General features: G+C 43.2%; 1 protein-coding gene across 3 annotated transcripts; it reads right to left on the bottom strand.

Annotated features, from left to right (window-relative positions):
- Positions 1-18430: 18430 nt before the first annotated feature.
- On the bottom strand, positions 18431-48905 carry Calcoco2 (calcium binding and coiled-coil domain 2). 3 transcript variants are annotated; one of them, XM_020173944.2, is made up of 13 exons: positions 48801-48905; positions 39408-39596; positions 35120-35222; positions 34834-34967; positions 33145-33270; positions 31527-31615; positions 31229-31298; positions 29552-29674; positions 29210-29296; positions 26165-26260; positions 22930-23065; positions 20521-20549; positions 18431-20027 (listed from the first exon to the last, which is right to left on the bottom strand). In XM_020173944.2, the coding sequence occupies exons 2-13, from the start codon at positions 39585-39587 to the stop codon at positions 19851-19853; spliced, it is 1350 nt and encodes a 449-aa protein (XP_020029533.1). In that variant the 5' UTR covers positions 39588-39596; positions 48801-48905; the 3' UTR covers positions 18431-19850. The 3 variants fall into 3 exon arrangements, with proteins under 3 accessions (XP_020029533.1, XP_073902060.1, XP_020029532.1); XM_074045959.1 differs by having other exon boundaries at positions 48788-48895; XM_020173943.2 differs by having other exon boundaries at positions 48674-48810.
- Positions 48906-62998: the final 14093 nt, after the last annotated feature.

Genomic DNA, 62998 nt, shown 5'->3' with positions numbered 1-62998 from the left:
AGCTGGGCATAGTGTTGCATTCTCATTATTCCAGCTGTGTGTGTGAGAGGCTATGGGTAGATGGATCTCAAAGTGAGACCCTATCTGAAAAATAATTTAAAAGTAAAAAGGGTTAGAGTGGTTTGAGTGGTAGAGTGCTTGCATAGCAAGCACAAAGCCCTGAATTCAAACTCCAGTACCACAAAAAGAAAAACAAACTGAAGTAAAAGGACAAGCTGGGGTGTGGTGGCAAACACCTGTAATCCCAGCACTCCAGAGGCTGAGACAAGAAGATCACAAAAAGTGTTTTGTTTTTCAGTACAAGGAATTGAACATGGGGCCTCATACATGCTAGACAAATGCTCTACCATTTGAGCCATGCCTGCAGCAGAGTTGATTTTTTGTTTGTTTATTTACAGTCATGAAGAGTGATTCATTTGTTTTGAGGGATTTATTTGTCTACTTATTTACTGTGGTACTGGGGTTTGAACTCAGGTCCTCATGCTTGCTAGGCAAGTGCTCTACCACTTTAGCCTCTAAAGAGTGATTTATCAGCAAAGCAAAAGCATACCTTCAGGGGTGAGGGGCAGTTCAAGTAAAGATTGTCTGCCTGGAAGCTGTAGGGCTTGGGGTTTATCCAACAGAATGAGGTTGCTACATGTCATGAAACTGAGGGCTCTCCCTTGTTACCCTCCCAAAAGGGTCTGGCCACAGCACTAAGGCCATTTGATCCTCTTTGTCCTTTGTGGTTTAAAATCAATATGGGGAGTGGACCCCATAAGGATATAGGGCCATTATCTTAACCATTGGCTCAGGGCGTGGGCCATCTGAGGTTTTAGAATGCCTGGGCATTTTCCCATTCCTACTCATTTGTCTTGGGTAACATCCCCCTCAAGAACTCAGGAACTGAATTCTGTCAGGGTATGACAGTGAGATTGATCTGGCTGCCTCCTGCTGACAGGTGGTACTGAGATGAGGGTACTGAGGATCCAGACTCTGGCTCTCTGTCAACACACTGGCGAGTTGACTAGGCTTGGATCCAGAGGTCTGTTCACCATGGGCCCAGTCACCACGGGCTGACTATGGACTGAAACCTCTGAAATCATGGCTGAAATAAATCTTTCCTTCCTTAAGTTGTTTCTTTCAAGTATTTATTACAGTGTTGAAAAAGTAACTAGCTGGGTGCTGGTAGCTCCTGCCTGTAATTCTAGCTACTTAGGCGGCTGAGACCTGGAGGATTGCTGTTCAAAGCATAGTTTGTGAGACCCCCACCTACAAAATAACCAGAGCAAAATGGGCTGGAGGTGTGACTCAGGTGGTAGAGCACCTGCTTTGCAAGCACGAAGCCCTCAGTTCAAACTCCAAAACAAGACAAAACAAAACCACATCACCTGAAAAACAAGTACAGTGTGTTTATGAAAGAGGTTGAAGGGCTCTTCCTGAAAGCAGCCTGAGGCGATCTGTGAAAATGACTCGTTACTGTCTTGACCCAGAAAACCCTACAAAGTCATGGTAGAGTGGCTCCTTCTACCATGTTAGGACACAGCAACAAGGGACAAGGGACCATTTTGAAAGTGGAGAGGGAGCCGAGAACCGGTGGCTCATGCCTGTAATCCCAAGAGAGAGGGGAATGAAAATGGGTGCAGCCACTATGGAAGTCAGTATGGAGTCTCCTCAGAAAACTAAAGCTAGAACTTCCACATGACCCCGCAGTACCACTCCTGGCCTTGTATCTGAAAGAATGTAAGTCAGCACACACTAGAGACACCTGCACACCCATGTTTATAGCAGCCCGGTTCACGATAGTCAAACTATGGAACCAGCCTAGGTGCCCATCACCAATGCATGGATAAAGAAAATGGGGTTTAGATACATAATGGAGTTTTATTCAGCCATAATGAAGAAGAAAATTATGTCACTTGCAGGAAAATGAATGGAACTGGCGATCATCATGGTAAGTGAATCAGCCAGAATCAGAAAGACAGATGTCACATGTCATGTTTTCTATCGTATGCAGAATCTAGATTTTAAAAAAAGACATAAAAGTACAAGGGAGATTATTCAGGAAAAGAAAGGAGACCAGTGGGAAGGGAGAAAGGGGGCAAGAGCTGGCAGTGAGGAGGTGAATATGACCAAAGTACATTTTATATGTACATAAATATGTACATGTATGTATGTGTAGGTATATGAATGAAAATGTCATAATAAAGCATTATTGGGTATAACTAATATGTGCTAATAAAAAAAAGGAAAAGCCCAATATCAAGAGGGAGCAGCCAGGGCTGGGATGTGGCTCTAGTGATTGAGTGCCTGCCTAGCAAGTGCCTGAGTTTAAACCCCAGTATGGCTAAAAAACAAGGGAGCAGCCATTCAAATCCAGAAGTTAAAACATCTAATCTGGTCCTTTCAACAAGTTAGTGTCATGAAAAAAAGCGACTCTGCCAGAAGACAGGTTGCAATGTATGTCTTAGGTTGGATACAGTTTGGGATACTGGGATTTGAACTCAGGGCTTCACACTTCCTAGGCAAGCACTCTACCATTTGAGCTACTCCACCAGTGGCTGGGTACTGTTATGGACAACCCATTATGAGGGATATTTTTAGGATAATTGGGAAATTTTTATTTTGGTTTAAGTGTTAGATCACATGAGTATTTGTAATTTGGAAAGGTGAAGATGATTAATTGATTAAAAAAAAAAAGAGGTTACCTTCATCCATAATTGATCTCATATTGACTGAAAAATCCCATACAGCTGAACATTCAAATACATGCTGGTGGAGGGGCTCAAGTGGTAGAGTGCTTGTTTAGCAAGCAGGAGGCCCTGAGTTCAAACCCCAATACTACCAATCCCCACCAAATACATAAAAGATCCAGTTATTACTGGAGTACAAAGTTATTAACATTGGTATTCTCAGCATGGTGAAGATTTTATTTGTTTATTTTCAGTACTGGGGTTTGAACTCAGGGCCTACACCTTGAGTGAGCCTTTGTTTTGTGAAGGGTTTTTTTCGACATAGGGTCTTGAGGAACTATTTGCCTGGGCTGGCTTTGAGCTGTGATCCTCCTGATCTCTCCCTCCTGAGTAGCTAGGATTACAGGCGTGAGCCACCCATGCCTGGCTGATTATATTATTCTTAACTGTTTACGTTTTCTAATTTTTCTACAGTGCTTATGAATTGCTTCTGAAATAACAGGTTATTTTTAAAAATAATATACATAGTGAATACAAGCCGGGCATTGGCAGCTCACACCTGTAATCTTAGCTACTTGGGAGGCTGAGATCAGGAGGATGGAGGTCCCAGGCTGGCCTAAATTTAGCAAGACTCCATCTCAACCAATAGCTAGATGAGGTGGTGCATGCCTGATATCCCAAGCTAGTAGGAGGCTGAGATTAGAAGGATAATGGTTCCAGGCCAGTCCAGGCAAAAAGCAACACCCTGTTTCCAAAGTAACCAGTCAAAAAAGGACTGGAGGTGTGTGGCACAAGTAGTAGCAAGTGTGAAGCCCTGAGTTCAAATCCAAGTACTGTCAAAAGGCTCTGAAAGACTGAATTTAAGAAGATACTGTACCAGGAAAATACTAATGAAAAGAAGTCTGGTATAACTATATTCATATCAAGCACAATATCCTTTAAGGCAAAAAAGTACTACTATAGAAAAAAGGATTTTTTCTCCCAGGCTGGCCTCAACTCATGATCCACCTGCCCCAGCCTTGATAGTTGCTGGGATTACAGGCATACATGACTATGCCTGGCTTTTGAAAAAGGGATATTTTAGCCAGGTGCCGGTGGCTCATGTCTGTAATACTAGAAACTTGAAAAGCTAAGATTGGGAAGATCTCAGCTGGAGGCCAGCCCAGGCAAACAGTTCTCAAAACCCCATCTCCAAAAAATAACCAGAGCAAAATGGACTGGAGGTATGGCTCAAGCAATAGTGCGCGCTTTTGCAAGCATGAAGCTCTGAGTTCAAACCCCAGTTCCACAAAAAAAGAAAGAAAAAGGAATCTTCCGTATGCATTAGTAAAGGCATGCATGTAAAGGCATGAACATAAAGTGAAAATGGATAGAATTGTGAGGAGAAATTCAGGAATTCGCTGTCATGTTGAGATTTAACCTGTCTCTACATTCTGGTTTGGCATGTGTTGAAAGTTGGGTCCTCAGCCAATGGTGATATTTAGAGCTGATGGAAACTTTAAGAGATAGGGCCTCTGGAAGGTTTTAGGTTATTGGGGACTTGCCCTTGAAGGGGATTTTGGGACATGACCCCCTCCTCACTCTTTTTTGCTTGTTAGCCAAGAAGTGAGTGGTTTTGCTCCACTTCATGCTTTCCATCAGGATATGGTTCTACAGGTCTGAAAGCAAAGGGGTCAAGCAGTCATGGACTGAAACTTCTAACACTGTGAGGCCAAATAGAGTTTTTCTATTTTGTTCTCTCTTTTTTAGCAGTACTGGGATTTGAACTCAAGGCCTCATCCTTGCTAGGCAGGTGCTCTACCACTTGAGCCCCTCAGCCACTCCAACCTTTTCTCAGGTATTTGTTATAGTAACAGCAGACTAACACCCTGTCAGTAACTAACAGATCGAATAGGCCAGACCAATAATTGAAAAAAGAAGACTTGGATAACACATTAATTACTTTCATCCATTGAACTTTGTGTGTGCGGTACCGGGGCTTGAACTCAGGGCCCACACCTTGAGCCACTCCATCAGTCTTTTTTTTGTGTTGGGTTTTTTTGAGATAGGGTCTCGAGAACTATTTGCCTGGGGTTGGCTTCAAACCGTAAACCTCCTGATCTCTGCCTCCTGAGTAGCTAGGATTACAGGCGTGAGCCACTGGCGCCTGCTTATCCACTGAACTTTTATAGAACCTTGTACCCAGTAATTGAAAACTTTTCAAACACACATGGCAGTTATAAAATTTGACCATGTACTAAGCCACAAACATGCTTTAATAATGCCAACCAATCAGTATCAAACAGACCACATTCTCTGACTACAATTTAATCAAATAAGAAATCAAGACACTAGAAACCATGCATTTAGACATAAAAATTTAAATATAACTATTGTTATCCATACCAAGAATCAGGGGACAGTATCTAGAGAAAAAGAGATATAGAGCAGGGGACACTCCACAGGTCTCCAGTTTGTTCCGGGCCATGCAGTCCAGTGCACTCACCCACACACGTGCATACCGCTCTCATGTGCCCAACAGTCTAAAACGACCCCAGGGTAGGGTGACCAACAGCCTAAGGACAGACAAGCTCTTATTACTCCCAGTAATCCAAAGTCATGTCCAGCTGGTGTTCAGAGGCCATGCCATGACCTGGCCATTTCCCAAGTACAAAATCTCCCAGTGAGGTTTCATAGCCAGTAGGCCGCGCTGGCTTTGTTTGGATGTCTAGTTCAAGGTCAGTCTTACCTCTGTGTGGCCCATGTCACCCTGTCATTAGTGGACTGAATACTACATGTAACTGTCACCCACTACCATCCTGCACTCCTTGAGCTTTCTTCAAGCAGCAAAGGGCTCAGGTTGAGGAAGCAGTGGGGCAGGTTCATTTACTCAAGCCAGCTCCTCTTCAAGCATCGTGCCTATTGCATTCCATCTTATTTATAAGAAAGAACTTCAGCCTAAGCTGAAATCTTGTGATTTTATTGGTGGTACTGAAATTTGAACTCAGGGCCTCACTCCTGCTAGGCAGGCTCTCTACCTCTTGAACCACTCCACCAGCACTTTTTCATGTTAAGTATTTTCGAGATAGGGTCTTTTGAACTATTTGTCTGGGCTGGCTTTGAACTGTGATCTTCCTGATCTCTGCCTCCCTAGTAACTAGGCAACCTGCCTTTCTTGCGATTAAAAAAAAATAAAAGAGTCAAATGCTACAACCTATACTTTAATCATTTTTGCATTCCCCAGTATTTTGCTGATCAAGACATGTTTATCTAGCTTTATTGATTCTTTGAATTTTTTCCTAACACCAAATATTCCTAAATATTCCAATTTTAAGTCTGATTAGGAATGCCTACCATTAATCATTTCCTCAATCACAATGACTACCTTTAAGAAAAGTGATGCCTCTCCAAAAGCAACATTCCTGGTCATTGGTCCAGGGGCATACTCTATGTTGCTGGATGAGTCTGTGAAGGAAAATGACCAAAGCAGCAACTTCATGGGTATCATCGTGTAACCACCTCACTGCCAAGACAGTGAATTTCTTGATCACCTGTTTGAAGGACTTTTTTTCTTTTTTTTTAATTTTTGAGATAGGATCTTGCTGGGTAGCCTAGACTGGCCTCGAATTGGCAATCCTCTTGCCTCAACCTCTCAAGTGATGGAATTAAACTCACACACCTGTTAGGCAGCAGTTACCATGAGCACTGGGGCTATGTATGCAGAAGAAACAAAAAATGGAGGATTCTTCAAGGTCTCTGAGAGAAAAACACTTGGAAGCCTCTGTGAAGATCAAAATGGCCCACCAAGGTCATGGGGCTGTCACAAGGTGTTTTGAAGTCATCCACCAAAATGTGGATTAACATCAGTTCTTAAAACAGATGATTTTGTTGTTGGCAGTGGTACTGGGGTTTGAACTTAGGTTCTCACACTTACTAGGTAGGCACTACCACTTGGCCAGCCATTGAAGCTGTGATCTTAAAACAAAGGCTCAGACTTAACCATACCCTAGGAGTCAGGTGGACCCAATACTACTTTTTTTTTTTTTGTGGTGCTGAGGATTGAAGCCAGGCCTTAGGCATCCTAGGTGAGCACTCTGCCACTGAGCTATACCCCCAGCCCCCAATAATACTTTGTACTTTGTGAATATGCCCTAGCTTCGTGACCTTTACTGGGATTTCAGTCTTGTGGATCTAACACTCCAAGCCCCTTCCACCTCAATAAAAACTTGTGCATTTTGTGCATTCTTGTTCTCGCTCTCAATGAACCACTTCGTCTACTGAAAGTATTTTCCTTTCCTAGTAAGCTTTGCTATCACTTTCCAAGTCTTGCCTGAATTATTCTCTCACCAGACATAAGGACCTAGGGAAACAGCTGCGCTGACTTTCAGATAACAGCACCGTGCCTCACTTGAAGCACTTCCTCTGTCCCTTCTCCTACAGTGTCTTCTCCCACTGCCCTGGAGCTCCCACAGTGCTGAACTGTAATCATGTGCTTACATGTCCTGGTCAATGTTATGACATAGTTGCCTCCTGGAGGTATTTGTCCTTCAATTCTAGAGATCTTACCTGGTGCCTGGTCTAGACAGGTGCTGTATGATATGAGTGAGCGGTAGAGCTGAATTTAACTCCCCTCCTGCACCTTCGTGGAGCAACCTCTAGAGGGCAGTCTCACACCGCATTTGTTTTATCTAGCCTCTGCCGGTTGCTTTTCTACCATAGCAGTTTGGATGGATGGATGGATGGATGGATGGATGGATGGATGGATGGATGGATGAATGGGGATGAATGGATGGATGGGGATGGATGGGGGAAATGGATGAATAAGTGGGTGAGTGGGTGGGTGGGTGGATGGATAAGTAGTTGAATGGATAGCTAGATGGGGTGGGCATAGTCCAAATGGGCTCTGGAGTTGGCAAGTCCTGGGACAACGTGACCAAGTACCTTAGCATTGGAGGCACTGCAGGTGCATCCCTTCAGCACATAGCCTTCGGGCCTACAGACCACAAGGAAACCTGACAACGGTTACTGTTTTCCAAATGAAGAGACAATTGCAATATGGAATTAAACAAATATTTCAATAAATAACTACAAAATAAAGTGTCAACCAAGAAACTACCATTCACGTGGGACTTGAGAGCATTTGACTTGTTTGACATGAGGCGGGCACTCTCACAGCGTCATGTCGAGGGCCCTTGACGCCCTTGACAAGGCGAGGAGAGGAAGGAAGTAGTGGGGCATTAAGTTGAACCACAGAGTCCCCAGCAGAGGGCTCAGGGCTCATGATGAACCCAGGCTGTGGAGTCTGAGGCTGGGAGCCAAGCCTAGGAAGTTAGCATGGAGTAACACAGGCTGCCCTTGCTGCCACCTTCCTTGGTTTCAGGACATTGGGAGGAGGGGGTAATTCATTTGCTTAGGTTCCACATTGGGGAGACACTGAGTAGGAAGAGGCTCTGTCCTCTAGAACTACTGGCTCAGGTAGGGAGGACTAGAGAGGACAAGAGCAGAACTAATGGGCCCTGAACTCAAGTCTTTAACCAGTCAGGGACTCTGGTGAAGTGGTGGGCACCCAGGGAGACTTCTTGGAAGAGGCAGCATTTTCAGTGGGAGTTTCAAGGTGAGTCAGCACTCACAGGCCATAGAATAGGCACAGCATCCTGAAAGAAGAGAAGGAAAGGGAAACCAGACAGCATGTCCCTCAAACCTTGCAGAATTCTTGGGCTGCTAATGCCTTCAAGTTACACCTGGAGGCACTGAAATTCAGAGGTTGACCACGATGATGATAACGAGGCCCAACATAGTGCCTACTTGCAGCCAGGCCCTGTGCCAAGCCCTTTATAAGTTGTCTCGCTTTGTCCTCTCAGTAGCCCTTACAAGCAGTAGATGTTATTAGACTCATGTTACAGATAGGAGACTGAAGTTCGGAGAGGTTAGATAAGTTGTTGAATGAGTCAGGATTCAAGGGCAAGGCTCACTTCAAAACCAGTGCTCCTAATCACATCATGCCCTCTTTCAAAGTGGCCTGCCCAATTTCACAAGGCTGTAAAATTAAGTGGCGGAGTGGAACATTTATTGAGTGCTTATAAGAAATGTGTCAGGTCGGGTATGGTGGCACACACCTGTTAATTCCAGCACTAGGGAGGTTGAAGCAGAATTGGCTACATAATGAGTTCAAGACCAGCCTGTGCTATATAGTGAGAACTTGGCTCAAAAACCAAAAACAAAACCAGCATAAAAAGAAACATGTCAGGCACCATTGTAAATGCTTTACACCTGTGACTCATCTCTCTGAAGGGGGAACTATAAGGATCGCCTCTACTTTTTTTTTTTCTTTTCAAACTGGGGTTTGAATTCCACCTGTGACTCATCTGTCTGAAGGGGGAACTATAAGGATCACCTCCACTTTTTTTCTTTTCAAACTGGGGTTTGAATTCCACCTCACCCCTGTTAGAATAGCCATCATTAGCAACACCACCAACAACAGGTGTTGGCGAGGATGTGGGGAAAAAGGAACACACTTAGACTGTTGGTGGGAATGTAAACTAGTACAACCACTCTGGAAAAAAATTTGGAGGCTACTTAAAAAGCTAAACATTGATCTACCATATGATCCAGCAATACCACTCTTGGGGATATACCCAAAAGACTGTGACACAGGTTACTCCAGAGGCACCTGCACACCCATGTTTATTGCAGCACTATTCACAATAGCCAAGTTATGGAAACAGACAAGATGCCCCAGCACTGACGAATGGATTAAGAAAATGTGGTATCTATACACAATGGAATTTTATGCAGCCATGAAGAAGAACGAAATGTTATCATTCGCTGGTAAATGGATGGAATTGGAGAACATCATTCTGAGTGAGGTTAGCCTGGCCCAAAAGACCAAAAATCGTATGTTCTCCCTCATATGTGGACATTAGATCAAGGGCAAACACAACAAGGGGATTGGACTATGAGCACATGATAAAAGCGAGAGCACACAAGGAAGGGGTGAGGATAGGTAAGACACCTAAAAAACTAGCTAGCATTTGTTGCCCTTAACGCAGAGAAACTAAAGCAGATACCTTAAAGCAACTGAGGCCAATAGGAAAAGGGGACCAGGAACTACAGAAAAAGTTAGATCAAAAAGAATTAACCTAGAAGGTAACACACACGCACAGGAAATCAATGTGAGTCAATGCCCTGTATAGCTATCCTTATCTCAACCAGCAAAAACCCTTGTTCCTTCCTATTATGGCTTATACTCTGTTCAACAAAATTAGAGATAAGGGCAAGGGAGGGGGTGGGGGAAAGGGGGGATTAATGACCCAAACATTGTATGCACATATGAATTAAAACAAACAAACAAAAAAAGACAAAGTAGGATTTGAACTCAGGGCCTAAACCTTGAGCCACTCTACCAGCCCTTTTTTGTGATGGGTTTTTATTGAGATAGGGGATCAAGAACTATTTGCCTGGGCTGGCTTTGAACCTTGATCCTCCTGATCTCTGCCTCCTGAGTAGCTAGGACTACAGGCTTGAGCCACTGGTGCCTGGCTCCAGGAGAAGTTAAATAGCTTGCTAAGGGAGGTCTGCTGGGCAGCTGGTTCCAGGGTCTGGGCTCTTGGCTATGATGATCTACTGGCCTGCCTGTTCCACGGAGGTGCAAGGAGTGATGCTGTCAAAACTCAGGAACCAGGAGCAGAGAACTGGAGGGAGGGACCCTGGGTGTGAGGTGAAGAAGGTGGAACACAGAGCAGAATCCAACCCCACGTGCTCAGTGTTTTCTCTGCTGTTTCCTCGAGAACTCCAATGTGAGCTCCTGTCAAAATTACTGACAGCATAATATCCCAAATATCATTCTCTTAAAAAGCATTTTATGAACAAACAGCAATAATAACAAAGCATTTGGTGGGGATTTAGGAGTGCCTCGAGTGGTTAAAAAGAAAAACAAAAAAACATGTTGTGGAAGTGTTTGGTTTGGTTTGGTTTGGCAGTCCTGGGGTTTGAACTCAGGGCTTCATGCTTGCTGGGCAGGTGCTCTACCACTTTAGTCACACCTCAAGCACTTTTTGCTTTTAGGTTTTTTTTCAGATGGTGTCTCACTTTTTGCCTAGGTTAGCTTCGGACTGTGATCTTCCTACCTATGGCTTCTCCTTGATGACAGGCACACCTCATTATGACCACCTTATTAAGATGGGGTCTTGTTACCTCCCACCCCCCAGGCTGGACTTGAACTGAAATCCTCCTTATCTAAGTAGCTGGCATTATAGCTATGACCACTGTGCCTGTTTGTTTGGTTTTGTGATAGCAATCCAGGCTGTCCTCAAACTCACAATCCTGCTTCTGCCTCGAGTGGTAGGATTACAGGTGTGTGCCATCATGTCCAGCTTATAGAAGCATTTTTTTTGGTAGTACTGAGGTTTGAACTCAGATCCTAGCACCTGCTAGGCAGGCAGTCTACCACGTGAGCCATTCTCCCAGACTAGAAGTGTTTTTCCAATGAGCAAGCATACTGCTTTATAGATAGGGATTCCTTTGTCCCTTGTGACTAGGGTGACTAGACTGCAGAATGGTGTCCAGTCCTCCAGTGAGGGTCAGGAGCCACTTTGTCAAGGAAGATATGGGTAAGTCAAGGCTGCACAGGGCAGAGCAGCTGGACTTGGTCAGAGATTGGATTCACTAATGAAAAGTTCTTCCATAGCTCTGGCCCCTAATAGAAATCTATTCAGGGTGTTTGGGACCAGTTGTAGGTTTCCTGAGTCACAGGGAAATGATGGAAGTAGAGGAGTCTATGTGGAGACAGGAAACCTGCAAGGAGACACAGAGCATTTGTAATTAGGTGACCCACTCTGACGGTGGACCACCTGAAACCGAATCCCAACTCTCTAACTGTATCTGGGCAGTTCACTCGACCTCTGTGTCTTGGTGTCTCATCTGTAAAATGGGGATATCATTAATGCCTGTAGTGGCTAACTGTTCATATATTAATGATTCGTGTTTGCTATGGGGACTAAAATGATCAAATAAATACAGTGCTTAGCCATACAAGCATTCAATGTCTGTTTTATCCAAATTACAGGAAAATTTTGTGGAGGGGGTCATTGTCATGTTAAGTATTCCTACCATAATAAAAAAAATTAACTGAGAAAAATATTAGAGCCAGGCATGGTGGTACATACCTTTGATCCCTGCACTTGGGAAGTTAAGGCAGGAGGATCTCCAGTTCTAGGCCAGCCTGGGCTACATAGTGAGACCCTGACTCAAGAAAACTAAACCAAACCGAACAAAAAACCTAATCAATTAAACAAACAAAATGTGAACAAATCAAACCCAAACCAAATTAAGGGAGATTTTATGTAGTGGATGGGGAACAACAGAAATAAAAATAGTCCTACTGTTCAAAACATAGTAATCAAAGTTGGCTACAGGAGAGGTTTCCTGGCACCTTGTCAGTGTCTCCTCCCTTTCTTCCCAAGGGACGTTGTCATCTGGGGCTGCAGTTCTGGGAGGAGTGGTATGGATGCAACGCCCTGGTGAAGGCAGGTCTGTTTGACTACTTGCTTTCATGGCATTTGATGAGCAACTGCAGGAGATGGAACAGCCTCCTGCATTTCCAAGGTCCACCCCAATCCCCGGGCAGTTGTTTCCTGGACCTGACCTGTTTGAGAGGTGCCTCCTGGGCTGGGACCCCAGTCTTCCCACTGCTTCCCATGAAGCATTGCTTCTCTGGCTGAGTGGAAGCTGAACTGCAAAAACTCCCAGAAGGGGTTGGGTATGGTGGTATATGCCTGTAATCCCAGCACTTGAGAAGTTAAAACAGGAGAATAGCAAGTTCAAAACCAGCCTAAACTACATAGCCAGCCCAGTTTCAAACAAAACAAAAGCCTCCTGGAAGGAGGGAGGGTCAGAGAGAGAGAGAAGGTGGGAGTGAGGAAAGGGGAGAAGGCTGGGCTAGGGGGCCTCTGTGTGTCCTGGCCTGAAGGTCAATCTGGGAAAGATGGGGTTACTGAGCACCAGCTGAGGGGATGGCAAGAGGTGAGGGCAGCTCTGGCCAAGCAGTTCTTATCTTCAGGGAAGTTTAAGAGTCAGTCACTTGCAGGGAATTTCCTGGACTCTGAACTTTATTGCAGAGAGGAGAGTGACTGAGTGGAAGTCAGCCTCAGGCTCCACGCCCACCCCCCACTCTTCCATAACCAGGTTCACCGTGCCCTACATCCTTCAGCTGTGCGACCCTCAAAGTCCATCCTTCCTCAGCCTTGCCTCCCTCATCCACAACAGCACTTACTCGGGTGGATATTCCTATCTGCTGAGGTGCTTGTTTCTCAGTAGATACTGGGTTTAAATAATCAGTGAGGAGTCAGGTCAAAGGTTTGCACCAAGGGGGAACAAGCACAGCACAGTTTGTCCTTGTTCTTGGGAGATGGTTCTAAGAACAAGACAGGTGTACATCAAAATAAAAACATAGTCAGTTGCCTTATCTAGCCAATGGTGGTGAGCAAACAATGGGTACTCACGCTCCCAGTATACTTTATCACCCATTTAACTGCTTTTCTTCTTCCTGCTCTGGTTTTCTTCTCTTTCTCATTCTCTCCCTCCCTCCTTTCCTTTCTTCCTTCGACAGGGTCTTGCTCTATAGCACAGGCAGACTTTGAACTTGTCATCTTCTTGCCTCAGCATCCCAAGTGCTGGGATTACAAGCATGAACCACCATACCTGGTTCTTCCTATCTGTTTTGAGAAGATATTCAATGAATGTGTGTCCACAGGGCTCTGTAGGTTAACATCAGAAGCAGGAGTCAGGTGGCACAGAGTAGAAGCAGGACCCTGGATGAGAGTATGTTCTAAGCCCACCAGGAGATACCAAGGAATTGACCATCTAATTATGAAGGCAACAGAGGGGAATTGCAGGACCTGGATTGTGGTGAAGACAAGGCAGATGAGGGTCTTTGAATTCAGCCAGAGGCACCTGTTGTTCGCCAAGCCCCAGAAGGAGGCGTCCAGGTAGAGAGTTTTTAGTTGTAGGTTGAGGAAGATCATTACTCAGGTGGAGTTACAGGGTTCAGAGGGGAAAGGACAAGCCCTAAGGCGCACGGGGGACTGGGAGGGGTAGCCAAAGCTCTGGGAGCCTGCTCCTCTTTAGGGCAGAGAACAGATGTGGAGGACGCTAGACGCTGACAACGGATGTGAAATATTGACCCAGGGCAAAGTGCCTGCTGTTTGCACAGGCCAAACCCTAGCAGCTTCCGTGGGAGGAGGTGCCGGGGAAGTGCCCAGGCTAGAGGGCGACCTCCACACTACCTCCTGCTCTCCTGGGGTCCATACTGCAGTCTCCCTTACTGGGGACAGAGCCTCAGGGGGGATTTACAGAGGATGTTTGTGTTGGAAACCAAGGAAACACACACACACACAGTCTTTTCTTTTGGGGAGAGTGCTGGGGAATTTACAGTCTCTCTTTTTTTTTCTTTTAAAGCTCACCTAACTGATATAATTATACTTAATTCTCTACTTTATGCATTTCAAATGTTCTTTATTGATATAAATCAGTTTTTAAAAGTAGAGCAAATAAGTGTATCTACTTATCAACAATAAATTCGTAAGTCAAAGAAATAAAAAGATTTCCAGCTCTATCCTGCTAGTATTTGACACTATTGAACTAATTTTGTTTTTTCAGTGCTGGGGATGGAACCAGAGCCTCATGCATAGCTGGGCAAGTACTGCCACTGAACCCCAGCCCAGCCCAGAACTCAACTTCTGAAGCTATTTTGTGTTTTTTGTCTCAGCCACTTTTCTCCTGTTTCTTCCTTTTATTGGCCTAAGTTAATTGCACCACAGGGATTCATTATGACATTTCCCCACATGCATATATAGCACTTTGATCAAATTCACTCAAATTATGTTTTTGGCAGTACTGGAATTTGAACTCAGGGCTCATGCTTCCTAGGCAAGCGCTCTACACTTGAGCCACTCTGCCAGCCCTTTTTGTGCTTGGTATTTTGGAGATAGGCTCTCAAACTTTTTCTCCGGGCTGGCCTTGAATGTCAGTCCCCCTGACTCTGCTTCCTGAGCAGCTGGATTACAGGAGTGAGTCACTGGTACTTGGCTTTCTTATGTTTTTATACTTTTGCTTAAGTCTTTTGCATTCTGGATCTGCTTCTTCGTCCCTTCTCCCTCCCTCTTTGCAAAAAACCCTCAGAGTATTTTCCCCAGGTCTGCCATCTCTGTCCCTCCACCTCCTACAAAACACAGGAATGTGTGAAGGTGTCAATTTAGGTTTAAAAACACTTGTAGTAATGTGGAGGCCCACGGCCCTTATCGTTCAGTTTGGAGAATGACTTCCCTTATCTTTGTGTCCTGAAACTGCTTTTATAGATACTGATCTCCTCTCATTCTGTTGGGAGACCCCTGAACCTGGAACTCTCCCCCTCAGCTGTTTGAGGGCAGAGGGAATATTCTCCATTAATCTTGTAGATCCCCTCAGGGGATCCTTTGAATCCTGGCCCACACTAGCTCTGCACACTGTGGGCACTCAATAAATGTTGATTGACTGAGTAAACAATACACTGATCCCCTGGGGTGTGATATTCTTTCTTCCCACAGGGACAAAGTAATAACATGAGGCAGAGCAGGCTGGACCTCTTAACATGATTACCTGGGATTTGTGGGAAGGTGACTCTTTTCTCTAACTTTATTGGTATATCCATCTGTGCAGAACAGGTGCTCCCCAACACACACCGCTAATGCTGTGGGCCAAAGAGTGCCCCCACCACCACTGACTGCTCTGTGTTAATCTTGACTCCATGGAAGCTGGAGCTGCCTCCAGCCCAAGGTAGTGGGAAAAACGACATGGTGTGGCAGTGGTTGTACTGAGGTGAGTGTAATACACCCAAGTTCACTAGGGTTTCTTTGTAACATTCTCAAGAGCCAATGTATAACCTTAGTAAGTTACTTTTTAAACTTTTAAAAACTGACGTGTGTGTGTGTGTGTGTGTGTGTGGTGGCACTAGGGTTTGAACTCAAAGCCTTGCACTTGCTAGGCATGTGCTCTACCACTTGAGCCACAAAAAAGTACAACTCGAGGTACAATTTACATAGCATAAAAATACATCATTTAAGCCAGGCGCTGGTGGCTCACAGCTGTAATCCTAGCTACTTGGGAGGCTGAGATGGGGAGGATGGCAGTTTGAGGCCAGCCCAGGCAAATACTTTTAAGAACCAGAGCAAAATGGACTAGGGTGTGACTCAAGCGGTAGAGTGCCATCCTAGCAAGTGCAAAGCTCTGAGTTCAAACCCCAGTACCACAAACAAAAAAACCCCTCCCCATTCAAGTATATAACTCAGTGTTAGTATATTCAGAGTTGTGCAACCACTTCACAATCTTACTCCCTAAGAAACTCCATACTCTGTTAGCATTCACTCCCTAATTCCCCTCAATCCTAGGATACCAATAATCTGTGATATTTGCATAATTTCCCTATTCTGGACATTACATATAAATAGAATTATACAATATGTGGCGTTATGTGACTGGTGGCTTTCACTTTTTCTTGGTGGGAGTGGGGTTTGAACTCAGGGCTTTGAACTCGCAAAGCAGGTGCTCTACTGTTTGAGCTACAACCCCAGTTCATTTTGCTTTGTGTGTGTGTGTGGTACTGAGGCTTGAATTCAGGGCCTACACCTGAGCCACTCCACCAATCATTTTTTGTGATTTTTTTTTTTTTTTGATAGGGTCTCCCAACTATTTGCCTGGGCTTTGAACTGCAATCCTCCTGATCTCTCTGCCTTCTGAGAAGCTAGGATTACAGGTATGAGTCACCACTGCCTGGCTGCTCTGGTTATTTTGGAGTGGGGTCTGTGAACTATTTTCCTGGGCTGGCCTCAAAACTGTAATCCTTTTGATCTCAGCCCCCCTCCCCCCCAAGGAGCTAAGGTGCTTGGTTACTTCAAATGTTGTGACATAAGTCAGTACTTCATTCCTTTTGTTAACAAAGAATATCCTATTGTTTATATATACCATGTTTTATTTATCCATCAGCCAATGGACATTTCAGTTATTTCCACTTTTGGCAAGTATTTCTCATCTTTCAACTTACTCATCTATAAGGGGTACTCAGGAAATATATGAAATTCATTGCAAAGTATAAATTAGTATATAAATGTAAAGACAAGTGGATATTATGCAAACAGCTGAGGACATTTGGGCCAGTGTAACCTCCCCGACCTTATGGCGTATTGTTGGTTAACTCAGGGCAACTAGGTATCTCTTTGGCTTTCTCTATGTAGTCTATTTTGCTTTTTTCCTAGGTAATGGGCTGCCGTCTCTTAGCCCTGGCCTATCTCTCTCTCATACTTGTTGCTACAAGGTTACAGCATGCCTAGCTCAGTGCAACCCACTGCCTGGTAGAAAATCATTCACATCACAAAATGGTATTTGGACATTTCATCTCAACTTTCAGCAAGACTAGGGCAAAGGGCTACAGCTGCAGTTGTGCTCAGGGTCTAGGTTTCCCCAGTACCTTGCCAACTCTTTCTTTCTGACTCTACACTAGCTTTTCACCACTCTCACACCCACGTGTGCTCAGGTTCTTCCCCCACTGCTCACCAATGCACTAGGGCAATACAACAGACTGAGGAAAACCTGTTGTCACAATGAACTAGAGTTTAACAACCCAAATGTAGAGTCTCCCATTTCCTTCATGGGGGTGAGGGGAGCAGGAAATGTTTCTCCCTTTCTTTTCACTTCTCCCCATTCTTATCCAGTCATGCCAAATTCCTTTCCTAATACACTTTACTGTTACTTTTACTACTAAAAAAAAAACAAAAAACCCAGCTAGGTACCAGTAGCTCACACCTGTGATCCTACTCAGGAGGCACAGATCACAGTTCGAGAGACCTTATCTTGAAAACACCATCACAAAAAAGGGCTGGAGTGACTCAAGGTGTAGACCCTGAGTTCAAACCCTAGTACTGGGGGAAAAAAAAAAGTCCACATGCCATTTGCTTCTGTGCATTTCTTTTTTCAGTTATTTCACAGGTATAAAATATGTGGGTAGGGGACAGTGGACTATGTAAGAATGACTTTTTTGGTGGTATGAGGTTTGAACTCAGCACCTACACTGAGCCACTCCACCACTTTTTGAGACAGGGCTGCCTCCTGGGTAGCTAGGATTATAGGCGTGTACTACGGAGCCTGGTTAAGAATGGCTGCTTATTACTAGTAGCTGCCTAGGGCATAATGTCTCTCTTCACAGCCTTGGTAAGAGCAGCTGGGGGATAAGGAGCAGTGGTTAAAGAGGCTTTATTTTATGGTCAGCAGAAAGGATCATTTAACACTTCAACTGTCTCTCAAAAAGCCTGCTGAAGAGCTCTGGCTGCTGGTGATAGTGACAGCGGTGACCCACAGAGTTGCAGGGCCAAGGGTGGGTAATTCACCAGAACATGGATGCACGATTTGCAGCATATGCACGCTGCTTCTTACCATTTATGTGCGTAAGAGACGACAGGACAAAGTAAATGAAACTGCAATTCGTCGCTTAACTGTCTGGGGAGCACCAGAAATTCTGCAGTAAGGGTATACGCTGGAGAAACTTTCCATCTCCCTGTTATATCCCTAGAGTTAGGGTTCAGGTTGCATCTGACATTTGTTTTTTAGTACCGGGATTTGAACTCAGGGCTTCATGTTTACTAAGCAAGTGCCCTACCACTTGAGCCAGACCCCAAGCCTCACATCTGATCTCAAAAGGACAAAAGACTTATGAATGCAAGAGACACCTAACGGAAATGATGATACAAAAGTGCTATAGTTTCATCTTTATTTCAGCAAGGAGAAATCAAAGAAAGGAGCTGTGACTAAGACACTCCCTTTTCTAGGGCATAGTTCCCTCAGCCTTAATTCATGACATCACCTTTCACATTTAAGTTTTTGTAAAAGTCTCTCTAGTGACCAGCTGCTTGACTGCCTGGGAGTCATTTCCATTTGTTCTGTCCCTGAAGGGGAACTGCTTTCTTAATTAGGCAAATCTAGATAGAGGGCTTTGAATTTAGTTCACAAAGGGTACCCAAATCCATACTGCGTTTCAGAAATGCAAGATAGGCAGAGACCAAGATTTCTCAAACTGATGTGTTATTACCTGCCTGCCCGCCTCAACGTAACTGCCCTAACAGTTAAGAGAAGTGAAGAGATGTCAGTGGTAGAGTTGCCATTTCTGTAAATTTTTGCTTAATCTATAAACTTAAAAGAAAATAAAATGCTTATTTTAAATTACCTAATTCCCTGAAAGAAGAGTATTTTAAATATTAAAGAGATTAATAGTTGACATCCATATTCAAACTCGACTGTTCAGGAATTTATGAACCCACAGTTTCTAACCCCTAGGTAGCCATTAAGAAAGACACCATGAAAAGTTATGTGCATAGGAAAGAGCAGAAAATGCTGACCAGAGGTATTTAGCCAAAAAGGCTTTTTTTTCCTTTCTTTCTTGAGACATGGTTTCCTTATGTAATCCAGACTGGCCTTCAACTTACGATACTCCTGCCTCAGCCTCCAAAGTGCTGGGATTAAAGGCATGTACCACACCAGATGAGAAAAGCTTTTTTAGTGATACTGGGATTTGAACTCAGGGCCTTGCACTTCACCTCCAGCTCTTTGAAATATATCCTGATCACCAGTCATGAATAAGATGCTTCTTTTAGGAGTTGAGATATTAAGATCAGAAATCTTCTGAACTCTCTAATGTACCATTTTTGGCTAATTTAATGCAACCAGTTGAAGAAATAGGAAAGAGGAAAAGGAAGAAATTCTCAATCCCTGGTCAGTCTCCACTCCCAGGGTTTGGACTGGAGACTGAGTACAAATTCACCCAAAAGGCCTGATCTTGAATGGCAAGGGGAAACTTGGAAGACAAATCACTTAGTGTCAACTCAGGCCTGTAAGAACAGGTCAGTTTCATTCTGAGATATTTTTACTGGAGTCCTGAGGAAGAATGAGCACTATAGGTGAAAGGCTGTAAGCCAGAGTTATACACAGGGATGGAAGTAGAAACTCAGAACACCATCCTGCTGATAACAGATATGACTCCACCTTTACAGGCAGCAGGGCAAAGTAAAACCCTAATGATTTCAGATCAGGCAGAATCCTGACTCATAGCTCAAAGAAGAAGCTGTATGTTCTATTCTATAAAATCTATGTATGGCATAGATCTAACAGGCTGGGTGGGACTTAAAGAGAGTGGCAGAACACATGATCTTCAAAGATCTGCTTCTCTGTTGCTGGGAAGATCTTGTCACAGACTGGACAATTCAAACAAAGGGGCTGCCTTTGCTGCTGCTCCAAGGTATGATCACAGATTCCATCAGCAAAGTCTGAGTTGCAGATGAGGCAACTCTCGATGGAGAGCTGGGAGGAAGAACAAGGAGGTCAGTACAAGTGTGAGCTGTTCTGTATACTCAGTGGCTAGCATAAAGATTAGCACGTGATAAGTGCTCAAGAAATAATGGGTGAATGAATGAACAGATTCACATTTGAATATGATTTGAATCCAAATATGATTCTCTCATATTTGGAGATACTCTTGGGGCTTCCTCTAACCCCAGGACTGAAAGAGTCTAGTATTGCTGAAGTGGCCTTGCTTGGCTAGCTGCCTAGTTTGTACCTCCTCCCTAGTCATGCTACCAACTTAACTCACAGATGCACACCTACAGAAGAATGCTGATAGATGAACTATGTCTTCTCCCCTCTTCAAAAGGCTAACCCAGCTTTGGACCCAGGACAAACTCATCTAGCTGACCTCTGGAGCTTATCAAAATGAACCATCTCCCTATGGCTGCTTTTCCATGAATCAAAGCAGGTAGGGATCTGCTATGGACAATCTCATGACTCACATACTTACCAGGCTGGGGGCAGAACTTTCTTGGATACCTAAGGGGAATAAAATATATTTTTTTCAATAAAAAAATACCATCCCTTGATTCTCAGCTGTGTTCTAGTAGATACTTTCTGTAACCGTCATTGTTCTCTTTCTCTCCACTGACTGATTCTTAAGTACATCACCACTTACTTCTGAAAGAAGAAATCTAGGTCAATTATAAAGAGAAAGGGGAAAGGACATTTTCAATAACTCTGTGTGTGTGTATGCATATATATACATACATGTTATATATATACTAAAACATAAGCTGTGAAAATATAAGATGCACAGAAATCAATCATATTCATGATTGTAGATGGGGGGGTGGGGGATCCTATTACATCTGTAGCATATACACACACACGTTATATATCATGAAAAACCTATTATCAGATGGAGAAACTGAGATTTTAATAAAAGTAGAAACAATTAAATAAGGAATACACTAAGACTATGTCCATTTTTATATTAGATGCATATAGTGGGCTGATGGAATGGTTTAAGTGGTTGTGTGCCTGACTCAAAAGTATAAGGCCCTGAGTTCAAGTCTCAGTACTACAAAAAAAAATGAATTAGATGCCTATATATACATTTTTTTTAGATTTAGTGGATATGTTTTGCCATGTCTATTTCAGTTGTTTTATTTAAACGTAGTATGCTACAGATGTAATAGGATCCTCCACTCCCATCTACAATCAGGAATGACTGATTTCCGTGCATCTTATATTTTCACAGCTTATGTTTTAGTTAACACTACATAGTAATGTTAAATGTTTATACATATTTGTTTCTCCTCACTGTAACAGTTTCTGAATTCTTTCCATCAGTAAATATTAGCACGCTATATACACACGATTACATATTCATTTATTTACTGACTTGTAGCTTCTTCCCTATATTTTGTTTGTTTTTCAGTGCTGGGAATCGGCTGCAGGACTTTTTCCCCACTGTGGAATTTTCTCTACAAATTTTTTTATTGGATTTAGGTGGTATATGTAAAAGTTGCAGTTCATCCCATGCCCACCCCATGGCATTTCCTATTCTCCTTTTCCATACCTGAATTATACTTTATTCACATAGTAACTCTCCCCAACTATAACATATACCCAATGAGGACAAAGTTTTCTGTTTGTTTTTGTTCATTGCTTTACCTTGAGCCTACAACAGTGTCTGGCTCATAAAAGCCACCTTCTTTTGGATGGACTGAGGGCTCTGCTCTTGTAAAGCAGGCACTTAACCATTTGAACCATACCTCCCACCTGGACACTCTTGGTTGAGACTCAGGGCACCACACAGGAAACCCAGTGCTTCTAATTCAGCATAACCAAAACCTTTAAACTTTTTGGGTTTACATGGTAAACACACTGCACTGATATTTAATCCTCTAAAGATTCCTTAGTGGACTCTTCTGTCACATGACAGGGCAGCACTGGGTGATGATTTGGAAAGACAGCTACAGTGGTTACTGGGTTCCTGAGTAGCCTGTGGAGTGTGGGAAGGATTGAACAGTCAGGCGCCTCACCATCACTACTGTATCAAGGAGTTGAAACATTTCCTGAGTTATCTGTCTCACAGCCCAGCTGAATATTTGGGAACAGGTGATTCTTCTACCAGTCTCCCCATTCCTCATCCAGAAAGTTTGTTAGGGAAATAGTCTTTCCCTTCTTTTTATTCTTTCTTGCTAAGGCTGCCATGTTGGGAAAATGAGAACACAAATGTGCTTAAAAATATGTTTAAACAAAAAATAAACCTGTTCATCTGTTTGTTATAAAGGTCTGGTTGTGACTCTTAAAATAACACTGGTGCTTTAAACCACCCAAAAAAAAGCAAATGAGGTCTTGCATTGCTTTTCCAAACAAAGGAGAAAAGCTCCTTTGGCAGGGACATGTCATCCCAATTCTTTGAGTGACAAAACTTGTTTTCACCCCTATTTCCCGTCCTACCACTCAGGAGTCTCAGAAGAGCACACTCCTGTTACTCTTGGTTGGGCCATCTGGGGGAATGCTGTAACATCTAGTTTCTAGGTGACATAACCTGCCTCTTGTGCTTCCATTTTAAAACCTTAATTAGCTTCCTCTGCATTGTATGTGTATATCTTCTACACAGACACATTTCTCTGATTTATACATTTGGAATATAGCCACGGGACTCAATTTGTGTCTGCTGCCTCTAGGCAAGTGATCTGATTTGCGTCTTCTGAATTCAGATTTATTTCTCAATTAACACTTCTCGCCCGGTAATCTTTCTATTGGGCCCTCAAGCTTCTGCCCAGCAAGTCTTAACAATGAAACCGGTCTTAATTAGCATCTCAGACAAAAATTTCTTTTTTGCGGGGGGAGGGAAAGAGATGCAGGCAAGGGCCTTCTAGCTAGAATGGCAAAGTTGTCTTACCAGAATATGGGTTTCCATATACGAGACCTGGCTTTTGTCCAGCACCTCCTGGATCTGAACTAGGCACCTGATATGGCAGAGAGTCAAGATCCAGACCCATGTAACTCAGCAATCTGCTGTTCTCCTTCTTCAAGAGCTAAAGATAGAGGATTTATAGACATGTTGAAAGTCATTAACAAAGAATGGCCACAGGAGCTGGCTAGATGTCTACTAGGTAGCTCTCAATTAGCAATGTGGCATTGGTGAAGTCCAATAAATGATATAATCTATAATTCTTCAAAGCAACAGCAGCCCCAATAGTTCAAAGATATGTTATTTTTTTCACAGTACTAGGGATTGAACTCAGGGCCCATACCTTGAACCACTTTCCAGCCCTTTTTTGTTTTTTGTTTTTTTTTATTATTTTATTATTCATATGTGCATACAAGGCTTGGGTCATTTCTCCCCCCTGCCCCCACCCCCTCCCTTACCACCCACTCTGCCCTCTCCCTCTCCCCCCCCACCCCCTCAATACCCAGCAGAAACTATTTTGCCCTTATTTCTAATTTTGTTGTAGAGAGAATATAAGCAATAATAGGAAGGAACAAGGGTTTTTGCTGATTGAGATAAGGATAGCTATACAGGGAGTTGACTCACATTAATTTCCTGTTCCAGCCCTTTTTTGTGTTGGATATTTCCAAAATAGGATCTAGCTTACTATTTGCCCAGGTTGGCTTTGAACCATGATTCTCCTTATCTTTTCCTTCTGAGTAGTGAGGATCACAGGCATGAGCTATCTGCACCCAGCTGTCTGGCACTTGGTAGTAGGGATCAAATCCAGGGCCTCACACTTGCTAGGCAAATGTTCTGCCACTTGAACCATGCCCCAGCCTTCTGTTTTTATTTTGTTTTTGAGATAGTCTCGCTCACTTTGTCCAGGCTGGCCTCAAACTCTTGATCTTTCAGCCTCCACCTCTTGAGTAACTGGAACAATAGACATGTGCCACCATTCCCAGCTAAAACAGGAATTCTTATTGCATGAATTTAATTGTTTATTTATTTTTCTTTTTTTGCAATGCTGGAGAGCAAACCTCGGACCTTGTACAAGTAAGGCAAGTGCTCTACTACAGAGCCACATCCCAAGACCTTCAGAGTTCTTTATATCTGGATTTAAACATTTTTATTGAATGTTAATGACATTAACACAAAAAAGAATTTTAAGTCTTTAATGTATCCCTTTCAATTTTGTAAATATTCCTCTGGTATAATTTTCCTTTGCTCATGTTTCATTGCATCAAATGGATAGGCTAACAGAAAGAGGATGGGAGAAAGGCAATGAAAATGAAAGAGTGAGACAAGAGAGAACAAGATACAAATGGAGCACAGAGGGTATTTAATTTTTGCTTGTTTTTTTGAGACAGGGTCGTACTGGGTAGTCCAGGTTGGCGTCTAACTTGAGATCCTCCTGCCTCAGTGTTGAGCTACAGGCATACACCACCATGCCCAGCTTAAAATTTTTAGAAAATAAGTAAATTTCTTCTTAATATCTTAAGAGGGCTTGACTATAGTTCTAAACAAAGCTTTCAAATATCAGATCTCTTTCTTGGTGGTACAAATTGTGTATGTAACCTGCCCCCTAACCATTAGACTAATCTAGGAAAACTGGATTTCAAACTCAAGGTATACTTATCTAAGTCAAGAGAATGAGAAAGACAAGACCTGAAGTAGACCCCAGTGGAACACAGTGGCATTAATAATAAAAAAGCCAATCCCTGTGGCTCACGCCTATAATCCTAGCTACTCAGGAGGCAGACTTCAAGAGGATTGAGGTTTGAAGTCAGCCTGAGCAAATAGTTTGTGAGACTTTACCTTGAAAAAATCCATCAGAAAAAAGGCTGGTAGATTGGCTCAAAGTGTAGGCCCTGAATTCAAACCCCAGTACTGAAAAAACAAAACCAAAACCAAAACCAGCTGGCGGAGTGGCTCAAGTTGTAAGCGCCAGCCTAGCAAGCATAAGGTCCTGAGTCCAAGCCCCAGTACCAAAACCATTATATATATATGTATGTATGTATGTATGTATATATAAACTTTATTTTATAATAAAATTTTGTTATCTATATAAAATTAAAAGTAATTCCCCCTTGATAATTTCTACTTTTAAGATTAGTGTTTAGTTGCAAGATGAAAAACTTCTGGAGATCTGGACAACAATATGAATACGCTTCTAGAAAACAATGTGAATATATGTAGCACTACTGAGCATTATACTTTAAAATTATTAAGACTGCATATTTAGCCGGGTGCTGGTGGCTCACGCCTGTAATCCTAGCGACTCAGAAGGCAGAGATCTGGAGAATCACAGTTCAAAGCCAACCCAGGCAAATAGTTCTGAGATAGACCCTATCTCAAAAAATCCTTCACAAAAAAGGGCTGAAGGAGTGGCTCAAGGTGAAGGCCCTGAGTTCAAGCCCCAGTACCACAAAAAAAGACAGCATATTTTATGTTATGTGGAGTTTGGTTTTTTTTGCAATTAAAAAAAAAAATGGAAATAATCACTTGGGGGCATAGCCCAGGATTACAGAGATGGTAACAATGGAGGGCAGCTAAAGGTATAGATCTAGGAGTTAGCAGCAAGGGCACATGGCCTCCTGATTCTTTGATACTGAGCATGAGATGACTTCAAGTGCAATCACTTTATTTGCTGTCATCTTCAAGTGTCAATCAAGGAAGCAAGCAATAATAACTTAGTGTTTAACATACAACAGATAATAAATACTGGTTGGATGAGTGAATGAACTGATGAATTAATGAGTGCACAGTATTTGTTAGGAGCCTACCATGGGTCCAGCACTGGTATAGACCACCACTTCTGCTCCTGGTTTGGCAGCAGAGAAAAAAGAAAAAGTTGTGCTGATGGAAAGAAGTCCCCAGCTAGCATAAAAATGACTTGGATGTCATCTTCCCCTCTCTGAAGATAATACTTACAACAGTTAAGAAATTAAAAACAAATAAGCAAGGTTTTTGTCAAGGTTGTTTCTTTCAAGATAACAACTGCCATGCCAAATAAGTTTCAATTGCAGAACAAAAAGAGAGGTTTGTGGTAAATTAGGAAAATAGATTAAATTTGCTCTTTGTTTAGGAGCAAGTGTTCTAATCACCATCCCAAAAAGGGCCCTTTTACTGTACCACCATGTCTGGGTCACTCTGTTCCTCCCCTTAAAACCTAGGAGTTTTCTACCCTCTTTAACATACTTACATCATTTTCTCTTTCCATTCTTTCTTTCTCTTTCTGCATAACATCACATATAATCTTGTTCTCACTTAGTCTTCTTGACAGGTCAAAGTTCTCATCCTGCCAACAACAAAAATTAGTATTAGGATCACATATTACAGTCTGGGTTCAAAGTGAGAGACTGTAGAAGATCTGGCCTTCCCAAAGGGTAATTCTGATAAGGGAAAAGGGCATTTTGGAGGAAGGAGTGGTACTGTGGACAGGGTGCTGCTTACAGAAAAGTGACACAATGCCAGAAAGTTTGAGCTAGCATCAAGGTGCAGACTTTTGTTTTGTTCTGATTGTTCTGTTGGGAGTATAGTGACTAAAGAAAGAAAATGTAAGGTTGGGGAAAACCTTAAGACAACATATCAGAATTAGGGATAAATGAAGGCTTATTTAATCCCACCTAACCATGAGACAATTGTTTTAGAATGACCACTTCACTCCATGAAGACTGAGGCAGTTAAGTTTAAGTTGGTGTGATTCCCTCCCAATATAAAGACAGGCATCCTGGATACAAATTCCATGGAAGGAGGAATGTTGGAAGGCACTTGACCTAGACTATAAGGAACCCAGATTGGGGTCTTGAGCTTTCCAGAAAGATGGGCTGACCTAACTAGTTTCAGACTTCAGTTATTTCCCATCTCCTACCTGCATACAAACACATGCGTGTACCTCACAAACACACTTAAGCTAATCCTACTAGTTGTGGCTTTTGTTGCAAGATTTTTTTATTTGAATGCTGGTGCCCAAACTGATGTGCGCTTCTAGCCGACCCTGAGGTAGTAATGTGAGAGGAGGCTACCCGATGACAGTGCTGACTGCAGGCTCCTTGCTCCCCATCCCCACTGGTTCCTGCTGGCTCTTCTGGTTCTGCTTCACTTCCTCAAAAGGCAGAAATAAGAAAGGACTATCTGAGTCCCAGAACCCATTCAATGGTTACAAAAACCATCCTTAAAAGCTATACTGGGTTGGGGCCTATATTTCCAGGGACCCCAAGTTGGTGTCTTGCCATATACTTCTTCCCCTTCCTTTTTAGTGGGAAAATTCTCTTCTAACAAGGGTATACATCTTCTGGGCTTGGTCTAAGAACCACAAACCTTCACACCCCTTGCTTTTCTGGGCCCTTTATCTCTGTCACCTACCAGTGCAGCAGCCCTGAGTTGCCTGATCTGTTTGTGGAGTCGTTGGCACTCTTTGTACTTCTCTAAGAAACAGGCTCTCCCAGTCTCTACCTTTCCCTTTAGGCGTTCCACCTCTTGTGCTAACTGTTCCTCCACTGTTGTTTTCTTGTTCCTACGCTCCTGAAGCATAAGATACATAGTCCTCACAGTTAGGCTTTTGGACACATGAAAAATAAAAAACTGCTATCAGCTGGGGATGTAGACCAGTGGTAGGGAGCTTGCCTAACACGGCAATCGCTCAATTCAATCCCAGGACTGCAAAACAAAACAAAACAAAAACAACAAAAAGAATTGCAATCAGACAGGTAAGAGCCATTAAGTCCTGAAAAATATTTCATGAAAACCAATGAAACCAGACCTGTCACAGGAGGTTCAAACCTGTGAATGATCAGAAATTAAAACTAATTTCTTTCTGGGCACCAATGGCTTATGCCTCTAATCCTAGCCACTCTGGAGGCAGAGATTAGGAGGATTGAGATTCGAAGCCAGCCCAGGCAAATGGTTTGTGAGACCCTATCCTGAAAAAAACATCACAAAAAGAGGGCTGGTGGAATGGCTGAAGGTGGAGGCCCTGAGTACAAACCGCAAAAACAAAAAAACTAATTTCTTAGCTGGGCACCAGTGACTCATGCGTGTAATCATCTTGGGAGGCTGAGATCAGGAGGTTCACAGTTTAAGGCCACCCCAGATAGTTTGCAAGACGCCATCTTCAAAATAACCCGAGCAAAATGGACTGGAGGTGTGGATCAGACAGCAGAGTACCTGCTTTGCAAGCATGAAGTGCTGAGTTCAAACCCTAGTCCTGCGATAAAACCAAAACCAAAACCAAAACCTAATTTCTTTGCTACATCAGAGGTCATAATTCAAATGTGCCTAAGGGACCAGGTACATAGTGAACTGAAGGAGGTAAATACAACAAAACAGTCAAGACTGCCATCAGATGGAGAACATACAACCAACCGAAAGTACACAGTAGCTACTCAGCCCCAGACACTGCTGTGTAGCAGTATGGGCTCAAAACACCAGATCCCCTCATTTTTCAGAAGTGAGAAACACAAATTTTCAAGGGAAATATTCTTCTCTGCAAATGTTGATAACTAATTCAATTTCTAAAAAACCTCCATCTAAGCCAAATAAAATAATTTGAGTTGAACTTGACTCATAAGCTGCCAATTTGCAAACTTTGTGCTACTCTTTTATATCTGCTAAAATGTACAGTATCTTGTATACAGTAGGTACTCAACTGAATGACTGATTGAATGAATGATGCCTATATGATGTGAGCCACATTCCAATAATTGGATAGCCCTCAGACATCAGGATTTCTCACACCCTTACATCAATTCAGAAAGTACCACTGCCAGGCTCTGCTAGCACCAGAGGCCTCTTTTCCAACAACATATTAGAGGAAATTCTTAGTCAATTAGGCTCTCATTAGTTTATTACCATAACTCAGAATTATTTATAATGATAATTGCTAATAAGGAGTGTTGTCATCTCCTGTTGTAGAGTTCTTTATAGTCATTAATTTGTTTGTCCCACAATAACTCTATAGGAGGGAGTAGGAGTTAAGCCTCAGATTCCTCGTCTAAGGATCTACTTACTACAACCTGTCATCATATTTAACTTTCAATATTCTTTTATTACTTATCACACAGTAGACATGTCCACCTCTCCTAAACATCTTGTAAATGGAAGAGTCTCTGTCCTTTTGGGTGGAAAGGAAACCATCCAGAATGCTATTCTAATCTGTTTTATCTGTCCTCTCTATCACCTAAAAACAGACCCTCATCCCTCACTTTATTAGGCTCCCTCCCACTTAGCCATGCAAAGACAGACATGCCATTAACTCCTGTTGTTTCTTCATTGCAGTCATTTCTTTTTGCTTCATCTGCTCCACTGTCTGCTCAAGCTTCTTCTGGTGCTCTCGCTGCAAAACACAGATTTCAATACCACTGTTGAGAAAACATATACATGCAACACATACATATGGTGGAAGGACCTGCTGAACCATGACCAAGCAGGACGCAGAGGGAAAGGTATGTCTCTCAGTTGCTGAGTAAAGCCAGAGGAGAACCTTATATAAGCTGGCTTCCTCTGAGATCTTTCCTAGAGTCAGTAGAGAAAGTACAATGTATATTTTCTTGGAAATGCCTGAAAATGTTGTTTTCTGACATGACTCTACCTGTTCAGTTAAACTGAGAAAGAGTTGGCCATTTTCATTTTTCAGATGTTGCAACTGCTCTGTCTTATCTTGATCTCCTTGAACAAGCTTCTCCATTTCTTTCCCTTGTGTTGACAGCTGGGCCTAAAGCAAAAAAGGTGAGTACACAACATCAAGACATAAAAAAAGGAAAACTAATCAGAACAATGCTACCATTTTAATGTACAGAAACACAAGTGTATTTCCCTAGTAACTCCCAATGGCTAAAACCCCCTTAAATCTACCTTACTCTTCAGCTCTAGTTTATATTCTAACAATCTAAAATTCAACTGAGCAAAGATGGACAATCCATTTTCTAAATTAAAGCCCTTCATTTTTTTTAAAGTTACTATTTTTTTGTCCAGTACTGGGGTTCAGGACTTCATGCTTGCAAGGCAGTGCTCTACCACTTGAGCCATGCCTCTAGTCCATTTTTCTCTGCTTATTTTGGAGATTGGGTCTCATCTGGAGGTGTGGCTCAACCAGTAGGGTATCTGTCTATCAAGATCTAAGCTCTGAGTTCAAACCCCAGTACTACAAAAAAAAAAAAAAAAAAAAAAAAAAAAAAGGAAAGGGAGAGTATCACAAACTATTTCCCCAGGCTAACCTCGAAACTCTGTTCTCAAAATCTCAGTCTCCCAAGTAGCTAGGATTATAGGCATGAATCATTGGTGCCAGCTAAAGCTCTTCTTTAAAAAATGAGAACAGGCCAGGCACCGGTGGCTCGTGCCTGTAATCCTAGCTACTCAGGAGGCAGAGATCAGGAGAATCACGGTTTGAAGCTAGCCTGGGCAAACAGTTCCAGGCCTTTACAAAAAATAGGGCTGGTAGAGTGGTTCAAGGTGAAGGCTGAGTTTAAGCCCCAGTACCACTAAATAAATAAATAAATAGATAGATAGATAGATAGATAGATAAATAAATGAAAAATGAGAACAATTTTGCTGCTATCTGCTTTACATTCCAGGCTTTTGAGTATGATTCTGCTTGAAAAGATTTTACAGCTAAAAGAAAAAGGTTTGAAAACTATTGGGAAGAAGATTTTCATCCCTCTTAAAAGCCTGTGATACATATAAATTGAACAAATTATTCAGTTCCTTGTGGATCGTTACTGTTTGAAATATATGTATGTGAGATAGCCTGGTCCCAGACTGGAAAACACATACCCCAAACTTTAATCTTATGACCAATCTTGATTGCCAACTTGATTGGACTGAGGCGGCCTAGGAGATTAGTAAAGCAGACCTCAAGGTGTGTCTGAGGGCATTTCTGGACAGGATTAACTAAGGTGTGTGTGTGCTCAGGGAAGACCTGTCCTCAATGTGGACAACACCATCTCATGGGAGGGGACCCAGTCAAAATAAAACAGGAAGAAAGAAGAAAGCCAATTAGCACAGGCATCTCTTTCTGCTTCTTAGCCAACATGATGTAAGCTGCTGCTCTACTCTGCCACAGACTCCCCACCAGGACAGGTTGAAGCCTCAAACTGTGAGCTGAAATAAATCCCTCGATCTGTAAGTTGTTCATGTCAGGTAGTCTGTCTGACTAACACAAAAGGTTATTTCATTAGGCACTACAATGAAATGCATCTTTCTGGGCCACTGGATTACAGTGGTGGCAAAGCTAAGAAAATATCCTTTGGCAAAGGTATGGTATCCCCACCTGAAGCTGATCCACTCTGATTTCCATCTTCTCATTCTCTGAAGATACCTTCTGGTTGTGTTCTTTCAGTCTGTGGAGGTAGAAATGACTATGTGAAACATTTGCTGACTCCAAGTCAACTTCCCCTGGGCAGAAATGATTTAAGGATGGCTTGGTGTAAGTCTACAGTTAATTACACCTATCACTGCCATAATAGTAAGAGTGTTTTGTAACAAACTGCAGAAGTCTAATCTGACTCTATCTAAGCATGTCTATGATACAGCAGCTTCTCTTATCCAAGAACATAATGCATACTCACTGAAGCAGCTCAGTCTCCCAACAGGTCTTCTGCTCTTCCACTTTCTGTTCTAACTTATCATTGATGCTCTGTAGGGTTTCTAACTCCTCCTGCAGATTGAAACATCAAAGGAACAGACCATTTCTAAGACACTTTTTAGTATCTTAGGCAACCAATAAGTATTTTTTAGGCATTGAACATATACTGCATGGCAGGCATAGCATGACATAGCACTGATTGAAATATCCAAGTAAAGATACCTTTATATTAAAATTTATTACTATTTATTTATTGGTTTTAAAAATGTCCTTAATTATGCTGTTTCCATAGGTTTTTTTTTCCTGCCATCCTGGGGATCAAACCCAAGGGCCTCATACATACTAGGTAAGTGCTCTACCACTGACCTATATCCCCAGCCCATTCTTTCCATATTAAAGATGCATGTAGCCAGGTATCTGTGGCTCACGCCTGATTCCCTGATCAGGAGGCAGAGATCAGGGGAATCATGGTTTGAAGCCAGCCAAGGAAAATAGTTACAAGACCCTATCTCAAAAAAACCCATCACAGTGCTGGCGGAGTGGTTCAAGTGGTACAGTGCCTGCTTGGCAAGCATGAGGCCCTGAGTTCAAACCCCAGTACTGGAAAAAAAGGAAAACCCCATCACAAAAAAAAAGCTGGCAGTCTGGTTCAAGTAGTAGAGAGTGAGGTAGCAAGTGTGAGGTCCTGAGTTCAAGTGTGAGATCCAGTCTTACCCCCGTCCCCCAAAAAAATTAGATGAAAAAAAAATATTTTTTTTTCCCTTGAGAAAGGGTCTGACTATGTATGTGGCTAGTAGCCACCACACTGGTCCTAAGCATTTCCCCTCTCCTCCACCCCACTGGAGTCAACCTTGTACATCAATATCGGTTCCCTGCTTTTAGCTCCAAGCTTCACAAGTTTCTTGGTTTTAGCCTTTAGAGAAAAATTTTCCTTTAGCTTCTGGCATCATCAACTCTCACTCATCACCTGATTTGGAGGATGACTCAAAACAGAAGTAGCAAAGAGTTAGATAATATACACCTCACCTTAATACTCTTTTCTTTTCTTTTGTTTTTTTGAGAGAGTCTCACTGTATAGCCCAGGCTGGCCTCAAACTCTCCATTCTCCTGCCTCAGACTCAGAAGTGTTGGGATTCCAGGCAAGTATGTCCCACTATGCTGGACACCACCATGGATAGCTTTTTTGGGACAAGGTCTTGCTATGTAGCCCAGGCAGGGATTACAATTATGTACAACCACAGTTGGCTCTTCTCTCTTTTTATAGCTACATTCTTGTTAATCTAAGCAAATATTTCAAGATTTAAGTAAGCAAAGGGTATAAACAGACTGTCTGGGTTTGAATCTAGGTTCTATCATTGATTACTTCACCCCTGAAATACTATCACCCCAATTTTGTAGCTGAGTAACCTGAGGCTTACAAGGGTTACTTTCTTTTTTTAATAAATAAATTGATCCATATAAAACTTTTAACACTGTGCCAATTCACAGATATTGGTGTAACAGAGTGAGATCATAAGCAAAACAGAAAATAGTGTTGGACAAGAGACACCATCCAGTACTGATCTCCATGCTGCATATTCACCTTTAACTAGCAGCCATACCTGTTTCCTTTGGAGCTCAGCCTGCAAGTCTGAGTTCTGCTTCTGGAGGCTGGCACAGCTGTCCTTCAGCTCCTGGTTTTCTTTGCAAAGCTCCTTATTGTGTTGCTCAATTTCTTCCACCTTTCCCTATAAAAGAACATTTCAGATCCCTCCAGCAGAAATTTCCCATATGCTGGGATATGAGGATCTGACTGATTCCCACTCTTTAGAGTGACATCTGTGTATAACAAATGGGAGCAGTTCCCCAGTATGTAGGTAAGGATGCAATAGAGGTATGCCTGTATAGTGCAGCATTAAGCCTGTCATTACCACAAAAGACAGACAAGCAAAAATTAAAGTCATAAAAATTACAAAGGAAAAGCCAGGTGTGGTGACACACACCTGTAATACCAGCACTTAAGAGGCTGAGGCAGGGCCAGCATGGGCTACATAGTGAATATGAGGCCAGCCTGAGCTACAAAGCAAGGCCAAGTCTCTAATAAACAAACTAAAAGTTACAAGGGAGAGTGACAGAAAAATGTAGATTCAGCCGGGCACCAATGGCTCACACCTATAATCCTAGCTACTCAGGAGAGAGAGAGCAAGAGGATTTCGGTTCAAAGCCAGCCCAGGCAAATAGTTTGAGAGACCTTATCTTGAAAAAACCAATCACAGTCGCTGGTGGAGCGACTCAAGATATAGGCCCTGAGTTCAAGCCCCAGTTATCAAAAAAAAAAAAAAAAAGATTCTTCTTGTAGATCTTATATGGTCTTTCTCACAGGTCGAGGCTCCTTAAGGCCAGGCACAGTGTTGTCAAACTTCAATAGTATCCCCAGTACCTACCACAGGGCTAGATGAAAAGCAGGTGGTAGTGTGGCTGGTGGAGTGGCTCAAGAAGTAGAGTGCCTGCCTAGCAAGTGTGAGGCCCTGAGCTCAAACCCCAGTACCACTCCCCAACTTCCACCCCCGTCAAAAAAAGAAAGAAAAGCAGGTGTCCTCCTAAATAAGTAAATAAATCTAATACTCATGTATGACAGGATCTGGGTCAGAACTGAGAGATACACAAAGAATATTTGGTATTTCTCTCCTCAATGGAGCTTTTACATTTACTGTATGTAGTGTTACGGTATATAGCAGACAAAAATTTAGTACCTGGAAAAGTTAAGGGAATAACTGAATGCCAACTGAGTTACAGAAGTTCTAGATGAGGGATAAATCAATTATTGTTAATATTCTTTTTAAGTTTTTTTTTTTTTTTTTTTTTTTTTTGGCAGTACTGGAGTTTGAACCCAGGGCTTGCACACTTGCCAGGCAGGCACTCTACCACTTGAACCATGCCCCCAGCCCTTTATGCTTTAGTTATTTTTTGAATAGGGTCTCTCATTTATGCCAGGTGGGCCTGGACCATGATCCTCCTGTTTATGCTTCCTGAATAGCTGGGATGACAGACACACCACCACACCCAGCTTTTTATTGGTTGAGATGGGGTCTCACGAACTTTTTGCCCAGGCTGCAATCTTCATGATCGCCACTTGTTGAGTAGCTAGGATTATGTGTAAGCCACCTCTCCCAGTTTCCTAAGCTATGAGTTAGAGTGGGTACTTTATAGATTTTTCCCAACAGTATCTTTTTAAGTATACCATAAAGCCTTATTGACACAAATTCAACCCTACCCTGGCAGGAAGGGCTTGAGATGAGATGATTACAGACCTTCGTGGTAACGACCAGGATGTCCTCTTCACTTTCTGGGCGGAATTGGAAAGGGGTACTTGCTCCCCGAACCACACCATCCTGATCCACATAGCAGAATTGGTAATACTCATCATCCTTGGGCAGGTAATAAGCTGAAAATAGAACAAGATTTTTAATACAAAATAAGGGCCATTCAAAAACATTTAAATCCAGAAGTCTTGATCTGCCTCAGAAAGCTCAAACTCAAGGGAATTAATTAGTCTTGGCTGTAGTTTATAGACCTTTGATCTAGTATTGTTCTCACCTTTGAATTGGACTTCCTGCTGTTTGGCTAATTCCATTTTTAGGTCACTGGGCAAAGCAACCCACATGAAGGTGTAATACTCACGGGTTGTCTTCCATCCCACCTGTAATGACAAGAGGCTCTCATTCAACACCCAACAGGGCTCCAGGGAAAAAGCCTTATTTGAGCTATGTTTTCTTAAAATGCACTTAATTTTATTTGCATGTATGGAAAATACAACAGAATGAGTTTATTATGACAAGATTAGTGTTTTTGACTACTGGGGAAAAAAGCCTGATACAACCAAAAATTGATGTACTCATAAATTTCAAAATATCCATTTAGAAGGAAATAAAAAACTGACTCTTCAACACTCACGACATGAGCTCCAGACAGTCACAGATGGCTCACGCCTGTAATCCCAACCACTTAGGAGGTGGCAACAGGGAGGTCCAAGGCCAGCCTGGTATGCTTGAGGCCCTGGGGTTGAACCCCAGCACCAAAAAAGGAAAGACAAAAACAAACAGAACAAAAAACCAGAGCAGAGCTATAGGTGTGGCTCAAGTGGTAGAGCACCTCTTTAGCAAGCAGGAAGTCCTGAGTTCAAACTCCAGTACTACAAAAATATATAATCAGAGCATAAAGAGCTACAGCATGGCTCAAGCAGTAAAGGCCTGCATAGCAAATGCAAAACCCACCCTGAGTTCAAACTCTAGTACTCCTCAAAAGCCCAAAATTATAGCTCCAAGTCAGATACAGTTGAAAATGACTGCGTGAAAAATGTCTGGGAGGAGCCAGGCATGGTGGCTCATGCATATATCCCAGTTACTTGGGAGGCTGAGGCAGACTGAATTGAAGCCTAACCAGGGCAACATAGTCATGATGCCATGTCAAAAATAAAAATAAAAAAAGTTCTGGGATCTTGCTACTTTCTCTTCATTGGTTTGTCCTCTACTATGTCCAATTCAGCCTTACCACAATCCAACCTGGTTATACTACCACATTTTAAAAATGCATTCTTTTGACTTATGTGTGTTGGGGGCAGAGGGAGAAAAGGGTTCTTCCTTCAGTGTTTTTTCCTTTTCTTTCTTTCTTTCTTTCTTTTTTTTGCAGGGGTGCGGAGGGGGGAGAGCATGGGCAGGAATGAACAAATTGAGACAGATCTTACTATGTAGCCTAGGATGGCCTCAAACTCACAATCCTCCTGCCTTGGCCTCCCAAGTGCTGGGATTACAGGCATGACCACCACAAGTATGACCATGTTTTTCGTAATACATGCTTAATAAGGGCTTTTTAGTGATGAAGATAACCAAAATCTGATAGTCATAATGACTTCTTCTAAATATTGAACATAATAAATCACATGACATAAGGATAGAGCAAAAGATGACTTAGAGCAGAAAGCTAATGAAGTGGGAAATATTTTCACTAAATGTGAAAAGGGGTAAAAGATGGCTCACATCTTATCTGGATGATAAAAGGACACCAGAGAATAGAAAGGGAGCCATGTGTCTTCAAGGGAAGAACATTTATTCAGCAAACTAGAAGCAAAATTACATTTATTGCCATATTTTGACCCTGCCTGAGCCTAGTGGGAAGAGAAAGAGCTAAAAATAAATTCCATTTCTATGTATTAAAGGATCTTAGCAGGGTTGAAAAGGCTACACACCAAAAACTCATCAGAAAAAACAAGGGCATATTTTAGAGCCCCATTAATATACACCCCATTGCTGTAAGACTCTCAGAGCCACTTTGGCCTGGGGTGGTAGAGAAAACAGGAATTTTATGGAGTCCTTATTCACATCCTGGAGTTCTTAATGCACTATGACTGAAATATCATTGGGGAGGGCCTAAGAATTACTGCTTCCTTGGAACAAGCAAACAACTTTTAGCCACCTGCAATTTCCATCCTTGGCTCTTCCACGTGAATAGTCCTAGTCCTAGCATGTCCTTTTGTGACATGCTAGTTCTTCTCTGAAACCTTGGAAACATTTAAATTCTCAGGTCAAGGAGAATACAGAGCACAGGATTGGTTATACACTGGAGGAAGGAAAGCTGACTTCTACCTTGCTTTAGGCTCTGTCGTTGATGGCAGCTGTCACAACATCTAGAAGCAATATATTACCTGGTGTCAGTGTCTCATGCCTACAATCCTAGCTAATTGGGAGGGTGAGATCAGGAGGATGGTGGTTCAAGGCCAGTCTGAGCAAATAGTTCATGAGACTGTATCTCTCAAGCCGTAGAGCACCGGCTTTGCAAGCATGAAGCCCTAAGCTCAAACTCTACTGCCACCAAATAAAACAAGTAACATATTACATGTATTAAAAACATTATTTTGTGTCTACGTGGTGCCAGGGACTACTGGTGTTAGGGTGGTAATCTGTCTGATTAAGGCTATACAGAAAGAACACTGCAGAGTTTTAAAGTGAGATATGAGGGACAAAACTTTGCTGTCAACTCTTTAATTAACCATTTGTTGTTAAAAGGAATTCGGCAAACTAGAGGAGGAAAGGCAGAGAGTTAGAAGTCAAACAAACTTACTTTACCAGTTAAGTTACTTTGAGACCACGGGAAACTCACCATCCCTCAAGGATACTCATTGTACTTATCTGTGCATATGAGATAATACTTCTCATGCCAGGGGGCTGCTGGCACAACACACAAGCCGGGCACGGTGGCTCACGCCTATAATCCTAGTTACTCAGGAGGCAGAGATCAGGAGGGATTATGGTTCAAAGCCAGTCCAGGCAAATAGCTCACAAGACCCTATCTCGAAAATATCCATCACAAAAAGGGCTGGCAGAGTGGCTCAAGGTGAAGGCCCCCTGAGTTCAGTTCAAGCCCCAATACTGCAAAAAAAAAAAAAAAAAGTGAAAAGTAGCTTTGTAGCCAGGCACCAGTGGCTCGCGCCTGTAATCTTAGCTACTCAGGAGGCAGAGATCAGCAGGTTTGAGGTAACCCCGGGCAAATAGTTCAAAGGACCCCCATATCCAAAATAACTAGAGCAGCTGGAGGTACAAGTGGTAGCATGCTTGAATAGCAAACACAAGACCCTGAATTCAAAAGCCAGTACAGTCAAAAAAAAAAAAAAATCCAGATACTCAGTCATACTAGCCACATTTTAAGTGCTTAATAGCCACATGTGGCTGATGTACAGAATAACAAAGGTATAGCAGAGGTATAATCTATATTGTACTTTTCCATATATGAAAAGAAGAAAAACAACAGCTACCACCTTCTTTCCAAGATAGAAAGCACTCTGGAGCATCAATTTTCTGTGTTAGTCTTCTTAGTCTGATGATTCAATATCCTGCAGTCCCAGAAGCTGCCAGTATCCTGCTAATTGTCTACTATCCCTACCTCCAAACACCAATCTTGTAATCTCCAGCTTCCACTGCTTCATCAATAAGCTTGGTCTTTCAAACAATTATGAGGAATATAAATAAGCAATAAGTTCCTTCCCTGCACAGTAAAAAATGTCTGATTTCAGGATGAATAGCACTTGCTAATAGGCACATGACATACTAAAGTGTCAAATCAAAGGTCACTGGCACTGGGATTTAGCAATGTAAATTACTTATATTTGATCTTTATTTCCTATCTCTGGAAACAGGAAGATCTTATATTATGGGGTATGTGCATAGGTGTATGTGTATGTATATGTATGTGAGAGAGAGGGCAGGAGGGAGGGAGAAAGAGGGAAGAGGGAGAGGTCTGAGACACACAAATCGAAGGGAGATGAGGATTTAGAAAGTTGATTAAAATTTTAAAACACTATTTTTGTACTTGAATTGACAGAATGATTAGAAACTTGAAGAGGTCACTAAGGGAGCTCATAAACTTTCTATCCTTGGAAAGGAAAGAAGTAAGACACACTTATTCAGGAACAAATTTTTTATATGCAGGATCTCAAACTAAGTAACTTCTGAACATCCTTACCAGATTTGTGATATTCATATTAAAACAAAACAAATTAAACACTATTCCTAGTAAGGAAGAAATGCTTAAAGTCACAGAAGGGGTAACCCATCTCAATCAAGTCATTATTTCAAAACAGAATCATTTAAAAAGTGTTCATATCTGCTTTGACAGCATAACAAAACTTGGGGATTTTAGCTTGAGGATGACATTAAAATTTGAGTTTCATGCATACATTGGTGTGATGAGGGAAGTGCTGCAAAGCTTAGTTTAGGATTTTAAAACTGGCCAGACAAAAGATATAAAGTGCTTATGCACACAGGGAGCCACACCTATAGGTAACTAAGACTTACCTATAGTTCCCTCATTTGATACTAAAGTAACTACTTACTCTAAAGATGCCGATCCAATCCTTTCGACGGGGGATGAAATGCTGGGTGAAGGTGTAATAGCATGTGACATCCCCTCCAGGGACGTAGAACTTCTCCACACTATTAAAGATGACTTGAGAGAAATGACAATGATCCAGCAAGACAGCTGATGTGGGGGGATTTTCCACTGTCTTTTCCATGGTGGGGTCCTGTTATGAGATAAACAGAGTAAGGTTCAAAAGAGGGTTTCCTGAAATGCAGGAGATTTCTGGGCTCTCACCCAAGAGCATTCTTCTGTTCAAGGCAGTCAGGAAAAGCAAAATCCTGACAAGTATTGAGATCACACAACTTGCTTTCTATTTCACTTTGAGCCATTTCACATTCCTAACTTCCTATGCTGTAAGAATTTTCAGAAAGTATCTTTGACCACTTCACTACAGGCACCACAGCCTTCAAAACCCTTATTTTCTGCTCACAGTTAGCAGAAAATAACTGTGAAATAAACAAGGTAGCCTATAGAAAACAGCCTAAAGTAGAAATTTTAAGACCAAAATTCTAGAGTTTTCATCCCAACAGGCCCTGTGACTTTTGGAAAGTCAATCTCAGGACTTTGCTTTTCCATTTAATTCTATTTGCCTGTAATTATTGGGCCCTTCCATACATAAGACACTATGTTAGGAGATGTGTTGGGATTCAGAACAAAGATAGAGGCTATGTGACATTCAGTTGTAACAAACATGGGTTCTGAAATCAGAATGGTATCACTTAAATCCCAGTTTTCCACCTTCTAAAGGCATGACATGTTGGGCACTGGTGCCTCATGCCTGTAATCCTAGCCATTTGGGAGGCAGAGGTGAGGAGGATTGTGGTTTGAGGCCAGCTTAGGCAAACAGTTGGAGAAACCGTATCGCAAAGATATCCAACACAAAAAAAAAAGCTGGTGGCTCAAGTGGTAGAGTCCCCAGCTAACCACAATACCACAAAAAAAAAAAAAAAAGGCATCCCCCAATTTACTTAATAAGCTGAGCTTTGTGACTGCTTCCTCATCTATAAAATGAGGCTAATATTAACATCTACTCTGTGAGGCCTAAGTGAGGTAATAAACACTGAACACTGATTTAAAGTGTTCAGCCTTTAAATCAGTGCCTGCCATAGAATAAGCTCTTCACACAAAGTAGATGCATGTTGAGTGACAGAAGAAAATATTTACCAGGGAGTTTGCACAAAGAAAGGGCTTAATGGATCTTACTGATTATTAATGTTGTAGTGGAGGTGGTGGTTTTTTTTCCTGACACTGACCTTACCCACTAATGGAATCCAGTCCCATGCAGAGAACAGACAAGTGTACAAGTGACTATCAAATGAATGGAATAAGTGCAAAATGCTGTGGGTTCAGCCAGGTGCCGGTGGCTCACATCTGTAATCTTAGCAACTCAGGAGGCAGAGATCAGTAGGATCGTGGTTCAAAGCCAGCCTGGGCAGTTCTCAAGACCCTATCTCAAAAATACCCATCACATAAAAAGGGCCTGTGGAGTGGCTCAAGGTGTAGGCTCTGGGTTCAAGCCCCAGTACTGGGGAAAAAAAAAAAAAAAAGCTGTGGTTCAAAAGAGGAGATGCAACTGAATGAAAATGAGGAAAAGTTTGAGTGACTAGAATCTCACATAAACCCTTAAGGAAGATTTGGATTTTGGATTTTGATGAATGGGTTTGTGATTGAGGGCATTCTAGCAGAAGGAAATGGCATTCGTGAAACAGCAAAGAAGCAGAGAAATACAACCCATATTTGGAAGACAGCAAGGAAGTCTGGATTAATATTTATAAAATGAAGTTAGTTAATAATTCATGTTTCACCTTTCTAGATCACAGTATTAGATGGGAAACTGGGCTGGGGATATACTTCAGTGGTACAGCACTTACCTAGTGTGTGCCAACTGTAAGGCCCTGGATTCAATCCCCAGTACCATTTAAAAAAAAAACAAAAACCTGGTGGGGGGAGAGGGTGGGGAAGGGAGACAGGGGGGAGAAATGACCCAAACAATGTACACACATATGAATAAATTAATCATAAAAAATAAAAAAATAAAAAATTAAAAAAAATTTTAAAACCTGGTGGAGTGGCTCAAGTGGTAAAGCACCTGCCTAGCAAGCATGAGGTCCTGAGTTCAAATACCAATGCTGCCCCAAAAAAAAAAGAAAGAAAGAAAAAGAATTAAGCCAGGTGCTAGTGGCTCACGCCTATAATCCTAGCTATTCAGGAGGCAGAGATCAGAAGGATTGAGATTCGAAGCCAGCCCTGGCAAAGTCTCGAAAAACCCTTCACAAAAATAGGGCTGGTGGAGTGGCTCAAGGTGAAGATCCTGAGTTCAAGCCCCAGTACCTCAAAACAAATTTTTTTTAAATGTTTCCTCATGCTTGCTAGGCAAGTGCTGTATTGCTTTAGTCAGTCCCCCAGTCCTTTTTTGTGTTGGGTATTTTTGAGATAAGGTCTTGTTTTTGCCTACGCTGACCAGCAAACAACAATCCTCCTGATCTCTGCCTCCCCAGTAGCTAAGATTATAGAGGTGAGCCATCAGCACCAGCAAAAAAAGTGTTTTGAATTGTTGACTTGTAGTACTTCCTGCTTTCCAAATAAGTCATGTGCATTGTCTTCTAAATGCCTCTGCTGGTCTAATATTAGTGAGTCTTGTTATTTTCATGCAAAAAATGTTGCAGATGTCCATATGTAAATACTACACAATACCTTTTAAGTTCAGCTATTGGAACATGTTGGACAGTTGTGTACACACATATAATTAAAAAAAGCAGGTAAGTACAATAACTAAGAAACCCCTATAGTTCTTCTAGCCCTGCCCCATCCTACCTATTTCCTGATTTTACTTTGGAAATCTATACAACTAGGCCTCTTCTTCCAATTTCTCAGAAGTCAGTTTTTTTTTTTTTCCCACAGAGACAGCAAGACTTTGGAGCACTGAACTGTCAATTCAAACTAAGGAACCAAGAGACCACCCGCCTTCTGGTTTGGGACACACTCTAGCCACATGCTCAACCTCAAATTCACAGAGGTTTTTCAAAGTGGAGCAGTTGGGGGTCACATTCCACTCTATTCCCCCTAAAATAAGCTGTTGTCTGTGTGATGAGGGTTTCTCTTGTGTGCCTGGAAGATGGACAGGGTAGTTACTCAGCTTGCAGACTGTTTCCCTACTAGTCTCCAGTCACACTGACGTCAGCATGTTCCCTTTGTTCTAAGCCTAAAGCACCAATTTATCTGAGCATATAAAATGACTTAATTTGTCCTTTGACTACAGATCATGAAGAACGCTCAGGTAAGAGTGAGTTAGGGCCTGTCCCTCAATTAACCTAAGTACCTTAACTCAGTAATTTTCCTTATAACCCTATCACTGTGGTATACACTAACAATGCCTAATGCAAAGTCATTGCCAATTAGATATTTGTTGAAAAAATGAGTAAGATATACATGTCATTCATCAAAAAGTAAAAAGGGAAGGGGCTTTTGCAGGTAAATAATGGTTAAGTGTGGGTTAGGGAGGTATCTCAGGGGTAGTGTGCTAGCCTACCATGTAGAAGGACCTGAGCTTGATCCCCAGTACTGCAAAAAACTCATCATGGGATCCTTTGCAGCAGGCATCTGTGTTGTTAGCTGGTGGGTGGTCCTGCAGCTGCTTTCAGGGAAGAGACAAAGGCCTGTGGTTGGATGCCATGCCTTTGACGTGCAGAAAAGAAACATGGGCATTAACATAGGTCATTATTTATGTAGATCTTCCCTCGATCATCCAAAATGAACAGCCCTACAAGATACTAACTCAATGGCTGTATATAGGCAGCACTGGAGTTTGAACTCAGGGCCTCATGCTTGCTGGAAAGGTGTTCTACTGCTTGAGTCACTCCACCAGCCCTTTTTTTGTAATGGTTTTTGTTTTGTTTTGTTTTGTTTGAGATAGGGTCTCGAGAGCTATTTACTTGGGCTGGCTTCAAACCAAGATCCTCCTGATCTCTGCCTACTGAGTAGCTAGGGTTACAGGCATGAACACCGGCACCCAGCTTGATGCTGTATTTTTGAAAAAGAATAAATAGGATATGCACATGGAATTGTTAATATCTGACACAAAAAGAGCACAAGATAGAATCTGATGATTTCATAGAATGTTAGCTTTGGCAGAAAATGATGCAATGTACCACCAAGAAGCAGTGGAGTGAACTAATTAAAGGAAAAGAAGTCCACCCTCTACCTCACCACTTAGGGAAGGTGGAACACTAAGCCCTTAGCTGGAGAGCTACTGATGGCTGATTTTCTCTAATGTCCACTGGAAAGACTTTACTAAGCCAGGTGCCAGGCTCATGTCTATAATCCTAGCTACTTGGGAGGCTGAAATCAGGAGGATCATGGGAGGCTGAAATCAGGAGGATCATGGTTGAGACCTCATCTCCAAATAACCAGAGCAAAATCAAAATGGACTATAGGTGTGGCTCAAGCAGTAAAGCACCTGCTTTGTAAGCACAAAGCCCTGAGTTCAAACCTCAGTCCCACCAAAAAAAAAAAGTTTACTGAAAGCCTCTTCAAAGTGTGTAAAAATAAAGGATTGCCCTATCCTAAGTAATAATGATGATGGTAATTAGCTGCTGTTTCTCAGCTTTCTCTTTTATAAAATAGTGTGAAAGTATGATAATCTCCAAGTATAATGTCAATTCTTGGTATTACTGGTTCAGCTGGCATGGCTCGTTCCAGGGGCATGGTGCCAAAAACACAAAAGGTACAAATTTGATTTCCTTACGAACTCATCAAATTCACACTCCACTAGCCAGCCACTTTCCACACACTCAAATTCTGGCAAGCCATTTTACAAATGAATGCCACCTTGTAAGGCAAGACTAGCCAAGGGTCCAAGTAGCTGGTACAGCCTCTCTTTTCTTATTAGCAAAACAAAGTCAGCTCACGAGGGTAGGGATATAGTTCAGTGGTAGCATGTGCAAGACCCTGGGTTCAATCCACCAGCACTCGGGAAAAAAACCAAAAAGTTAGGGCTGGAGGTGTGGCTTAGCACCTGCCTAGGATACAGACATAAGACCCAGAGTTCAAACGACACTACTACCTAAACACAAAACAAAAAAAAAGCACATGGGCTGAGGCTTGAGCACACAAAGGAAACTTTCCCTTTTCTTTCAGCCAATAACCCAATCATTAGTCAAGAAAAGTGAAGGGCTTTGGTTTTTTTTTTGTTTGTTTGTTTTGTCTTGTTTTGGGGGTACTGGAGTTTGAACTCAGGGCCTCATACTTTCGAGGTAAGTGCTCTACCACTTACTTGAGCCACACTCCCAGCCCCCAGCTCTGCTTTGGTTCTCTGCAAGAGACTCCATGGAGTTTCCTATTTCAGAACTCTCATCACATTCCCAGCAGGACACAGAGGACACCCGGTGGTCCCTACAATTGTTCAGAACTCAACCATTCTAGAAATAAAGGTTAAAACTCTTCTCTGCCAAGAGTGGGGAAAGGGTTGAGGCAGGTAGACTGGTGAACAGCAATGGCTTCCCTTCTTTCTTTTTACCAAGCTGAGGACAGAAAGGGCATAACCATACCCATGTGTACTGGGTCAGTGAGGAAGTACTCCATTCAATTTTTCCTAGAGGGAAGAGGTCTGTTGATTTTTAAGATCAGTGATCCTTAAAGCCTCTCCTTCCTCCCAGTAAAATTCCCTGGGAGAAATGGGCTCCAAAATGACTTATTAAAGTACCTTTCTAACAAAGCAGTCTAGAAATTGGTGTTTGTGGAGAGCTGTGGGGCAAGGATATGGAAAGAAATTTGAATTTTTTTTTTTTTTTTTTTAGTACTGGGGTTTGAACTAAGGGCTTTGAATTTACTAGGCAAGTGCTCTACCACTTGAGCAGGTGCTCCCAACCCTAAAAATGTGAATGATTTAAGTGTCAATTTTCTTCTCCTCTAATCAACCTCTCTACCATTTACTCCTGACTCTGGCAATAATTCAGAGGCTAAGAAGAGCAAAAATTAAATTTAGAAGCCCAAAGAGCTACTGAGTCATGAAAAAGTAGTGGGATAATTCTTTACTCTTACTCCCAAATCAAAGACTTGGCCACGTAAGGAGTGACCAGGGAAAACAAGTGGATTTTTTTCAAAAACAAAACCATCAAGCATGAAAAAATAAAACCAAAATTCCACAAACCACCAAAGGCACTTTACTTGGCTTCTGACATAGTTGTTACTTTTTTTTTTTCTTTCTTTCTTTCCTCTGCTTGGTTTCCAAAAGGATTAGGTCCCTCAGGGGAGCTGGCAATAATGGGAATGTATTTTAAAACTAGTCCTATGAATTGACTCCTGGCTCCTAAGAAAACCTGACATATTTTCATCTAATGAGCTTTTTAAGCCTAATATACTACTCCCAGGACTGTTCCATGAGGGCATAGATCCTCTTATCTTGAAGCAAGGCAACAGCCAGTTCTATTGCTTCTTTTCTGAGTGAATTTGCAAACTATACTGATAAGCTTTTTAGCATAAAAACTTAAAAGTGCCCAACACCGTCAGATTAGTCTTTTTTTTTTTCTTAGCGATACGGAGGTTTGAACTCAAGGCCTCATGCTCCCTAGGCTCTACCACTTAAGCCACTCCACCAGCCCTTTTTTTAGTGTTAGGTATTTTCGAGATAGGATTTTGCAAACTACTCAGGCTGAGTTTGAACCAAGATCCTCCTGATCTCTGCTTCTGAGTAGCTAGGATTACAGGCGTGAACCACTGGTACTCAGCTACATTAGCCTACCAATACCAGGACCAGGAGGTAAATTTTTCAAGAGAAATGAAAACTAAAAAAAAAAAAAAAAGGGACAGAGAGAAATGAAGACTATAGGTAGCTTCACTGATTAGTTCACAGAGAGAAACCAAATGTTTCTAAAGCCAAGAAAGAAATGCAAACCAATTCTTCATTTGGGAAAAATAAAAACCAATATTTAATCTAATTCATTTGCTTACTTTACTTTCTAAAACTACTAGCCATGAGCAAAATGGATGAACTGATCTGGATCCCATTCCTCCGTGGCCCTGGGACATGCTTACATATACACTTAGTGAACGCTTGCTGCGGATACTATCACCACCGTATACAAATGGCCCTGAGGTAGCAAAACCAAAAAATACAACCACTGGTCCTCAGATTTTTAAACCACCTGCTCTAGTCCGAAATTCCTCGTTCATTCTATTTCCTTATGTTTCTAATGTCTTGGGGGCGGGGGTGGGGGGGAGGAGTATGCCCTTAGAAGCCTTTAAGACTACTCACCAGGGCTGGAGGTGTGACTCAAGTAGTAGAGCATCTGCCTACCAAGCCCTAAATTCAAACGCCAATACCAACAACAAAGGAGAGAAAAAATCCAAAAAACATGACCATGGTCATGAACAATTATTCGAAGTGACTGTCCAGCTTGCCAACTAAGCAAGCTCTCATTCCACACTCCACACCATCACAGTGCCAGCAGTACTAGGAGCACAGAAAAAAATAGTTCTGAGATGTGAGGTGCAGGTAGCAAGAAACTGTGAAAACCCTACTGATCCTATCTACCTTTTTCTTGCTAAGCCACATCACAGTGACATTGTTTGATAGTGTAATGAAAAGGAAACTAGGCCAGGGGCACAGATTCTTGGCTCCTGTCTTAGTTCTATCACTACCTAGCCTGAGGTCTTGACCAAATGACACTACCTCCTTTTCAACTTCAATAAAAATCACGGACCAAAAAAAAAAAAAAAAAAAATCATGGACCAAGCAAGCACCCAGGGCTTATGCCTTTAATCCTAGCTACTCAGGAGGCAGAGATCAGGAAGATCTTGGTTCAAAGCAAGCCCAGGAAAATAGCTGGAGACCCTATCTTGAAAAAACCCATCACAAAAAAGGGCTCAAGGTGTTGGCCTTGAGTTCAAAGCCCAGTACCGAAAAATAAATAAAAATAAAAAGCATGGACCAGGCATCTCTACAGACCATTCCAAGTATAATGAATGATAAGCCTAAATCAAAGAAAAGTTTAAGTTATTTTAACTGTTTTTCTTTTTATCTAAGAAAATAAGGAAGCATGACATTGTATCAGAAAGTACAGTCAACTTTGTTGTTGTTGCTTTTTGTAAGACAGGGTTTTGCTTTGTAACCCGGGCTGGCCTCAAACTCAAGATCCTCCTGCCTCAGCCTCCCAAGTGCTGGACTTATAGGTTCTTTTTAATTTTTTTGGCAGTACTCAGGGCCTCACACTTGCTAGGCAGATGCTCTACCCCTTAAGCCACACCAGTCCCTGTTCTGGGATTATAGGCACGTGCCACCACAGTTAAATTTTTTAAACTCCAGATGAACTCTAGAACTTGTACCACTTGTTAGTGCCAGGTAAGTCAGGATTACTGACTACCCTTTTCAAGGTCTTTTCCACTCCACAGCTGTCGTGTCTGCTAAAGGGTAGAGTTTCAAGTGCCCCTGAAGATACCTGGGAAAGCACGCCATCTGGGAGCTACACGTGTGCTACATAAGCTACAAAGACTGGATGGGGGATGGGGGGTGTGGATCACAGGTAGAGCACTTGCTTAGAAAACACAAGGCCCTGGGTTTGATCCTCAGCACTGCAAAACAAACATAACCCCCACGTAAGCTACATAGACCAACTGCATAAAGTCCTTTGTTTTATGCTTTTTGCAAACCCCAAGAGTTGAGCTACAATACTCAGCTCCAACCACCCACAACCACTTGTTGGCTTGCACCTGGAGCAAAGAATGCAATCGACAGAAAGGAGTTAGCATGTCGAATCAAGTGGAAACATGAACCCCTAAGCTAAATTGAGCTAACGGTGTAGTGGGGAGGGGAACGGGCTATTAACTGTAACGAAGCAGGTCACTACACCTTTTCTTCTTCGCTTCCTACAACATCCTAATGATTGCAGAATGCTAATGGGAATCGGCTTTAGGGATCAAACCTATTGCTAGAGAGGGGAAACTGAGGCCCAAAGAGACAGTAACTTGCTCAAGGTGACGCAGCAGGCCCGCCTGCATTGCCAAGCCTAGGGCGGCTCCGGGCCAGCCTAGGGATTCGGAATCCGCACAACCAGGCGCGGCGGGGGCGGGCGGGACTCCAGGACACGTCGGGCGGCAGTGGCGTGCGGACCCTGGCTGTCGTCCAGGAGCTCCTCAACAACCCCAAGTGCCTCAGCCCTGAACCCCCTCGGCGGAACACTGCCCCTGGAGCCCCGGGGGCCGCGGAAGTTGCTCCAGGCCCTCCCGGACGCAACTCCCACTGACCGTCACTCTAGAAAACCGACGAGGTGAAAGTTGAAACCCGCCGCGTCTTCGCTCGCCCATGCCCTTTTTCAGGACTGGACGTCTCAATTTGGGGAACCCGAGGGCCCAACTCACTTCAGGAACTCACCAGGGCCAACAGCCAGCAACGGCGCAACAGCAACAGGGCAGGGAAAGAGACAGAGGCGGGGCTAAAGGCCCGAGGGAGCGATGATCCGGACTGGCCCCGCCCATAGCGTCATAACGGTCATCAAGCCCCGCCTCCGCCGCGGGGCCTGCTGGGACTTGTAGTACTCGGGTGACCATCCCACAGGTGGTCAGCTGCCTAGTACAGCTCTTGGAGCAGAAAGCTCACCCCAAGGAGTCTGTTTCATCCCTTAGGACAAACTGTTTATCTCTCCCTTCCCCTCTCGCCCCACTAATGGTCCTATACATGAGACTCTTTAGCAATCTTCCTGTGTCTCTTCATTTCTTTGTTTCAGCATTCCTTCCTGGCCACTCTCCCCACTTACAATTGAGATGAGGTGTTACTATGTAGCCCCGGCTGGCCTTGAATTTGCAATCCTTCCTTAGCCTTCTGAGTGCTGGAATTACAGGTGTAGACCACTCTGCTGGTTTATCATTCCCTTTCCATAAATGATTCTTCAAAATTAATTATGTAAAGGTGGTGTTTTTTCCAGTACCATCAAAAATAAACTTGGCATCCCTAATACTTCTTTTTGGGGGGTGGTTCTGGGGATTGAACTCAGGGCCTAGTATGGCAATTACTCTACAATTGAGCTACATTCCTGGCGCCGGAGTCTCCTTGAAGCTACTCATGCTGGGTTTTTTTTTGGTGGCACTGGGGTTTGAACACAGGGCTACAAGCCTTCACACTTGCTAGGTAGGCACTCTACCACTTGAACCACTCTGTCAGCCCTTTTTTGTGTTGGTCTCTCAAACTATTTGCCTGGTCTGGCTTCAAACCTAGATCCTCCTGATCTCACCTTCCTGAGTAGCTAGGATTACAGACATGAGTCAGAGTCAACAGTATCCAGCTGGCCTTGAATCCTGCTTCAGCCTCTCAAGTAACTGGGATTACAGGCTTGAACTACCAGGCCAGCTTCCCTCATCCTTCATATCTGTTCACTCTTGCTGGCCTTCAACAAGAATCCTGTTTAGAGCCTGGTGCCAGTGACTCACATCTGTAATCCTAGCTACCCAGGAGGCAGAGATCAGGAGGATCGAGGTTCAAAACCAGCCCAGGCAAATAGTTCATGAGACCCTATCTCAAAAAAAAAACAACACAAAAAAGATCTGGTGGATTGGCTCAAGGTATAGACCCTAAGTACAAACCCCAGCACTGCAAAAAAAAGAAAAAAGAAAAAAAAAATCCTGTTTAGTAGAGTTTAGGGAGAATCCCCCTACTCTATGTCTGATGTCTCATCTTAGTAATTTTCTATCCGTTGACCTTTCACTCTGGTTGTTGGTCATAAATCTCCACTTGTCTGTATTGTCTCTCCTCATTGGTTATACACACACACACACACACACACACACACACACACACACATACAGAACCCAGGACTTCATGCTTGCTCGCCTTTGTTTTTGTATTTTTTGTGGTAACTGGTTTGAAATCAGGGCCTCCTACTTGTTAGCCTTTTTTTTTTTAAGTCGTAAAAATGTATATTAGAATAGAAAGACATTTCACAGGTGAAAATGGATCATCTCAGAAAGAGAGGTCCAGAACAACATTCCCTGAAAAAAAATCTTCGTTCATTACAATTTTTTTTTTTTTTGAGGTCCTGGAGTTTGAACTCAGGGTCTCATGCTTGCTATGCCAGTAGGCATGTGCTCTACCACTTGAGCCACACACAAAACCCCCATTTTAACAAATGTCAAGCCAGGGACCAGTGGCTCATGCCTGTAATCCTAGCTACTTGAGAGGCTGAGATTAGGAGGACCTCGCAAATAGGAGCCCAGGCAAATAGTTTGTAAGACCCCAATTCCAAAAAAAAAATAAGCAGAGCAAAATGGACTGGAGGTGTGACTCAAGCAGGAGAGCACCTGTTTTTTAAGCATGAAACCCTAAATTCAAAACCCATTCCCAAACCCCAGTCTCACCAAAAAAAAAAAAAAAAAGTGGGGGGAGGAATTTGATCAGATATTATATATTGAAATTTCCACATTAGAAGATTCTCTCTAAATGGCCTTAGGATTCCTAGATCAGGCAAGTACAGACATGGAAACCCAAGGTCAAGGCCTACTTGAAAAGAGGGCTCAAAGGTACTTAACTAAAGTTGGTCAAAGAGAGTCGTTGTGAGAGGTGACATTGATTATTGGAATGACAAGCTTGGCAAGCAGAGGAAGGAATGGGAAAGAGATTCAGATGCTGGAGGGAGGGAAGGGGAAGGGTCAGTCATTCATTGCAGTAGAATTCTCTGTGTTATGGAAATGTTGACATCTGCACTCTCTGATCCAGTAGCCATAACAACTTGTGACTGAAGACCTGAACTTTTATGTAATTTAAACTGAAATAGCCACAGGCAAGTGGTCAGTGTCCTGGTTAGGGCAGATCTACCCGTCAGCCTGACAGGTGTGGGCTACAGGAAGGAGGAAGAGGAGCAGGCAAGCCTAGGAGCCGCTGGACTACCACAGGTCGCCTAGTAACAAATGCTTTCACCTCCACCTTTAGCTCCAGCCCTGCCCAGCCCTGCCCAGCCCTGCACAGTGGCAATGACTGACTTTGGAACCTTTGGTCTCATGGAAAAAGAGAGCGGAGGGGTTTTCTTTCTGATGCTTGCTGTCTCTATAATCGCCTAGACCTTACAGAGTGTAAATTGTTCTGATACCCAAGTTTGAAAAAGAGGACTGAATAATCAGTGGGAAAAAGGCTACTAATTAGACTACTAGTCAGTCTAATTAGACTACAGCTGGGCTTTTAACTCTTGTAGGTCAAACATGGTGGTTTAAAAACGTCAGGAAAAAAGCAGCTGGATATACTTCACGTTAACCACGTGTTTCTAAAAAAGTGTGGGCAAACACAATCTGCTCTTAAGCGCTTTAGGAAATGCTAATGTTTACTGATTGGCTGTGCTGGGTCATTGAACCTAGGGCCATGCACATGCTAGGTAAGTACTCTACTACTGAGCTCAATGCTAATATTTAAAGATGTTTTTCGATAGTCCATTAAAAAAAAAAAGGGATAGTTTTGTTTTTAAATTAAGCTGAGTGCTGGTGGCTCAAGCCTATAATTCTAGCTACTCAGGAGGCAGAGATCAGGAGTATAACAGCTCGTGCTTCTTTTTTTGAATCAGTTGAAAGGTCTGATCATCTGACTAGTTCCCTCATTGAATGAGTCAGATAAAATCTTTAAAACACATTTGTTTTGTTTTTATCTGTGGTTTTACCTTTTTTTTTTTTTTTTTTCTTTTTCCCCTTGCATTGGGGACTGCTCTACCAATTAGAACACACCCTAGTCCCTTTGCTTTCAGTTTTGTTTTCCACGGAAGGCTTCCTGCTAACTTTGCCTTGATCCTTGTACCTCTGCCTCCTGAGTAGCTGGGACCACAGGAATTCACCAGCATACCAGTCTTCTTTCTGATGTGGGGTCTCACTAACTTTTGTCTAAATTGGCCTTGAATCTTGAATCTAGATCCTTCTCCCTCTTCCTCCCAAGTAGCTGTTATTGAGGCATGTGTTATTACACATGCCTCTTTTTTTTTTTTAATTATCTCAGAATTTCTTCCAGTTTTCTCTCTCTCTCTTTCTCTCTCTCTTTTTGGTGGTACTGGGATTTGAATCTAGGACCTCACACTTGCTAGGCAGGTGTACTGCTTGGGCCACTTAAACTAGCCCTCTTCTAGTTTTTTTGTTTGTTTGGTTTTGGTGGGACTGGGGTTTGAAATCAGGGCTTCACTCTCTTTTAGTTTTTTTTATGCACGTAAATATGCAATTGACATAACTATACTTCTAACCTTTACAAAACTTTTTTCACACTATTAAGTTAAAAAGCTAGCCAGGTGTTGGTGGCTCATACCTATAATCCTAGCTTCTTGGGACGCTGAGATCTGGAGGATTATGGTTTGAGGATGGGAAATAATACAGAAGACCCCCATCTCCAAAATAACCTGAGCAAAATGAACTGGGGGCATGGCTCAAGTGGTAGAGTGTCTGCCTAACACTCATGATGCCCTGAGTTTAAACCCAAGTACTGGCAAAACAGACAAAAAAAAAAAAAAGACAAAAAAGGGCCACAAATAGCTTTTTCTAGAGAAAGCTGTTTTCCTAGAAGATGAAGGAGGATGAAGAACACAGCTTCCAGAAACCTGGAAGCTATATCACTCAGTTCTATTTCCAGGGGCTCTTTCTTTCCGCCCTGTCACTACTGATATGCACCAAAATGTGAACTCAAAAGAAGTGGGGCAGAAATTTCTATTCCCACCTTTTACTAGTAACACTAGTAAGAGTGTGTGGTGAAGGAGTAGTGGGTTCCATGGGCGCACCCCAAGGCCTTGGGGAGGCCATCTCTCTTCTCTAGGCCCCGGCTTCCTCATCAGGGAACAAGAGAAATGCTGAAGGTGGGGACACATGTCTTTTCAACTCTTCTGATTTAGCGAGAGTCCTGATTCTGTGAGTATACACACGTCCACACCATTCCCACTTGCATCACTGACTTAAAAAAAAAAAAAAAACCCGTAGCAGGGTGGCCATGGGTCACGCCTGTAATCCTAGCTACTCAGGAGGCAGAGATCAGGAGAATCAAGGTTCAAAGCCAGCCTTGGCAAATAGTTCATGAGACCCTTTCTCAAAAAACCCACCACAAAAAAGGACTGGTGGAGGGACTGAAGGTATAGGCACTGAGTGCTAGAGCACCACCAAAAAAGAAAGAAAGAAAGAAAATCCAGGATTCCAAAACACTCACCTTCTCAGCATACTTACCTAATTTCCAGTCCTTACCCTTAACTCATCCCTGGCACATATACCAAGCCTTTAAGACTTTACCCATTTATTTTTGGTGTTTATGGGATTTGAATTCAGGGTCTCCCACTTGCTATGTAGGGGCTTTACTACCTAAACCATGCCCCCAGACCTTTTCTGCTTTTGGTTTTTTAATTTTTTTTTTTTCCTGTGGTACTGGGGTTTGAACTCAGAGCTTTCACCTTCACTCCACCAGCCCTATTTTTGTAATGGGTTTTTTCGAGATAGAGTCTCACAAACTATTTGCTCAAACCTCGATCCTCCTGATCTCTGCCTCCTGAGTAACTAGGATTATAGGCGTGAGCCACCAGCGCCCGGCAAGTTGTTTTTCTGATGGATAAGGTACTGAGATTCCCCAGCCCCCAGTGTGGGCCTGGACCAGAATCCTTCTACCTAAGGCCTCCCTGGTGGCTGGGATTGAAGGGCGGACTGCGGAAGGTCCACGTGTTCCCAAAAGATGGCGATTAGCCAGGGGAGAAACACCATCTCCCTTCCAAGAAACACCTGTTCACCCCAGAGAGCCACCTGTCCTTCCCAAGAAACACCTGTTCGCGCCAAAATCTTTGCGCCAAAACATACCCCTCCCCCTGGCAATAAAAAAAAAAAACTATAAAACCTGAAGTCCACCCAGACTCAGTGGACTACCGGTTTCCAGGTCCTGTTGCGTGTTCCCCATGCGGCCTTTCCTTTCTGTTCTGTGCAAATAAAACTCTGATTTTTTGCTGTCTTTGATTTCTGTCTAAGCGAGGAAGACAGACCCTCACCACCCAGCGCGTTAGGATCACAGGCAAGAAGTACCAAGCCTGGCTTATTGATGGAGATAGGGTCTCAACTTTTTGTCCTGGTTGACCATGAACTGCCATCCTCCTGATCTCTGCCTCCCTGAGTAGCTGGGATTACATATGTGAGCCACTGTACCTGGTCAAGACTTTGGCAAAGGAAGAAAAGTGTTCCAGGATGGATTTTGATTCAGGGAGCAAAAGTGAGATCTCGCTTTTTGTAATTAACTACTAAAAAGAATCCCAAACTACCCTAGAGCTACCCCCCCCCAAAAAAAAGACCCTAGCCCTATTTCAGGCTGGAAGTATGGCTCACATGGTAGAGTGCTTGCCTAGCTAGATCAAGACCCTGAGTTCAAATTCCAGTACTGGCAAAAAAGATGCCAAACATACACAAATACACACACATGCAAGAATCCCAAGCTGAGTAAAGAGCCTGTGTGTCAGTTACTGAGCAAATGATCTTCTGAGGGTTCATTGTTGTTTTGCTATTTATTTATCGAATCAGGTAAGTATCTTAAAAACAAAACGACACGAAAATAGCAGTTTCTGACGTAGAACCTGTGTGTGTACGTGTTTCTTTCTTTTATACACACTCTTGCCTCTGAGTTAGATCTCTAAGTACGGGACACAGTCCAAATATTGTGACAACCTTTCAATGCCCAAGTCCAGAAAATCCCATAGTGTTTGCCATGTGGGTTTTTTGTTTTTTTTTTTTTTAATGTTACAGGAGCTCTGCTATGTAGTCCAGGCTAGCCTGGAACTCTCAATCCTCCTGCCTCAGCCTCTTGCATATTGAGATTACAGAAGTGTGACACCATACATCTGGGCTTCTCTGACTTTGTCTAACACAAGTCACTGACATTCTCTGATCTCCTGGCTGTCACCCTGTGGTCCTGGAGGGTATGTCTGCTTTGGCCTACAGTGGGGACAGCTGTACTGTTCATTCTGTTTGTTTGCTCCTGTCTTCATTCCTGAAAGGACAGCAGTGCCAGGCTCTAGCCTATTAGCTCCTATTGTAGCCAAACCTCTCATAAATAACCAGTTGCCAGGGATTTTAATGGAGACCCTCTGGAAGCCATAAATCTTAGCCACTCCCTCCCGCAACCTCTCCCTCATTTCCATCACAATGTCCCTCCAGAGGGACAGAAACCCAAGCGTGTTGAGCCTGCTGTAGCAGATTGGTAGGACACTGGGGAAAGAAAGAAAGGCAGGCTGGGGGAGGGGAAGAGAGCTGAGACAGTTGGTCTTAGGGAAACATCTGCTGAGTGGCCAGTTGATGGTGGTCACTTGGACCCTTAGGATGCTAGAGAGGGGGAGGGGCAGCACAAGGAAGAGGACTAGATGGCAGAGAGGTTTCTACAAGAATAGCAGATGGGCTGCTGATTCCACCTTGGTCCTCTCTATTCATTTCAGGGTGAACGTAAGCACTGTGTGGCCGGCTGTCAGTGTCCTGGGGCAATGCCTTTTGCCTTTAGCCTTGTGCCTGTGCAGATCAGCTGGTTAAGGGGCAGTTTCCCATGCAGGGAGAAACTTAAGTTACCAGCTCAGTAGACAGTGACTCCCCAGACAGCTGAGGATAAAGGTTCATATACCAGTTTACAGGGTTGGGGGCATTTTAGAGCTTCAGAGTGTGGAAGGTTCTGATGAGGCTGTTGTCACTTTTTTTTGTTTTGTTTGTGGTGCTGGAGATCAAACCTAGAGTCTTGCTAGGCAAGTGCTGTACCACTGAGCTACATCTCCAGAGGGACACAATTTTCTTTCTTTCTTTCTTTTTTTTTTTTGGTACTGAGGGGTTGAATTTAGGGCCTACACCTTGAACCACTCCACCAGCCCTTTTTTGTGATTTTTTTTTTTTTTTGGATAGGATTTCTTGAAATATTTGCCCGGGCTGGCTTTGTACTGTGACCTCCTGATCTCTGTCTCCTGAGAAGCTAGGATTACAAGTGTGATCCACCGGCACCTGCCAGAGAAAGAGTCTTATAACAGGTACTTAAACGGCTTTTGCTGAAAAACACTGACTCCTTATTTGGGCCCACGGATGAACTGAAAGCAGGAGAAACGCTTGGTATCCCTGCCTCAATTTTGTGTCTGTGTCCTTTGTTTTAAGCCATTAACCTATACCCACCTTGGAATCCAGGAAGGATAGGACTTATCCATAATATATTTACAAGGAAGGTAGAAAGAACTGCCCCCAAGGAAAGGAACCACCTCCCAGGGATGTGCTGAACGGACAACCTGCCAGGCAACAATGACTTGTTTATCCTGACCAGACTGCTCATGACAGAGATAACAACTTCTCTGGGACCCCTCCCAAAACCAGGACTGAGATAAAGATCTACCAGAACACACTTTCCATGAGATCCTTTAATCATTCGCTCCCTGCCCAAATTATTTGTGTAATAAATGCCCTTGCTCTGTCCTTCACCAGTACGTGTCTTTATTTTGTGTAGTGGGGGGAGTGGCTGGTTTTAGTCTCTGATACATAAACCCTCCCCAGGCAGGGAGGCAGTTGTGTTAGTCAGACAAGGGAAATTTAGATAAGATTTCTTGGGACATCTGCTGTAGCTCACTTGTTTTCACTTTGAAATAATCTTTATGCTATTTTGGTGTTTTGGGTTTTGGTTTCATTTCCCTGTCACAGCACAGCATAAAGCTGTGGCACCATGTTCCTAGTGTAGCTGCTAAAATCCTCCAGGAAAATTTCCTGGACAGGCAAGGGGGTTAGCCCCTGGCCCCTTAAATCTCACTGACTCCTCAGTTAATCTGGAAGCCCTCTTTCTGGTCAATTCAGTAGAAGTCATGAACCCCAAACTCTGGAGGGAATGTCATGATTGGATAAGCTTGGGCTGTTCATTATACATTTCCAATACCAGCAGGGCAACGCTGACTCACACCAGCAATCCTAGTTACTTGAGAGGGTGAAATCAGGAGGATGGCTGTTGGAGGCCAGCTTGGGCAAATAGTTCGAGAGACCCCGATCACTAAAATAACTAGCACAAAATGGATTTGGAGGTGTGGCTCAAATGGTAGAGCTCCTGTTTTGCAAGCGTGAAGCCTTGAATTCAAACCCTAGTCCTGCCAAAACCCATTTTACTGTTAAAAAAAAAAAAAAAAAAGCTAAACCTCTCCAGGTGCCGGTCGCTCACGACTGTAATCCTAGGTACTCAGGAGGCAGAGATCAGGAGGATCGCGGTTCCAAGCCAGCATAGGCGAATACTTCGCGAGACCCTATCTCGAAAAATCACATCACAAAAAAGGACTGGAGGAGTGTCTTAAGGTAAAGGCCCTGAGTTCAAACCCCAGTACCGGGGTGTGGGGGTGGGAGGAAGATACGCGTTAGAGTGGTAATGTGGACTGCCTGAGATTCTGCCTAGGATCTCAGCTCAGTTATCTCGCACTGCGCATCCTGCTTCCAGTTTGGGGCATTTAAACGGTCGCTGGAGGGACGAAGTTCAAGGTGCTCCTCTCTCCTGAAGCCCTGCACAGCAGGTGCTCTGGAAGCCAGGCGTTCTGACTGTGCCGGCGCACTGCGCCCCGACGGCGCTGGCCCAGGCGGACAATGGCCGGAACTCGTTTGGCCGGTGCGGGGTGGCGGAGCGGGACAGGCGGGAGGGCGAGCGGTACTTCAGCTCCGCGCGCCTGGGAAGATAGCCCGAGCGTCCTCCGCGTCTCCCGGGACAACCTGGGACGCTTCTCCCTCGGAGCGCTGGGGCGGTTAATTGGATCAGGGAGGGAAGGGGCATGGTCGACTGCTTCAGGGGCCAATCGAAGGCCTGGGAGCCCCTATATGCAAATATGAGGGTCACGCGGGCCCGGAGTTAGGCGGGGCGCGGGTTGTGTGGCAGCCAATGGGAACGTGTCTCCTTACTCCGCAGAGGAGGGGTCCGGCAGGTGCAGGTAGCGAGCGATTGGAGCCGCAGACCCGGAGAGAGACCGGGCAGTAGGAATCGCGGGTAAGAAAGCTCCACAGTCCGGTGCTGGCCCCAAATCGCGACCTCTTAGTACCTTCTCTACTCCAAAAACCTGGCTCGACACATTCCCTCATCCTACAAGGGCGCTGACTCCCCAGAGTGACCCCTCTGCCCTCCCTGATGGCGCTGCACGACGCCGGCCACTCACCTTCACTGGCCAGTCCCCTGGCTTCGTAGTCATTCGTGCTCAGCTCCTCGTGTGTCAACGCTCACTTCCTGCCTTCCCCGGTTTTCCTAAACCAGGTGCCACCCAGGAGCTGGATGACAACCAACGATCCTGGGATTCACAAGCTTTTACCTCCTTCTTCCCCATCCCAGGTGCTGCTCTTCCTCACTTCCTTTGTCCGGGGAAACCTTCCAGAAAGACACCTTTTGTTTTTCATGTCCGGGTTAACCCAATACAGATACCCCTTTTCCAGTTTCTTTTTCTTTCCCTTCCAGATGTTATTCACCCTTCTTGAGGGAATGCACTTCTAGTATTGAGAAAGTCTCCTCTGAGATTGGAGCCCTAGGAAATTATGCCACTTAATCATTTGGGGGATGAAGTGGGAAGGAAGCTAATGTTTATTAAATACTGCTATGTACCAGGCACTCCAGAAAGTTATTTAATATTTACACCAATCCTACCATTGTTATTATTTTGTGATACTGGGGATCGAACCCAGGGCCTTGAACAAGTGGTCTAATACTGAACTGCTCTTCTTACCCTTGTATTCTCACTTTACAATATAGCACTGATTTTGATCCAAGCACTGCTTTAAAAGTATTAGAATATTAATTCAGTCTTTAGAATAGTGTTCATCTGTATGATGAATATTTTCTCTTTCAGTACCGAGGTTGAACCCAGGGCCTTGCATATGATATGTATGAGGAAACTGAGCTATAGAGAGGCTAAGTTACCCACAGTTACTGTTCTAGAAAGCAGTAGACTGCCATGCACTTGAGTGGAGAATTACCAGTTATAGGCTGGCCTGGGCTACATAGTAAGACTGTCAAATAAAGAAAAAAAAAAAATAAAGCTGAGGTTAGATTCAGATTTGCCTTTCTAGTGCTACCCTGAGTTTTGTGGAGGAAATGGCTGGACATAAACCTGACCTGACAATTGGATCCTCCATCTCAGCAAAATAAAAGATGTCATCTGAGTGGACAAGAATCTCACTGTTCTCAGTAAATGTAGTCTGTCATTCTCAGCCCTTCATATTGGTAAAGCCCTTAAGCCATTGGGTGCCCCATCCCTCCCTTGTAAGTCCATATTTTGCTAAAATTCGAAGGATGACTAAAATGAAAAGCAGGCCATAAAAGGCATATAGTTTTAGTCTGCCTGGATCAAAACTCAAAGTACTTTCCTAGACATGAAGCTTTTATGTTGTTTTAAGTTTTTTGGTGGTTGTGGCATTCAAACTTAGTAGGCAGGTGCTCTATCACTTAAGCAACACCTCCAGCCCTCCAGATGTGAAGATTTTATAGTCCTGGTGGTCCTGGACTATAAAGCTGGGGAACCGGAGAAGAAATAGCAACCTGGTTCCTTTGGCATAATGAGTCAGAAGGGCAGGCTGCAAGCTAGATCCAGACCGCTTGCCTGCACATGGTTTTCTCTCCCATCCATTGGACATTTTTCCAATTGCTGGCTACTGGAGGTCTCTAGATGGATGCTTCTAGGAGGGAGATAAGGACCAAAAGATGAAAAGGGGGAACTATGAAGGAAAAAAAAAAGTCAGAGTAGTAGAGCCTTCATTGTTTATATGTATTTCTACCTACTGGAAGAAAGACAGGGATAATGAACTTGGCTAATCCTTGAAACATGTTCCCCTATCTTTTTTTTTTTTTTGGCAGTACTGGGGCTTGAACTCAGGGCCCACACCTCGAGCCACTCCACCAGCCCTTTTCTGTGATGTTTTTTTTTCGAGATAGCATCTTGAGGAACTATTTGCCTGGGCTGGCTTCAAACCACAATTCTCCTGATCTCTGCTTCCTGAGTAGCTAGGATTATAGGCATGAGCCACCATCGCCCAGCTCCCCTATCATTCTGTGTGTGTGTGTGTGTGTGTGTGTGTGTGTGTGTGTGTCTAAAGCAGGAGAATTTATTGAGCTAGAAAAGTAGCAAGGAGTAGCGCTCCCAGAGCTGGGAGGGGTCCCAAGAGAGGGTACCCACCCCTATTATTTTATTTATTTATTTTTTGGTACTAGGATTTGAACTCAGGACCTTCACCTTGAACCATTCTACCAGCCCTTTTTTGTAATGGGTTTTTTTTGAGATAGGATCTTATGAACAATTTGCCTGGCCTGGCTTTGAACCATGATCCTTCTGAGTAGCTAGGATTACAGGTGTGAGCCACTGGCGCCCAGCCCTCATTCTTATATTAATCATTGACCAAATTACTGTTTCCTCCCCTTTTTTTCCAGGATGGGGCAGTACAGGGGTTTGAACTCAGGGCCTCATGCTTACTAGGCAGGTGCTCTACCACTTGAGCCACGCCCCAAGGCCATCTTTCCTCCCATTTATAGAACACCTCCAGGGGAATAAGAGTAGTCAACATGTATAGTCCTTCCTATGGACCCTCCTCTTTTTTTTTTTTTTTTTTTCTGTTTGGATTTTGAGACAGGGTGTCACTATGTAGCCCAGGCTGGCCTGGAACTCATGACCTTCCTGCCTCAGCCTCTGGAGTACTGGGATTATAGGTGCATATCAATAAACTGGGCTAGACTCTCCCGTTTTCCTAAATAATCTATAGTGTATTTGCATGGAGCCATCCCAGTGCTCACTCCCTCCCTCTGGTGGTTAATGAGAGGCATTTTCATGCTATCTAACTAGAATTTGTTGATAGCTTCTGGCTTGGAAAATCTCAAATCCATGCAAAAATGGAAGGAAACATCAGTGTTTTTTCGCTGTTTTAACTATCCTATTTGGAAAGCTGAACTGAAAGTTCATTAAGACAAAAAATGAGGATGCTATTTACTGTGTTTGTTATGTGGGTAGCACAACTCTTAGTCTCTCTCTCTCTCTCTCTCTGACAGTACTGGGGTTTGACCTCAGGCCTCACACTTGCTAGGCAAGCACTCTAATCACTTCACTAGCCCTTTTTTTGTGTTGAATTTTTTTTTTTTCAGTAGTGGGGCTTGAACTTGGTCTACACCTTGTGCCACTCGACTAGTGTGATGGGTTTTTTCAAGATAGGGTCTCACAAACTGTTTGCCTGGGTCAACCTTGAACCTCAATCCTCCTGATCCTCCTGATCCTCCTGAGTAGCTAGGATTACAAGCATGGATGACTGGTACCTGGCTTAGTCTCTTTTTTAACTCTCCAAAGTACTTAGTCCACCATGTCTGCCTGCTGTCCTGGCATCACGGGAAGACAATTAGAGGGCAGGAAGCAGGGGTTTTAGTCCTGGCTTCCATGACTTGCTCTCTAGCTATGTGTATTTCCCTCCCTTAGCTCAGACCAATGGGCCTGGGGTTTGTGTGTCAAAACCTCTTCTGAAAGTAAATGGGTTGAACTAGACATCCTTTAAGGCCCCTCCCAGCTCTAATATTCAGGAATTCCATAAAAGCTTAGAAAAGGTTCCAACTACATTGCTAATGAGAGCCCTGGTATAATGTGGACATTGGTGAAAAGAAGGGAAAGAGAGTGAAAACAAGTGCAAAGCAGAAACAATAAAGCTGCTCCCTGGTTATGGCAAATCTGGGAGAGATCCAAGCCCCTCTTTAGAGTGGGGAATTTAGAAGCAGTTGGCTTTATGGGAAATGATGTAGGGCTAGTTAATAATATAGATATATTTTTTTGGTGGTAATGGGGCTTGAATTTAGGGCCTTGCAAAACAAATGCTCTTCCACTTGAGCCATGCCCCCAGCCCCCCCACCCACACTCCGTTTTTTCCCCTTGAGACAGTGTCTCACTATACAGACCATGCTGGCCTCAAACTTATGATCTCCTGTCTCAGCATGCCGAGTGCTGGGATTAAAAGTCTACCACCACACCCAGCTGCCCCCATACTTTTTGCTTTAGTTATTATTCAAATAAAGGACTCAAATTTATGGCAGGTCTGTCCTGTTCTGTGATCCTTCTATTTATGCTTCCTGAGTGTCTGGAATGATAGGCACTCACCACCTGGCTCAGCTTATTGCTTGAGATGGGGTCTTGAAAACTTTTTGCCTAGGCTGGCCTAGAACCTCAATACTCCTGATTTCAACCTCCCATATACCTAGGATTACAGGAATGAACTACTGTGCCCACCAACCTGTTTCTTTCTTTCTTTCTTTTTTTTTTTTTTTTGCAGTACTGGGGCTTGAACTCAGGGCCTTCACCTTGAGCCACTCCACCAGCCCTATTTTTGTGAAGGGTTTTTCCGAGATAGGGTCTCATGGAATATTTGCCTGGACTGGCTTTGAACTGCGATCCTCCTGATCTCTGCCTCCTGAGTAGCTAGGATTACAGGCGTGAGCCACCATTGTCCAGCCAGCCTGTTTCTTAAGGGACTAAAGTTACCAAGAGTACATTTGGGAGCTGGGAGATCAGTTACTTTATGGTCACACCACTTATGAGAGATCAGCAGAGAGGAAAAGGCAGTGAGCGAAGTGTGGAGACACGGGCTGTGGGGTCAGATGGACATTTGTTC

This window comes from Castor canadensis, chromosome 11, assembly GCF_047511655.1.
Source record: "Castor canadensis chromosome 11, mCasCan1.hap1v2, whole genome shotgun sequence".
Lineage (NCBI taxonomy): Eukaryota > Metazoa > Chordata > Mammalia > Rodentia > Castoridae > Castor > Castor canadensis.
This window is presented reverse-complemented; position numbering and strand designations above follow the sequence as displayed.

What these genes read in the sequence shown, in the direction of transcription:
- Calcoco2 (XM_020173943.2), bottom strand. Translation starts at nt 48,733, where the DNA reads ATGGGCGAGCGAAGACGCGGCGGGTTTCAACTTTCACCTCGTCGGTTT. An exon ending in GTCGGTTTTCTAGAGTGACG is followed by an intron (nt 39,597 to 48,673) that starts GTCAGTGGGAGT and finishes ATCTCATAACAG; the next exon opens with GACCCCACCATGGAAAAGAC. An exon ending in AAAGTTCTGCCCCCAGCCTG is followed by an intron (nt 20,028 to 20,520) that starts GTAAGTATGTGA and finishes TCTTCCTCCCAG; the next exon opens with CTCTCCATCGAGAGTTGCCT.